Consider the following 72089-nt stretch of genomic DNA (forward strand, 5'->3'; position numbering starts at 1 on the left):
ACGAAGTAAATTTTATTTAATACAATTAATTCCATGAACATAAAAGAACTCTTTAATTCTCTCTTGACCAAAACATTTTGTAATTGTTCTTTATATAGAGGAACTAGCTTTTTAAGGATTCTAATGTTATCTCTGTGCCGTAAAAAAAAACTGAGTCTTATGAACTGAAGTAACTAATAAATATTTGATTTGTTGCAGAGTCAAATGGTGAATTTACATTTGGTGAGGTCTCATATTTTATAAGACTTTACGAAGTAAATTTTATTTAATATAATTATTTCAGTGAACATAAAAGAACTCTTTAACTCTTGACCAAAATATTTTGTAATTGCACTTCTTTTAATATATTGTGGATCTAGCTTTTTAAGGATTCTATCTTTAAACACTAAACAACAAAAGCTTGAGAAAAAAGAAACGACAAAAAGTGTTGTATTTGTGGGAAGACGCGTATACGCGGAGAAAGGTTCAAAGACATTGTCAGGATCTCTTTCATGATTATATCTAAGTTTAGTTTGGTGAAGATGCAAGCAAATTGAGAATTAAACATAAATGCATGAAGAGATAAGTCATAGACTCATAGTCACTGAAAACTAAATCCTAGCTAGTAATTAGGATGAAGTGTTTTTTCGGTGTGCTACAGTGGCAACCACAACTGATAAACGTTTATGTTTAAAACATTTAGGTTCCAAAATCAGCACATTTACGACTATATTGGAATATCAACACAAATTTTCCTTTTCCGTTTGCAGAAAAGAAAGAAAGAAATAAAGTTTCCTCTTGTTTCGCTAGTGCGTTTGACAATGGCTTGACTTAACAAAGACAAAATTTCCTGTTTGTTTGTATATTTAAATGTTGAATTACTAATTTAAATATTCAAATAATATAACAAAAATGAACTCAAACATAATTTTAGTTGTTAATAATTGATTTATAGTAAATAAGTTTTTTATACAATAATTTATATTTCTGATGTGCTAAAGATATATTTTAAACTAATTTTATGTTATTTTGTGAATAAAAAATATTAAACAATCTAATTATTTAGGTTGATGAAAATAAAAACCATTATCAACACTTCTATTAAATTCTCTCACCAAAGTGACCGTCACGTGTTAAGTTATGCAAATCTATCCCCTGACTGCTGACGCACTAAGCTATCATTCTCCTCGCTTGCACTTTACTTGTCTAACATTTTGGTGAACTTTAAAGAGAAGCTTTGTCGTTTTCCGTGTCAAGCACTCTGTGTTTTTTTTGTTTTTTTGTTTTTCTCAAATTTGAAACTTTTGTCAGAACCATGCACCGACACAAGTCAGTATCACTATTTTCGGTGGTCGAGAGGATCCAACGACGTACAATCAAAAGGAACTTCAGTAATCAACGGTTACTCTTTTTGTTTGTTTTATTTTCTTTGATTTCTGATGCGTTCTTTAACGCGATGCTCCACGTCATAGTCCTCTTTTTGGTTATATAATCTCCACACGTGTGGTTCAGGTGTCAGACTGTCAGCATGTCCACTAGATTCTTGTAACCGTGTACGTTTGTGTTATAATGGCTTTGTTGTTGATCTACCAGCTTGCTTTGAAATTTGTAACCAAACGGAAAAATCAAATTAATAATAAGTTAACCAGACCCAACAGCCAACAGGGGATTGAAAGCGGTTTATAGAAATGAAATCGAATAAACGTAATACAGTATAACCTTTATAAATTGATACTCGATAAATTATTAATCATTATAAATTAATAAATTTTGTTGATCCTAAGTCGGATCAATATAAAAAATCATTAAATTCGATAAGATAATAAAATAATAATTTTTTTGAAACTTTTATATAAATATATGATCACAACAAAAACATAAATTAATAATTATATAAGTTATATAAATATATGATCCCAACAAAAACATAAATTAATAATTATATAAGTTTAGGGGTTTTTGCTAAAAATAACCCAAAACTTGACTTTGAATACAAAAGTAGATCCCTGAAAAAACATTTAGCAGAAATAACCTAAATGGGTAGTAAAAAGACCATTTAAACCTGTATGAGTAAACAAAAAACGGATGTCCTAATTACCGTTTACACCTTGACGAAGTCTACTAAAGTGAAAAAGAAGTCTAATTGTAGACTTCATTTTATCGAAATAAAGTCTACTAAATAATTAAATCTGTAAATTTAATTTTAAAATTTTTTTAAAATTATTTTGGTATCAAATTTACATTCATAAATTCTGTAATCGTAACCCAAATGTACAGAAATTATTTTTTCATATTGGTAAATAGAAATATATGTTTTTAAATTAAGTAGAAGTAATATTATTTAAGTTTTAAAAGTTGTAGACTTCTATATTGAAGTCTACTTAACCGAATAAATTAATATAATCGAAATTTAAACCAAAATTAAACCAGGAATAACTTCCTTTAACCAAGAGAAACTAAACAAACCGAATAAATATTTATCTTAACCAAAAAAATCAAAAATAATTATTTAACCAATACATAAACCAAAATTAAACCAACAATTCTGAACCAAAAATTATTCATTTAACCAAAATTTGTACCTCCCTATATAAATGAAGCCCACGTTTGTAACCCTAATTTTGTAAAAATGAAAACTCAAACCTCTCTCTCTAAAACGGCGCTTCCCCTCTGTTTCAGATTCAACGAGAACATCGATTTTTTTAGATCTGCTTGCGAACGAGCTGTACACGAGGTCTTTTTCTATGCTGTTTCAGGTTAGAAATCTCTCTTTAGATTATACTCTGCCTTTTGTTTTTAGGAAAAGGTTTGTTTGATCTTCACTGTAGATGACCTCAACATAGTGAGCAACAAAAGAGGTCCACCGTCGACTTCCACACCGCCGTGCAGCTTTGTCTGGGTATGTTTTTGATGTCTGGTTCAAATTGTTAGCTTTTTCAAGTTTCTTATTTTTACTTATTAGCTGATGTTTTGTCCAGAAATTTTGGTTTTATTTAATTGGGATCCACTTTGAATTTTTTTTTTAATTCATAATGTACTAAGATCTGAGTGTCAGAACTAATTTGATTTAGTTTAGTAATCAGATCTGTGATTATGTGTTTCTCGGAAACCTTCTCTTCCTCTTCTTTATTAGATTTGTTACTTGGGTTGATGTTTAATTTTTACTCCTTTCATTGCAGTATCTCACAAATCTCAACAATTCATCACTGTCATCTCCGAAAGCAGACTTCTTGAGTTGATTTCGAAAGCAGACTTCTTAAGTTGACTTCTTTCATTTGCAGTATCTCACAAATCTCAAAAATTCATCACCGTCATCTCCATTTTCTCCACCATCGACATCGAGACGGGTAGGGAGTTTTGTCCTAACAGGCCCAAGTGTCCAACACAACAACTAAGCTCATTTACAAAACAGAACCCAATAAGTAAATAATTGATTATCTGTTTGCTCATGATCTCTTTTTGTGTAATGACTATCGATTTTGTCTGTAATGGTCATTAATTGTAATAATCATCAACTGTAGTAGTCTTTTAATTGTCATTAACCGTTATTTTTATGTATCTTTATCAAATATGTAACATAATCAAATTATTCTATATGGACAAAATATAATGGTTCAGAGTATGGTGCAAAGAAAAGTTTCATAAACTAATTCTAAATAAAAATTTTAAGTGACTGATTTTGCACCAGTTTTAAAACCACAAAATAGAAGAAGAATGGATTGGTGTTACATGTTTATTCAATGTCACAAATTTTTTGAAGTAACTGAATGTTGCATCAGTTTTAAAATCACAAAGTATGTCAAATCCAAAAAAAAAGAAAAAAAAACAGAAGAATGAGGTTAGTGTTATTAACAAGAGAACTTAAAAATGACTCTACAATCTTTTAGAATTTTTGAAGATTTATTTTTATGGAGTTGATCATTTTCTGTAATAAAACACAAAAAAACCATATTAGCAAACGAAATTACAAACTACATTATTGCAAAAATGTAAGTAACAAATTTTCTATATAGGAAACTTCGTCTGCAGACTACATCTGTAGACTAGTGATGAAGTCTATTCTTCCAAGCTAACTAGCTATTAAATCAACAAATTCGATTCTACAATAAATATCGACTTAAAACAAATGAAACTCATTGAGTAATTAGACCAGTTGGTATCACACATTCCAAAACCTAAAAATACAAAGAATAATTTATATATATTCTGTAATTTTGTTTTTAAAATAATGATACCGAGCAGACTTCGTGTGCAGACTTCATCCGTAGACTGCTGGAGAAGTCTACTTTAATAAGCTAACTAGCTTAAAAATCAAAACTTCTGATTCAACAATAAATATCGAATGAAATGAAATGAAATTCACTGGGTAGTTCAATCACTTCATAAAAAGCATTTCTAATCCAAAAAATAAAAAAAAATACTTTATAAATTTGCCTAAAACGCGTTTTTAAAAAAACTACAATAAGTAGACTTCTAAATCAGACTTCAAACGTAGACTGGTGAAGAAGTCTACTTTTTCATAGTGAAGTCTACTAAAGAAGTTTACTAAAAAACAGGTTATTTTTGCAATTGACCATTTCGTTGACTTTTCCTTCAGTAGACTTCAGAAGTAGACTTCCGGCCAAAAAGGTTACTTTAGCATTTGACCGATGCATTGACTAACAAAGTAGACTTCTATTGTAGACTTCATGTACGAGTAGACTTCTCTGACAGTATACTTTTGAAGTCTACTGTTTCAATAGAAATCTACGGAAAAAAATAGGTTATTTTTGCAATTGAATTTTTTGAGTAGACTTCACTGTGAAGTCTACCTAAAAAAGGATTCCTTCTAAGTTTGACCGAAAAATATAAGTAGACTTCTCAAAGAAGTCTACAGTTTTTAGACTTCTTTCTGAAGTCTACTGCAGCTTTCCGGAGTTTTATGAATTTTTTAATTTTTAAAAAACTTTAGTTAAACACTAAAATGACCTATACGTTTTTGGTCAAACTATAAAAGTAACTCAAAAGTAGACTTCTTGTGCAGACGTAAACAGTAGACTTTAGAAAGAAGTCTACATTAAAAAGTCAAAATACGGTCAACTACAAAAATAACCTCTTTTCTTTCGTAGACTTCTTAAGCCTTCAAATGAAGTCTACTATGCTTTTTTTGTTTTCAAAGGATATCGAGTAGACTTCTCGTGAGGTTTAATGAAGTCTACTTTTCAAAGTCAATTGCAAAAATAACCTTATGTTGACTAGTAGACTTCAGTATACTTCACGAGAAGTCTACTTTCGCGATATGGAAACTGAAATATGGAGAAATTGAAGTGCGACGATTACCTTTAACAAAATTGAGCTCGGCTACAGTTCTTTTAAGCACCCAGAACTCAGGATTTCACCAAAAATAAGCAACCCAGATGTTAAGTAACCAGAAATCACCAAAAATGCATGACTTTTGGCATTGTAACTTAGCCCAGATGTTTTGGAGAAGAAATTATGAAAGAATGAGGAAGGTTATGAGTGAATGAGCTCAAATCTTTACTTATTACAACTTTAAAATTGGTTGAGAAGCATTTATTCCATTTTCATGGTTGTTCATGGTGGTTGAAGAAATTGAAGAAGATGACATTCTCGTAATAAAAAGGTTTTTAGAAGGTCCAAGGAGAATTTAGCCAAATTAAAGAAAAATCGAAATAATAGATATATAATGGCATTTTCGTTAATAATTTAAGTGGGAAGGATAAAATTGTGAGAAAATAGCAAAAGTTGGAGAGAGAAAAAAAGAAATTAGTTTGGTGTTTGACTTTGGAATATAGGTTAAATCTGAAACTCTCCCATAAGTTTATGCAAATATATATAAATTTAATATTTTAAAATATGACTAATGTGTTTGTTTTTAGTTAAAGTTGAAATCTCATTGGTTCTTATCTCTCTAATTATTATATCAGTAACTCTTATTGTTGTTTTGCTATATACATTCAAAATTTATAATGATTTTTTAATATAATAATTGATTTTTTAATATATAAGTGTTTTTAAATATATTGTAGTGTTATCTTCAATTTTATTATCAATAATACTAATAGTAGCCATAGTTTTTTTTTATAAATTTTAAACTTATGAACATATATATTTTTATATAGACAATCTAATATGGTAAAAATTATTTTATAGTGACAGTTATGATTTTTAATTATAATTTATATTATAATTTTTTTAAAAAATTTTAAAATATATCAATATTCTAAATAAATTTTTAGAAAATCATATACGGAAAACAATTTTTCTCTATTATTAATTTATTAATATATTATATTACGATAAATTAATAAAATATCATAATCTCAACATTATTTATAAAGATGTGACTGTATATTAAACGCTAACCAAAGAAAACAATGTAACATGACAAATATAGCTTACTTGAAAATTACATAGTAGAAAAATATATATTGATTATTGATATTAACAATGCATCTTTTTTACTTTTATGATGACAATACATCTATCGAATAAAAGTTACACTCTTTCTTTGTTAATTCTTTGGTTTGAGTTGTTCTATAATCATTTTTTCTTTCGTAACACAACACAAAAACAATATAGGATTAATTTGAAAAACCCCAACTGCAAAAAAGCAGGAGAAAAATTAAACCCAAGACACTAACCATAGATGAACCCAGAAAATTTTACAAGTAGACCTCTGCATTTTCTCCATTTTGTGTCAATACACAAAGCCCTTAATCTCATAAGTGTAAATCATAAGTCAATGATCTCCATCTGAGAGATTTAACCATTTCCCAACATCCCGTCATGTTCTTTTTAGCAACCTGCTCTCAAAACTTTTAAAGCAAAAAACTTCATAAGGCAGTCTAAGGAGAGACTAATCGCTCATCTGCTAGTAGAGATGTTTACCTCAAAAGTTTTAACGTATTGGGCTATGAACAGATGTCATGGAGATCACAAGGCTTCACATGTATTGGGCTAGCCAATGCTTGCACATATCGAGTACAGTGTGCGAATTGGCATGTAAGGCTTGATGAGCTACATACTGAACATCAGCTACGCTACCGCTTTTGGATGCAATCTGGAAAGCGCTTTTCAGGCGTCCACACACCACGCAAGCCAGCACCTTTCTGCACTCGTTTATAATTAGACATGTATCAGCCTAATGATCCCGCATCATTATATAAAACGAATCAATTTATGACATACATTTCTGAAACAGAGTGACTGTGAGAATAAAGAAACCAAACTTAATGGAGCGTTAGTGGCTCCATGAGATATAATTATTCCGGTGACATCGAAATAGTCAAGGAGTGAGACTCATTTTCTATGAGGTGTAACATAGTGGAAGAAGGCAGATCTAAACAATCATAACTGCAGAAGATCTTACCGATGGCTGCTTGTTAACATGTCTATGAGACGGTCAGGGCGCTCTTTGTGCTTGTTGGCATATACATTGATGGCAGCACCCAGGACCTGCAACATTTCACAGAATATGATAAGTCTCAACGAACAAGGTTTCCTTGTAGGTGAAAACTTGCCAAATCAGAACGAAAGTATAAACAAGTACATTCAGATACTGATCATCCATATATACCACCAGCTCAAACAGACTGAGGAGGAATAATGTTGCTAAGAAAACAGATTCTTTTGGCTGATAATGAAATAAATGTTTCTAAATTCCCAAACAAGAGTGTTATGTTAGACCCTAATAGTCTGCAATGTTCAATACCTGATCCCAGTCATCATCTTGGATTGTTCCCTTAATATTTTTGAAAAGCTCCGTCAACTGACTGCCTTTCTTCCTATCGGCTAGTGACGCAGCAACACCAGCATATATATCAACAGCTGCTTACGAGAATGAGAAAAGTCAAATACCATGAACAACAACATTTCACAGATTTTAACATAAAACAAATAAGGACCTGAGAGCTTGAATTCATAAATAACTTGAAAAGCCAAGTCAAAATTCTTCTCAACAAGAGTCTCCACTATTTCGCATCTTCTCCTGAAAGTAAGAGTCAATAAGACATGTCAGTTGAAGGTTTTTCTTCGAAATTCACCAACGCAAATATGATTATATAGTTTGCTCTTTCAGTTTTATTAGGAGTAGACACATCCTTCAAGGATGGCAGAAAAACCGGTGTTCAGTTATCTGGATTCTGGACAAGGGAAACATATCCTTATCTATTATTTGAAGGCATCATGGTTATGTGAAGAAAAAACTAGAAACTATTTAGTTATACTAGGTAAGCAGGTCCGTGTTGAACTGTTACTAACACTCTTGTCTTTCCACTATATATCGTTTATAATCTACAGATACATATTGCTTAAACTTATGTAAGGATATAATAAAATAAGTTTTAAGCGATAATAAGGGAATAAGCTGTATCAACAATAGATGGCATTATAAACGATCCCTTTTTGAAGACAAACCTGGATGTCTCCGAATCGTTTGGATTTCCAAACAAGGAATGCTTCCATGGTGCTCCCTCAGAGTCGTTGAATGACTTCACAACATCAATCTATAGGAATAACGAACCCATGACGTGAAAGGTGGAGTTATAAATCTATAAAGCCTTGCTTCATCAGAAGGATGACAAAATCGTGTTAACAAAATTACCTGCATTTTCACCCGAGATGACAACTTAACGAGAGCTTCTTCACTCAGCTTCTCAGAGACACCTTTGCCTCTACCCTTCGTAACAAGTTTTCTCGAGTCTGAACCTCTATGACGTGCTGTCAATGCTTCTTCAAAGTGTGCCTGTACCCAAAGGTTATAGAGACCCATATGCCAAAAATAAGAAGAGACACAAGCAACATATACGTTCTCCAAGTTTTGTGCAGCACTCGCATGCTTATGATTGCAGGGCTGTACTTTGTTTAGGTCCCAAAACAAAATGTAATATATAACTCATGAGCGTAGTATATTTCTCTATCTGTTTATAAGTGATAAGTATCACAAAAGAATAAGATAGTTTAACTGTAAGCAACAAAAAACTTGTCTTAATGTAGTCCATGCAACTTTTAGAAGTGCTTTAGTTCAGATAGTTGCATAATATATTGCAAACGGAAAAGAGTGAAAGCAATTGTTGCCATAAACTCAAAAAATTATTGCCTAATCGTTTCTATCGACTCTTATTCAGTTTACTACGCTAAAATTTTTACACTGCACGCAAAAAAATGCATTTGATTCACATAGTTGATAAATGTTCTCAGTTTGACGTTGCATGTAGACACATTGCTAAACACAGAGATGATGACTCTATACCTTTGCATGCTCAAGATGCCTTACAGCTTCCTCCTGAGTGGTAGAATTCATAAAAAGCTGAATACAGCAATACCCGGAGGTGACATAATCCTTCTTGAGCACCTGCACAGTTAGAGAAAAGAAAAGAGTTAACTAGCATTACATTACACAAGCATTTCTGAAAAAGCTCAGTCTCCTAGGATGAAGCATACATTCAAGCCACTTGCCTGTCTTTCCAGCAACAGAAAAGAACACTACTAAGTCATGATCAACAAAACAATATTGCAAGAACTTTTTGTTGCATCAGAACTACCAATATCATAAATGCACAGCCATAGTCATAAATTCATACTATAAGTATGTTAAACTTTAGGATCTGGACTTTTAATGATGCCGGATGCCCTAGAAACTAAATTCAAGGTCTGGATCAGGTTCTATGGTTCAGATTGCAGGAGAAGAGGTGCAAAGCAGAGAAAAAAAATAATAGCTTAGAATTTTGGGATAAGACGCACTTTTTTGTACTCTAATATATGCAGAGATTATCTGCCTACATAAATTAAAATATTACAACCGAACTTTTAGATTCTATAATATACCAGTGGAAACAACCCAACAATAGGTTATTGACAAAGAGCCATGGCAAGAAAGATGTTCTCACCAGAAACTTGTATAGGTAATTGAAATGCCGGTTGGTCTCAAAGAAAACACAGATACGTGTAAGAGCTCCAGCTATGTACTGATTTATGGCTTGATCATGGTGCTTTGCAGATTCAAGTCTTTCTGTAACTATTTCCTCAAGGGATGAGATAGCTCCATAACCGACACAAAACTCGCACAAACTTTCAATCGTCCCATATTCAGTTGCCAAGGGATCTGTTCGTTGAGGTGACGAAGACGAGCTTACTGCGCCCACAGATGAAGTTTGCAAAGGAGGGGGAAGACCACTTAGTGGAAAGAATAACAGGCATGCATCTTTAAAATGACCATGCCGGAACATAAAACCAAGTAGGTTTTGGCGACCATGCTGCAGAATCAGAAGAAACAAATTCAATAAACCAAAACAAAAAAAAATGTAACCAGTTAATATGCTTGCAAATAATGCTAAGTGCATACAAACACAAAGATCACCCTCAGAATTGGGTCCACCTAAAGACAGGTCAACACAGAATTATATTGTGAGGCAATTCCAGGAGAGAAAACTTGCAAAGAATCCACTAGAATATGGCCTTACTTCCTGCAAGTAGTTGGTACACTCAGAATAGCGAGTACTATCCAAGTTACTTCGGGGCGGCCCATCTTCAAAGTCTGAACCAGGCACAGAATTATTCTTTTCTGATTCCAAAGATCTCCTCGACCTCTCTGAACGAGGGAAAGTGGATGGCATATGGAGAACATTCAAGTATGAGTCTGCTGATAAAGAATCGTCCAAAATTGTTGGGGCGCTTTTAGCCAAATGGTCATACCTGACAAGTAACAACAGTCCCAAGAGTAAGGTCAGGTGGTGGATTACCAAGCATTATACCTTTTCCCCTTCGAGTAACATTGATCAAGATTGTCTTCTCCATTCTCACAAATTTAATAATTCCTTGATCTTAGTTCATTAAGCTGCTTTTACGTACACTAGACTAGCAGTTTAAGTCAAACAGAGACACTTACATGGAGCGAACAGTTGACACATCCACAGGTGGACCTCCTTCTATTGTATTTATTATCTCCTGAATGACATCAGGAATGTCTTCCCCCTTTAATTGAAAGGCTTGCCTATAGAGCACAGAATAAGAACTGTATTACTGCACGCAACCTGAGGTTGAAATATGCAAAAAGAGGTTTACAATTTAATGTGTTTTGTCAAAGCTTATAAACTATTACGTACTTGAATTTGACTCGAGCTTGTGCATAGCGCTCCATCCGCAACAAAGCAAGACCCCATGCTTTCCACACGGGAAAAACATCAATCTGAAATTAATCAGGTACACAAGCAGAAGTTATTGCGATGACGTGGCATTACCATGGGGTAGAGAATCAAGCTATAAAAAATTTACCTTGCATTTCTTGCACATATACACCGCCATACTATACCGCTCATCAGATATTAATCTGTCTCGTAGACATTCGGATGACGATTGATCAGCAATGTCATCAAGGGAAGCAGCAATTCCAGACCCTAGGAGACTCTGCAGCAACTCTGCACGCCCCAACCAAGTTTCTGCAACTGAGAGAACTTCGGATGATTCATCCATTGATTGACTGCCAACACTGGAGCTGCCAGCATCAGAAGATATATCATCAAGATCTCTACTTCTTTCGCCGTTATTATTGGTAAATTCAGAGGCACCTAGAATTTTTCTCAGCAATGATTTCGCATAAGATAAACCCTACACAAACAGGAAAAGATAGTTGCTTTAGTATTCCAAATCAGCAACAATCCTTCCCAGTCTCAGGTAAACGAATTATAAGACATCGATCATGTATGTCCCTGATATAAAAGACATCCTCCAAATATGATTCAACCGAAAGCATTTATAAAAAGGTAATACCTGCACAAATGCCTCCGTCGCATGATATGCTCTGCCAATTGTTTCAACAGACGCACCCTCTGATAACTGATTGGAGCTCAATACGTTCTTCATTTGATTGATACATAAGTCCATGGCACTTCTTGCTGATACTAGTTCATCTGAACAAAGTGAGAGCAGAGCCTACACGAAGAGCAGTGTCATAAAATACCGAAGCTTATAGTTACTGCCACAGGTGTATATAAGGGTAGCAATACCTTGAAGAGAATAATATCTGGGGTGCTTTCATATTTGTGAGATGCACGTACAGCTTCATCTTTGGTTGTTTGACCACTTAGCATCCATTCTTCTGCAATAGAAACAGAAGGTAGTCTATCTTGCCCGTCTGCCGAATAAGATGATCCCTGGTCCTCTTGAATACCTGTCATCGCCTCCCAAGCAGCTCTCTCAGGGGCCCCCAGCCCAGAACTCTTTCTTTTACGAACATCCTTTGACATCGTTCTGTTTTCAGCATTACGTGGAGCCCATGAAAATGCTCTTCGAGCCTCCCTCTGAAAATTGCTTAAACTACTAGTGAAGGATGCTTTTGCTACCCCTGCCCCTGCCCTTGGCTTTTGTCTTAGCCGTGACGCAGACACAGTTATTCGAGGTTCTCTTGGCGGTGGGTTAACTGTAACAACAATAGCTTTTGCTGCATAGGCCATGATAATATTATTATCCCTTAATGCTGGGAACTCTTTGAGTATCTGAAGGAAACATAAAAGTAAGTCTCAGAAAGTCATCACGAGCGAACATGCAAGGTAGAATAGTGGAAATCACATGTTCTAAAGATATATAAATATGAAAAAGAGTTATAGAGGTGCATTTCACAAGAATAGAGATGATATGCAGCAAAGTAGCGAAAGTAATTGACGTAGGAGAGATTTAGTCTTTTTCCTTTTTACATTCTATGTTTTCCTTTTGTTTTACAACTTCGTTATTTCCTTTTTTCTGGTTTAGTTTTCCTCTTTAAATAGAGGTTCTAGGTTATTTGTGAAGGACACGTTATTTTTCTAATTAATCAAAGCAGAGAACTTCTCTTTTTCTGGTGGATTTTCAGAGTTTTCTCTTCAAGTTCAACGCTTGTGAACTTGATTTCAATTTAGGCTTAGCACTTGCTAATCCTAGAGTTTCCGACTGCGTCAGTAATGAATTATGGAAAATTCAAAAGAAGATGGTCTCGAGATATACCAGTGACGCATATTGTAATTGTTTTCTCATCAGCAGCGCTTCAAATATTAGATGGGGGTGCTCATGAAGCGAAGAGCATCTCTGTTGCCAAGGAAGCGGTAATGCAGCTAACACTTTCAGACCTAAAGCCCAGGAATTAAGCCGGGAAACTTCCAAATCTGACAGATTGCTATCTCTTCGCTTCAGAAAGAAATGGACCTACAGAGAAGATTAAACAGACATTTTGCTAAACCCAAAAGCAAAATAGGACCTCGTATTGCCATGAAAAAAAAAAAGAAGAAGAAAAAAGTTGTTACCAGGAGCTGTTTTGAACGAAGGTCAGGTAATAACTGCATTGCACCCATAACCACTGGTAGCGCATCGGCCGAGTCTTGAAGTGAAGATAGAAATCGAGACGCTTCTGCAGGACCACCACCATTCAGTGGATCAGTGGTTAGAAGCTTTACAAGCTGTCTTCCTTGTAATTCTCTTCTAAGATCTATTGATAATTCTGCACTTTCAGCCACTTCAAGAGCAGCGGAAACAGCTCCTTTCCCAGCCAATCTTAATGCCAAGCCTTCAGGGTCTTCTTTACATTCAGCTTCTACCTGTTTCCCATTGAGAAATTTGAGAGTAAATCCTCGAGCATGCCAAGAGTCAAACATTGATCTCAATCAAAAGGCAGAAAGACAACCTCTTGCCAGCTATTATGGCGATCATCTGCAGAAAGTATGTGGCTGTATTTCTGCAGAGCTTTTCTCCTATGCAACACCTAAATGCACAAAGAAGAATGAGAAAATATAGGTCTCGATTGATTGATTACAGGGTTATTGAGAAATTAAGTTACAAAGCAAACTCCCTGTATACCTCATAGCTAATTGGATCGCTTTCTAAGAGATGACAACTACACATTGTGAGAACATTTAAAGCTGCATCAAGCTCCCACATATGCATATACCTGAAACCAAGATAGGAGAATTTCAAAAGATATCCATGCACAACAAAACTGCAGGTAACTGTTTGAAATAAGACAAACAATATTTATTGAGTCTACTAACATAAGCATTACTCCCACATTATATACGTGTTTACACAGCTATAAAAAACCAGCGGATTATACTTGGCAGTAGAAGAAACACAATGAATGAATGTCTTAGCATGAACCATTTATAAAGATCTACCAATGAATCATAGTTATGGAGTCAAATAGATTTTCGAAACCATGGTAAGGCATTAAACAGGTAAAAGAAACATTTGAATAACGTGGTTTAAAACCTCTTCAGGCGCCTATAACTTTTACTGAATTCATATAAAATAAAAGCAATAGTGTATTCTGCAAGACATTAGTTTTGATACAAAAATAGCCACAAAATCAAGATACTCAGTGTATTTAATCGCTCAGTCATATAGCACATCCATATTATTCTGACCATAGGGCTCATAGAAAATCCTCTAATTACACCATTATCCCTTTATACTGGATCATTGCCTCACCACATAATGATTTAGCAAAAGCTATACATCATCTAAGTTGATTTTGCTCATAACATTGTTGTTCATACAGAGAACCTAGAGCAGTTTCTTCTTATATTTCCGAAACTGAAGTTAGATGCTATCTTATTTTATCAATTAGACCTAGGGATGGGTGGGGTGAAAGCACAGCAGTTGGCCAGTTCAGAAAAGTCCAATCAAACTGAGATTACCATCATTGAAATCTCTCCACAGAAAAAAATAGAAAAAAAATAATTCATGCTAATGGTCACATCTAAACATTAGCTGAGTCGGCTGGGGCAAACTCATTTTCCAAGCACCAAAACAAAATGTGTAAACCAATCTTTGGTTCTCAACCCAAGATACGTAAATAGATCGTACTGCACTTCATGGTTGTAATAAAAATTATAAATTATAAGGTTTACTTACTTAAGAGCCAGTGTCGCTGCCAGCTGTTTATCCTTTAGCCGCAGGCAATACTGCCAACTGTTGCTCTGACCTCCATATCCCTGAGTTCTTCCTAAAGGTAAGGGATTTTCTTCTGTACTTTTGATTAGGAGCTCAAGTAACCAGTCAGAAGCCCCATTCCGCAAGAAGCGGTCCGAAAGTGCTAAAGCATCCATGAGTTTTCCTTCATCAATTAATCTAGCATAAATTCCAACAAAATTAACATTTAATAATATCAAAATAACGAAACCCGATAATCTAAAAAGTATTGAAATTTTAATCTGGAAGACAACACAAGCTAACGAACCAAAAGAAGAAGCGGACATATGTGATAAACTAACATACCGATTTACAGCTTTCTCATATGGTACTTCATTCTCCCAATCAAAAGAAAGGAAAACTGTTGGATCAGTTCTACCAATTCCAGTTTCTAGGGGTCCACTATCTCGAGAGTCTGTCAATGCTGGTTGAATATTAATGTTAGAAAAAATCTCTTCTGCATCCGACTCTGAGTCACTGTCATGTTCAAGAAGTCTCTTAATCGCAGTTCTTTCATCAGGTTTAATCCGTGTGTCATCAGGTGTTTGTTTAGGTGTAACAACAAATTCAGAAACTCGATGAAGGTTGGTCTGCATTTGTATCCATCGGTTTAAAGTGGGAAACCTGTGAAGAAAAGAGAAATATCACAGAATATGATGGAATATACGAACTGAGTTGATATTAAATTTAAAGGATGGAATTATACTTTGTCAGTACCTTTCAGACTGATCAAGAGAAAATTCATAAAACAATCTGTCTGCATCAGGAGAACTTGTGAAGTCCTCGTTCAAGGAGCTAGATATGACAGAATCACTGCCGTTGTACAATATGCTCCCACCAAATACGCAAGCTAAAACTGCTCTTACAGGGGATATTTTTACCAAATGCCTGATTACATCTAACTGAAGAGGATACAGAGGGACACCAGGTGTTGCAGAGGAACGGACGTAACTGTTGGGTTTGGCCTCTTTTGAAGGAGAGAGCACTTTATTCTCTGAGTGAGAACATGGGGTGGTAGGAATTACAGGAATACAAGCCCATCCATGACCAGCACGAGGAGGATAAACTGGGGGAACACACGCAGATATCACTTCATGAACAAAATCAGCAGACATGACCTCAGCAACTTTTGCCGCAGCATCTGTGCTACTTCGATCAAACACCAGACGCGTCAATAGCTGCAACATGGACCAACAGTTAGAGGTTACTCATAGATCTATGCCCAAAAGAGTATCGGATTCATAGTCAATATGGATAACATTGCTGCAATGCGGTCCATGTTTAGTAATTACCACGCAGAGGCCAATAATATTAAATTGAGCATCATAGGATCTTAAGATGTCACTCATCATGAATATAAAATGATGGAGTTAACAGAATCAAGCAAAGCGAAAATCGGTGGTTTTGCTCCAGATAAAAGTAGAATCAGAGGATAGACCATTAGTCCCCTACCATGAATGACAAGGAAGACAGTTTAAATGACAGATATCCTTGAAACAAAAAACCCAGAAATACTTACGTCTTTAGGCCATTCATTAACAAGAGAGAAAAAGTTGAAATCATGGGTTGTATCAGTGCCATCTACTATGTCACCAATAGCAGCAATATAGAGGATGAACTGTGATAGATACGTAGAGGTTTTGTTGCTTAATGGGCCAAATGACCTCTTCCCCTTCTCTTCTTCATGCGAAAGAGGATTTCCATCCACATCTCTACTTGCTGAACCAGAAGGACTTTGCTTCGTATATTTTAGCCCAAGACCAAGAACTCCATCTTTCTCAATGGCCACGTCTGATCCGTCCCCTTTGAGTACGTCAGTTTCTGGTTTTTCATCAGCGATTGCTCTCGCTAGGTTATGAAGCTTACCTATTGTTCGGTAGAAAATCAGTTAGAACTCCATGAAAGGTCTATAATACATAATTTGAAAAGAGCAGATAACTAAATTGTATACTACGGCACGAACAGACAGAGAGGCAGCAAGAACAGACAGAGAGGGTAGAGAAAGACAAAACAAAATACCACTCAAAAACTGCCGCTTGCCCTTGTGAGCATCCTCAATCATTTGATGTAGCATTGCCAGAGCACGATCTTTTTGTCCCTGTCTATGAGATTCCGTGGAAGATGAAATTATGGTATCACCACTAAAACTGGCTTGAAGAATTTGAGGGTTATCCTGAAGCATGACAGTTCAGGAGAGAGACTAGTAAATGAGGCAACCGGGGATAAGAAAAGAAAAGAGAAGGATCTTAACATGTTTTTGTGCGCCTGGGAATTCAAAACTTGTCCTCTGTAATGGGAGATAATAGCATGGCAAAAAACAGTAGATTTCTGCACTGGCATACTACTTCCTAAACTAAAATCATAACAGCTGTTATAGATATGCCATTTCCCTCTCTTAAACAGCCAGGCAATATGAAAATATCATCTATACTGAAATTGTTACCATTTGTACAAGGCAATAATATCTCATATGATCTCCCCAATCAATTCAAAAATTTAACAAAAGGGACAAGAAAATCTCATATCAAACTAAACGAAAGTTGTGCCTTTTATGCAACTTATAGACTGACCTGTTCAAGGAATTCTTGTAGACGCTTTAAGATCTTTCGCAATACAGAGATTATTGCAACTTCATGGACTTGATCCCAGTAAGTAAACCCCACCTTTGGAGATCCTCCAGGATAAATTTCGGATAACATAACTTGAGACTGCGTACAAAGTAAAAATAACTTAGAAACAACATTACGTATTTCTTGAACCATTTAATTCAATGGAACAGCATTACTTTTTAGAATTTAATAGAAATATTAAGAAGCCACTATTTATTAACCATGGTACACTGTCCGACTGCCCGTATATCTATGCAAACCATGCCTCAACAATATCAAAAAATATTACCCCCAAAGCTTGCTTCCTTTGTCCAAAAATCAGTACAAATATGTGTAAGGATCTATGATAAAACAGATTCCCAAAATGCACTTCACTAAACGTATATTTGCAGGGTATGCAAATAAATAGAAGATTCCAAAATAAAATCAAAAACAGAGACCTAGTACAAATAAGAAGCAAAAGGTAATCAAAAGTTTAATGTTTGTAGACCAGGTTAAAGTATATGGAAATCAAGATCATTGCTTACCTTATCCAAAAGTTGTTTGGAAATTGTTGGAGACTTGGCAGAAGAAGCAGCCGCATCTATGCATAGTAGAATCTGGCATCGCAAAAATGAAAATTAAAACTCGCTTAGTGGTGGGCAAGGCTATCAATGGCAGGATAGTCCTATCAGAATATTCTAAAGCAATTCTATGGATAGAGACAAGAATTACAACGACATGGTCTTACCACAGCCAATGGACTCAGTTGAGAACCTAGAGAACGAAAATCTAAATCTTGCACGGAAGATGCTCCCTCAGCAGTACGAGACATCACATCTTCTACCTGAGAATAATAAGAAATAGAGATATAGGTGAATAAACTCCGTTTCTATATAAGGTTATCCACTCAATGACTAAACCTCTGAAATAGCATCAGATAGATGCATCCCCAACAACCTACACCAACACAAGAACAGTATACAATATGCAATCCTCAAGGCAAGATAAAGAGGTCTCAAATCAGAATACTGTTATCCTAGTATGCAAGAAGTAGAGAAATATAAGGTGATATATGCAAGAAATGTGATGTAATATTACGAAAGATACCAATGTTCTATTGAAGGCATTATCCACCCATTCAGCTAATTCAAGAGTAGCTTTGTCCTCTGCTGATAATGCAAACCGATGAACTGCCTGTTCCCCAATATCATACTTAGCTCTTTGCATACACCTGCAAAATGAGAGTTAACATCTTAAAATGGGACGAAGAAGCAACGTAATACTCAAGACAGTCTAATTTAGGGAACTCTGCTAAAGAAAAAAGGGATCAACTAATACGTAATGATACAAAAAACATTGTTGCGCCTTCAATAGAAGTTTAAAGATAAACTATTTCATCAGCACATCTAGTTTCTTGTTCTTTATAAATATATTAGGGTGATAAAAATAAGGAAGATACAGCTTCTTTCAAAAGCAATTTCATCACAAACCTCCAGTGCAAATTGTACTTCAGACCAACTATTCAGTCCTCTCATCACACAGGTTACACAACTCAGTAAACTGAACAACTATACAATATTTTCATACAGATAGAAGCATACATACAAACTGAATCTAGATAAAATAGTTCAGACAACTTGAAGATCATTCAATTAGCAATCCAAAGAAACAACTAAGTTAATCTGTTAACGTTTCTGTACATAAACATCCTAGAGGGGCTAGAAAAAATTCAATTTATAGATGTGAAAATGGAAGAGATAATAAGGTGGAAACAGTATTTCCTACTGCCTGAAATCTGAATTACCAAACATTACAAGAGAATTCTACTCACAGGTTAAGTAGTTTTGCAGGGGCCGCCCTTAGAACACTTAAAACCTCCTTTAAACCCCACTGGCGTTCAGAAAGTGGCAGAAGATGCTGCATGATAGATAACCGCCATTCACAATCTTCAATAAAACGCTTAGCCAAAGATACTCTCCATTCTAAAGCCTGTCTTCCATCAGCACTGTAATTACCATCCAGTTGACACTCTTGTTCAATAAGTTCTGACGGAAGATTGCGGCGTAAAACATTAAGCAGTTGTCTTGTGAAAGATGTAACAATTTCACTTTCCCCTTCTGTAGCAAGATCGCCAAGATCCAGACTAGGTGTATTACTTTCTTCAGAAAAGCATTCGGACGAGAAACGATGTGTAGAACTGAGACGAATATCATCAATATGTAAGAGTGAAATAACTATGTTGACCATCATAATCTGCGAACAAAAGAGATCTCATGTTAAAAAAAATTATCCAAACTGTAACGCATTAAAATTATCTAACGTTTGATAGAAATTACACTACGTGTAGATGTAGTCTGATTTTTGTATTATTTCTTTCATAGTAAATAGTCATCAATTCCATTTTTTTCAACATTTTGAAACTACAAAATTGATGACAGATGCCCAGCTTCCTGTAAATAATCAATGTATATAGGTATACTACCTTGCGCGGAACATTTTTAACGGCCTCCAAATGGTTAGTGAGCTCCTTTAAATAGTAAAATACCACTTGATGACTAGCATCCGTCTCATCTTTCATGGCCTCTTCCATTGCACCTAATGCTAACACAATAGCCTCCAAAGCATAACGCATATGCATCAATTCAATATCTTGTATCCTGCGATGTACAATGACAACAAAAGTGAAACAACAGACTACAAACGAGTAACCCCAGCAGAATAGACAGACGAAAGTCAGCGAGCAAATGCAACAACTACTGTGCACAGAAATGAAGGGGCGCAGATTTTTTGTCAAGGGACAGGTGTTAGAATCTAAACAGTGATACATCTATCCAAGGAAGCATAGAGACAAAACGGATTGTAGTATTTGTATACAAGATAGTTACAAAAACTTTGATTGAACTGACCTCTTCCAGGATTCTGCAGTTGAAGCAATAGGTTGCATACTAATCAGTGAAATAGCTTCTTTGAATTTTATGCCCGGAACAACATCAAACAACACCTACATAACGGTACCCCATTACAACTTGTCCAGACTAAAAGCACCAAGAACCCGTGCAGATGATAATCAACCCGTTGATAATAGTACCACTATCATATAACCTAACAGAGACAATTGAACATGAGAAACAACACATTCCACTGCCATAGGGTATGATATACCTACAAAAAACTTAGACATAACACAGCTTTTCTCAATACATAACTTGTGATCTGAAATACTGTGTAAAAGCAAACTCATAAATTCAGTGGCAACAAAAACATTTAGATTTAAATTGTACCAAAATGATAGCAATGTCAGTGTCCTTCCCAGGGACAAGGTCCATTATCTCAAAATACATAGGCCAGAAATATTCTTCAATCTCGCCAACAGCTCATAATAAAAAAAAAAAATTTTTAAAAAAAGAAAAAATAAAACTAGTAGAATATCGGGAGTAAGAATTCATTTTATGTGATCTAAGGAACCATGTTAACTATGCAGCCTATACATGTCCTTGCTTGGTAACAATATCACAAAATCTTACGAAACAGATATTTTAACCCTCATGATATATGTTGTATATTTATCCAAAATGTACTTAAAAATGCCAATCCTATCATTGATTAGTCTTGCCTCCTGATAAACCATAGTAACATACACTGCAATATCCTCTTGTTAAAGAGACATCATTCCTACGTTAAGCAAATAAATCTAGCCAGCATGATATCTACTGAAATTTCCAAACTGACAGTATTAAACCTCATTATAGCTTGAGATGTTTATTTGAACAGATTCTTTTCGTAACACTTATCCTGTGGCGGACTGCCAAACATAGTCTCTGTAGAGAGTATAATCAAAGAAAGTTATACCCGAAGTGGACTCTGCGATGAAAGCCTTTCCAACACAAGATTTTCAACAAAAGGATCCACCTCCGCATCATCACCCTCAGATGACACATTACCATGCATCAAGAAAGATGCCTTCAGAGTCCATGATTTACCAGAATTGACACAAGCGGCGAAAGATGCAAGGTCCAGCTGATAGCATAATGTATCGCAGAGATGTTCCACACAAGATTTCTGCCCAGATCATTATGTCCTGTTAGGCTTTTACTGTCATCTTCTAAAAAATAGTAATAGATTTAAATAACAGTTTATGCAAAAGTGAAAAGTTACTTCATCTGTCTGGTTTCCATAAAGAGAAGATTCTTCTAACCGGAGTGCTTGCGAGTTACTAGACCAAAGTAGCCTCATCAATTTTCTACGAGCTGCAGTTTTTCCACGCAACAGATCCCAACCCATTGAAGCTACTAATGGACGAAGTCGGGGAAACAAAGTAAGAACCTGTAATATATGAGCAGAAGAGGATTTGAGATCCAAATAGAGAAAGAGAAGTCTCAATGGGGCAACAGGCAATGAACGATACTGCAGTAAGATAAGTAAGAAAATATGTATTTTAGTCTATTCCACCTACATCATTAGCCTCTTGAAGCTTCTCTTTCTTAGCAAAAGACAAAGCAGCACACATCACACACTCAAGGACATGTGATCCAGAAATGCGAGCATAATGATACATGTCTCTGAGGCAAGAATTAATTGCCCTGCTCATAGGTGAACTTTTGTCCTCTATATTTCTCTCAGTTTTTAAGTCTACAAGATATCCCCGGAAACACTCAAGAGGGAGTGGAATTTGGTCATTATCAAGAGATAAATGTAGCTGGCTATCTGGGAGGAGCATATCATCGTGGATTCCCTGCAAATGAAAACATTATAAATCACATAAAGAACTTATAGTACAAGATCATTTAACCAAAGACACGTATATGCAATTATACATATTTCGATATGCACATATGAGCAGTTAAGCCCACCCTTACATACGAATCAACCACTGAACTAACTACCTCTAAGGAAATATTCATAAATATAAAAAAGAACAATGTCAATTGGATATACAAGCTTCCGATTCCAGCATGATCAAGATAAAAAACGGTTCTAAGTTCCTAATCACAATGAAAAATTAGTTACAGTACACATTAGCAGGATCTGTAAGCAACTTATTTATTCTTATATGTGAAACCTCCTTTTTGATCCCTTCTATAAGCTTTTACGAAAATTAGCAACCTGAATCATCTGAACAAGATCTCCGCAATTCGACGAGAGAGCTTCCTTATAAATAAACAGCATGTTCTGGCGCATCATGTGCCAGGAGTCACCATATTCATCCTTCTTCTCCATTACTCTTGAGAGGAGTGCTTTTAGAACAGCACTATAAGAAAAGAAAAGCGAAAACAGAATTATTGTAGTCATTTCTAAATCCTTAAATATGCAAAAATAAGCGCACAGGAACAGGACGACAAAAATTGAAGCAACGACTGGAATTGAATACGCATTATAAGGGTTCCCTTTTCAGTTTCACATAAACATTTTGCACTGCTTGAGATTTCACTATGGAAATTATATTAAAACCAAAAGCTCTGACCTAAACAAACAACCATAAAACGTTTCTTCTTTTCTTTTCTTTTAGTCCTGACTCCTGAGTTTAGACATCAACTCTTTCCCCAAGTCATTAATTTTTTCCAAGCAGAGAAGGCCAAATCCACTCAGACAGTGAATGCGAAACGAATCTTTATAACAAGACACTACCCATGAATTTTCCACATACTTCCCTACACAGCACTTAACAAAAAAAGGGAACAATGTGGGAGATTTCAGGCATAAGACAGCTACACTTATCACTACTTTGTAGACTATTCTATTCGATCTTAGTCCAAATCTTGTCCTACTCTATAGAACAATTCCAACCAAACAACCAAAGCCGCCTACACCTGGGAAAGAAAAACTGAACGGACATAGTATTTCTGTCCAAATGTGTTCTCCAACATTTAGAGTTAACTAAAGATGCTCAAAGGATTAGTTTTATTAACTTGATATGAGGAACTAGAAATGTATTAGTATATAAGCAAACAGAAGTAGAGAATGTGATCAACCCTAATTCCAGCTTTGCCAATATTCTTGCAAACACTCAGACTTTTATAAGCAATGTATAACAAGTAGCGCAGTTAATATTCAAAAACCTCATGTATTTGCGGACTGTATAAATCAAGAACATACTGATAATTCTCCTTCTCTACTCCATAATCAAGGTGAAGATAACGTATGCGATCAGCTGCCCCGCGCTCATCCCCTTCATCCACTTTTTTCCTCATAGCATCCAACTGTGCTAACTGAACATTTCTCTGTATCAAAGCAAACACATTGTTATCATCCTGCTCTCGAGAACCAATGCTTCTCGCCTCGTTTTTTTTCTCCGGTTCTTGTTCTTCCCTCTCAACATCATCCACAAACCTTGTAACATAACTCTCAGAAGAACCCATAAGCTGCCTCTTTATATTACAGCATAAAGCGTCAAAAACATCAGAGTAATCCAATACTATACTCCTCAATGACACAAGCTCCTCTTCCTCAATCATATAACTTCCTCCACTACTACTTTTATCAACATCAAATCTTAACCTCTCAACACCCAAATCCAAAAAACCCTGCAAAATCCTTACACAGTTTCTTAATCCACCATTTTCATCACTCTTCTCTGACTCTTCTTCGTTCTCACTCTCCAACTCAACTCTCTGCTCTTCCTTAATCCTCTCCGTCACACGGTCGATCAAAACCTGGACCATCAACAAGAAATCCGCTCGCAAACTTAGAGTTTCCGAATCGAATCCCCAAGGCGAAGTAGGGTTTTCGAATCGCAGAAGCTCGATCGTTGAGAGGAACGCGAGAAGAGACGGGGAAGGGCACGACCCTGACCAGAGGACATTCTCGAATCTTCCGGCGTTGGAGACGATGGTCTGGAGAATCGTGAGTGCGAGTTCGGGGTTACTAACCCTGAGAGCGAGCAGCGTAGCTTTCAACGGCTCGAATTGAGCTAGATGAAGGTGGTTCGCCGCGAGACGTGACAGAATCTCCCTTTCCTTATCCATGGTGGTTTTTGTTCACCGTCGTGAATCGAATCTAATATGTACCGATCATCTTCAACCTATCTCCGATTCCTGAAATTCTTCCTCTCTCCGTAGAATCTGAGATTTCTTGTTTCACAGTCTGATTTTCAAAACTTTTTGTTTGAAGAGTTTTGGTCGAAATCGTCAAACTTTGCTGAGAAGTATGATGAGCTATTTGCCGAGCCGAGTAGACCACTATGCCTGGTAGACCAAATTGGTTAACCGGTAAATTAGATCGATTTGGTCCTGATCCTGGGAAAAATGGCAAAAACAAAAAATTTGGAATTTCTCCAACGTTTTAATTTGTCAAAATGAAACCCCAAATGTTGATAGACCGAGTGTGTTTTGATTTCCAATCAGAAAAAACAAAAAGAAGATAAAAAAAAAAAAAAAGACAAAACCTTCACGCGATTTGGGGAAGAAAGAGATCGAAAGCTTAGGGGTTATGTTCGAAATCCTTTGCCTCAACCAAATGTTGAGTAAGTTCATGCCTTAAATATGATATTCGTTTTTTTACCTCTCTAGTATGTCACCATTTCCACTAGTTAATGAATGATTAGATAATTCTATGCTTGCAGGTCAATTCCTCAACAAGTGGAAACTACTAGCTTATTATCACTTGTTTTCGATTTAGTGATCCCTTATGAGTGAAAATTTTTTTTTCAAAGATAATATTTCTCATCTTTAAAATCAAAAGTTCTAGTATACTCTTAATATTTCTCATCTGTGATATAAATTGATGACAGTTTTACTAGAATAATCACGAGATTCACGAACTGTAGTGAATCAGACTAAACCTGTGATCATTTCTTGGCCAGGCCAAATTAGACTATACTTCATTCACCTATAAATTGGTCTTCTAGCTAGTCACATTATTTTTTATTTATTTGAGCGTCTGAGAGTTTTCAAGAGAACAAATTAATTTTTTATTTCTGTCATCATATACGTATTCAAGAAGAGATACTCCCAGACGGGAAGCTTTCGGTTGCTCTAAGACAACCTTGGTTCTTGCTGGTGCTGTGTCAATGGAAATGAACTCATTAAGGCTCAGTTTGGGATTCGAACTCGGGAAGCTTCCGGTGCGATACCTAGGCTTATCTCTCCTTCTGGGGCGGTTATCAAAAACAGACTACCAGCCGCTCCTTGAGAAAGTCAGATCCAGAATCCACTTGTGGAAGGTCCGGCATCTCTTATTTGCAGGCAGATTGCAACTACTAACATCTGTTATCCACAGCAATGTTGCTTACTGGTGTGCCGCCTTTGTTTTACCGAAGCAGTGCATTAAATCATTGAACCATCTATGTCGAAAGTTCTTATGGTCTAGAAATGCAGAGATCCCAAATCAGGCGAAGGTAAAATGGTCTCAAGTCTATTCTCCCAAGCTTGAGGGTGGCCTTGGTCTAAGAGATTTGAGTTTATGGAACAAGGCTTTTGGTTTGAAAGTTATATGGCTCATGTTCTCTGATTCTGGTTCACTATCGCTTGGTGCAGGAAATTTCAGCTTAGGAAGAGTTTTTGGGATTTTTCTCCAAAAAGTAGCGGATCGACAATGTGGAAACAGCTGCTCAAGCTGAAAGCATTGGCCAAAGATTTCCTCTCATGTCGCCTTGGCAATGGTGAGAGATGCTCTTTTTGGTTTGACTGTTGGACTCCTTTCGGGCAGCTAATATCATTCCTTGGTCCAACTGCCCTAAGGATCCTCGGTCTCCTCTTAGACTCTTCTGTAGCGGATGCAAAAACCACAGACGGCTGGATCTTCTCCGGTTCAAGAACTGATAAGCAGCCAATCTGATGTGTCACCTGACTAGTGTCACCACCTCGGACCGGCCTGACGTTTTCCTCTGGATGCAATGCAGAGCTCGGGTTAGCCGAAGCAGAGATTTATCCTCGCAGATACTTGGAACAGAATTAGACCGATTAACCCTCAGGTTCCTTGGTTTGATCAAGTTTGGTTTAAAGGTGCTGTCCCAAAGCACTCTTTTACTCTGTGGCTAGCGTGTCTGGACGGACTCCCAACATCTAACCGCCTTCTCTCCTGGGGCTTACAAGTTGAGCCTACTTGTATTCTCTGTGAGATCTGGCATGAGACGAGGGATCATCTATTCCTTAGATGCCCCTACAGCCAAGACCTTTGGCACCTATGTGGCACAGCACTAGAGCCCAAAGAGTAGCTCGATCAAGGGATTCTTAATCGCTTGAGACCTACTTTCGCTTAATCAAGAGGTTTTGAAGCAAAAGCTCTTGAGACCGACTTCCTGATCGATGAAGTTAATCAAAATCGATGCAAGGGTTTTAAGAGAAAATCCTCTTTGATTAATATTAATATCAAAAGTATCGTACAAAAAACTCCAAGCGTGGCTTTATATAGAGAAGCCTAAATTATAATGCAACTAGGAAAAGGAAATTTAACTTAATCCTAAAAGATTAGCAAAAAGGAAAATCAAATAATTAAGTAAAATATAATTAAAATATTGTTGTGTTGCCGCCATTCAAGTAGATGCTGCTGCATCAGGTCCTCCGGGGTGAGAAGGATTCGCCCTCGAATCGTTAACGTCATCTTGAGGAATGAACTTGGACAGGAACCGTACATTAAAAACATCTGAGGTGTTGATATCAGGTGGCAATTCCAGGCGATACGCATTGTCATTGATGCGCTCAAGAACCTTGAGAGGACCAATCTTCTTTGCACGAAGTTTGTTGTAAGCTCCAGCAGGCATTCGATCTTTAGTCAAAACTGCCCATACAAGATCACCTTCTTCGAAAACCAGACGCCGACGATGTGCATCTGCTGCAGCCTTATAGCGCGAAGAAGAAGACGTCAAATTGGTGATAGTTTGCTCATGTACACCTGCAATTTCCTCCACAAAAGCCGCAGCATCACCATGGATACGAGTTCGATCAGGTAAGGTGGAAAGATCAATAGGGGCTCGCGGAACAATTCCATAGATCACCTGGAAAGGACTAAACCCAGAACTTCGATTAATCGCATGGTTGTGTGCAAACTCAGCTTGGGGAAGACGAGCATCCCACGTCTTGATTGCATCACCTACTAAGCAACGCAAGAGATTTCCCAAAGAACGGTTGACAACTTCGGTTTGTCCATCGGATTGGGATAATATGCAGAACTCATATCAAGACTAGTATTGAGAAGCTTCCACAGAGAACGCCAGAAATGACTCAGAAATCATGAATCTATGTCAGAAACAATCGAGCAAGGCAATCCATGCAGGCGATAGATTTCCCAAAAGAACAAAGTAGCGACCTGTACAGCATCTGTAGTCTTCTTACAAGGAATAAAGTGGACCATTTTAGAAAAACGATCGACCACCACAAAAATGGAATCGAATCCACGCTGGGTACGGGGAAGGCCTAAGACAAAGTCCATACTGATATTAATCCACAGCTGCGTAGGAATCGGTAAGGGCAAATATAACCCTGCATTTGTCGCATGACCTTTTGACTTTTGGCAAGTCACACAACGTTCCACAAAGCGTGAAACATCTCGACGCAAAGATGGCCAAAAGTAAGACGCAGAGACGAGTTGCAAAGTACGATCACGTCCCACATGACCTTCATTATGAAGCTCGCGAATGAGCTGGAGACGCAGGCTTCCTTCGGGAACACACAAGCGAGTACCTCGAAATAAGAATTCATCATGAAACGTAAAATCAGACGAAGTACCTGCTTGAGCAGCATGAAATACACGACCAAAGAAGGGATCATCGATGTAGAGATCAGCAAAAGCAGCAAATCCTGGCACAGACGTATGCAAGACGGATAGAACAAGCTGACGTCGACTTAAGGCATCGGAAACTTTATTCGAAGATCCAGATGTATGCTTGATAACAAAAGTGAATTGTTGGAGATAGGCGATCCATGAAGCATGACGTGAAGAAACCTTGTCTTGACTATTAAGGTGCTTCAATGCATCGTGATCCGTATACAAGACGAACTCTTTATGAAAGAGGTAATGACGCCAATGCTTGATAGCTTGTATCACGGCATAAAATTCAATATCATAAGTGTTGTACCGAGCACGAGCACCAGCCAACTTCTCACTAAAATAAGCAATGGGTTTGGACTTCTGACTCAATACGGCACCAATACCTGTCTTGGAAGCGTCACAATGCAACTCAAACACCAAAGAGAAGTCAGGAAGGGCGAGAATCGGAGCAGAACTTAACTTCGATTTGATCAAGGCAAATGCCTCAGAAGCCTCTGGCATCCAAGTAAAAGAGCCATCACGCTTACAATTAGTAATGGGAGCCATCAAGCTACTAAATTGTGGAACAAAGCGTCGGTAGAACGAAGCTAGCCCATGAAAACTCCGAATCTCAGAAATGGTCGTCGGAACAGGCCAAGTTTGAATTGCAGACACCTTAGAAGGATCCACAGCGAGACCCTTGGAAGACACAATGTAGCCGAGAAAGTGAACCTGAGGAGACCCAAATTCACACTTCTTCAAGGTGGCAAAGAGCTGATCGCGCCGCAAGACCAAAAGAACCTCGCGCAAGTGGCTAATATGATCCGACAATGAAGAGCTGAAGATCAAAATATCATCAAAGTAGACGACGACGAATTTGCCAATGAAAGGACGAAGAGCTTGATTCATGATCCTCATAAACGTACTTGGAGCATTAGATAACCCAAAAGGCATAACCATCCATTCAAAAAGTCCCTCACGAGTCTTGAAAGCTGTTTTCCACTCGTCTCCTGGTCGAATATGGATTTGGTGATACCCACTCTTCAGATCAAGTTTAGAGAAAACTGTTGCTGTACCAATCTGGTCAAGTAAATCATCAAGACGGGGAATAGGGAAACGGTAACGAACGGTGATCTTATTGATAGCACGACTATCCACACACATCCTCCACGTACCATCTTTCTTAGGAATGAGTAACGCCGGAACTGCACAAGGACTGAGACTTTCGCGAAGAAATCCTTTAGTAACCAACTCTTCCACCTGCTTACGAAACTCCTCATGTTCGGAAGGGCTCATTCGATAGTGTGGGCGATTCGGAAGAGAAGCATCGGGAACCAAGTCAATACGATGCTGAATATCACAAAGTGGTGGCAACCCAGGAGGGAGATCGTCTGGAAAAACATCTGCAAACTCCTGCAATAAGGGTTCAAACGCAGAAGGTACACTGTGAAGAGGAAGAGGGCAAACTGGAACCGTTAGCAAGACAAGCACCTGCCCTATGGTACGCATTTCACTCTCAAATGGTGCACGTTGTAAGAATAGAACCGGACTAGGAGATACAGGAGGCGGAGATGGTGGAGATGGTTTCAACACAAAGGTACGGTTATTGAGACGCAAGGTATAAGTGTTGAGAAATCCATCATGAATAACTCGTCGATCAAACTCCCAAGGACGGCCCAACAGCAGATGACAAGCGTCCATTGGAACAACATCGCAGTAAATCTGATCCCTGTAGGCATCACTGATCGAAAACTGAACTAACGCACGCCGAGTGACTGAGATTTCGTTCCCCTGTTGAAGCCAGGCGAGCTTATAAGGAGATGGGTGAGGTTCAACTTCAAGTTGTAGCTTAGGAATGGCAGACTCTGCGATCACGTTTTCACAGCTACCTGAATCAATGATGAAAGTGCATACTTTGCCGTTAATCGTACAACACGAAGAGAAAAGTTGCTTGCGTTGCGGAAACTCATCAGGTGCACGAGGAGTTAGACACATGCGACGAACCATTAACATAGGACCGATGTCTGCTTCTAATTCTTCGGGTTCACCTTCATCGGAGTCGTCATAAACAACTTCGACGTCGCGACCTGTAGCATCTAACAACAAACCACGTTGATTGCGAGTTGGGCATGCTGCTTGTCGATGACCGGGCTCACCACAAGAGAAACAGCGAAGAGTGCCTGGTCGGTTATTGCGAACAGCATCGGTTGGAGGTAAGGTCGATTCTTTCTTAACCGGAAGAGGCTCGACTGCTGTAGTTGGAGCGTTTGGTGTGAACGGTGTACGAGACGTGCGAGAAGAGCTCCAATTTGAAAAGTTGCTTCTGGTCTGGGCTTCGACGGTCAGCGCTTGTTGATGAGCTTCAGATACGGTGAGTGGATGAAACAGGTTAAGGGTGTGCTGAATATTTTGTTTCAGACCACCAATAAACCGAGCCACAAGTTGAGCTTCTGTATCTTGGATATCAATTCGAGTCAGGAGCTGAAAAAAATCAGTAGAATAATCCTCGACAGAACGATTCCCTTGACGGAGGTGATGGAGTTTCTGAAACATAATCTGGTCATAGTTGTAAGGTAAGAAGGTTTTTCGCAGCTTTGACTTGAGTTTATCCCAATCCATGATTTTTGGTTTTCCCGAACGAGCACGAGAAAGCTTTAACTGAGTCCACCAAGCAGCGGCATGGTTACGAAAACGCATCGCAATGACTGGAACACAACGATCAAGAGGCACATGTTTGAACTCTAGAATTTCGTCAACAATGACGATCCAGTCCAACAATTCCTCTGCAACTTGATTACCATGAAATTCTGGAATTTCAAATTTGAAACTCTGCTCCCAGCGGTCATTGTGGTTTCGTTCCACGCGAGCATCACGATGATCTGCAAAAGGGTTGTCTGTGTGGATAGAGCCATCATCCTCGTCCTGGTCGTCATCGTGTCGTGGATTCTGACGGGCTAAATTGATGGCGTGAACTGCAGCTGTGAGATTCTGCACTTGAGCTTGAAGCTCGGCCAAGGATTGGCGAGTCAGCTCGTTCTCTGTGGGGGGAACAATTCTTCGGGGACGAGCCATCGTAGGAGGAGCGTAGCAAAGCTCTGATACCAACCTGGCGCAGCACTAGAGCCCAAAGAGTAGCTCGATCAAGTGATTCTTAATCGCTTGAGACCTACTTTCGCTCAATCAAGAGGTTTTGAAGCAAAAGCTCTTGAGACCGACTTCCTGATCGATGAAGTTAATCAAAATCGATGCAAGGGTTTTAAGAGAAAATCCTCTTTGATTAATATTAAGATCAAAAGTATCGTACAAAAAACTCCAAGTGTGGCTTTATATAGAGAAGCCTAAATTATAATGCAACTAGGAAAAAGAAATTTAACTTAATCCTAAAAGATTAGCAAAAAGGAAAATCAAATAATTAAGTAAAATATAATTAAAATGTTGTTGTGTTGCCGCCATTCAAGTAGATGCTGCTGCATCACTATGTTCTGAGAAGCTTCTTCTCAGGTTCACCGGTTTCTCGAGTTGGGATGTGTTCTTAAATTGGATGAAAGACCATCCTCAAGTGTAAGATCTTTCCTGGCTAAGGAAGATCGCGGGTCAGGCGATTATCTATGGTATTTGGTGGAAACAGAATAACAGGTTATTCTCAAACTCTCACACTCTAGATGAAATCTTTTTCAAATCTATCGATCGTGGAATCCGCAATACGTGCTCTGCTAGGCGTCATATTCCTCAAAATATAGAGATGCTCTAAGTCTATGGTTTTGGAACTCCTTCCGGTAATTTTTCTTGCTTGTGCCCAGGTATGTTAAACCGGGTGGTTTATCGTTGTTGTATGCACCATTTTTTTTCCTTATGTAACAGTCTTTTTATGGAATACAGTTATCAAATTTTTTTTTTAAAAAAAGTATACTCCCAGACGGCGCTCAAAAGGAAATGCATGAGTCCAAAGCATAAAATAGAGTCTATTTGAATGGTCGAATCGCCTATCTCATGTTCGCCGACAATCCTAGCAACATCACTATTCCACATAACTAACAAATTTAACTGTCATATGGATACCAAAGATCTGTCCCAACAGTCGAATAATGCACATTGTTGAAAAAAATTATATTGTTCAACAAATGTCACTGTCACAACATCACATACTCCAAAGCTGTGGCAGCTGGTTCCTGCCAAGATTTGTTTTTGCGGGAATGACGGTCCGAAGTGACGCTCTGATTGCCCGTTTGGCCTCCCTTGTCGATGGTTGTAAGCTTGTCCGTTACGGAAACCGGAAATCCTGTTAGTTCTCGGAGAAGCTATAGGTGTCTCACTCCTAAGGTTTGTGGGCTGGCCTTGGGATGATGCTCGTGGCAACAATGATGAGAGCTCTAGTTCTTCGGGGCTACGACAAAAACGGGATGGTCTGCGTTTTGGCGTGTGACTGCTGCTTTCTCATTTGGTGTTGTTTCAGTTTTAATTTTCTTGTCTCACAGACCATCTTTCTTAGCCTTTTGTTGTTGTTTACTGTTTGTTTGTCATTGTTTCGTAGTTTTTCGGTTAATCTATTTTCTTTATAGTCTCTGTAATTTCTGTCAAAAACCAAAAATTGGTAATTTATATACTTATTTGTGTAGTGATTTGCTTACGTGTCGCCCTCATAGCGAGTTTCACCGCTTTTCGCTTACGTGTCAGCTCCAAAATGAGTTTCGATCGCAAAAAGACCGTTTAGCCCTATTTTCCAATTACATGTCATTTTTTAATTGGTTCTCATCTGATGACGTGTCAAAAAAAATTTAAAACAAACCGATCTAAATTATTATGGTTAAATGTTTAATTTCGTATTCAATTAAACCGTTTTTAAAATAAGATTAAACCAAAATCTAGACAAAAAAAATAAAAGCGTTTTAATTTTTTTAAAAAAATAAAAAACGAAGTTTACCATTTCTAATGTTTCAAAAACGTTTTCTTAAATAAAATAAAAAAAAGAAATTTACCATTTCTAATATTTTTGAAATAATCAAAAAATCTAACTAAAATATTAACTAAAATTTAGTATAAATATAGGAAGAGTTTCAGATTTAACCCATATTTCAAAGTCAAACACAAAACTAACCTCTTTTTTTTCTCTCTCCAACTTTTGTTATTTTCTCACAATTTTATCCTTCCCACTTAAACTTTTATCGAAAATGCCATTATACATCTAATAAATCGATTTTTCTTTAATTGGCTAAAGTCTTCTTGGACCTTCTAAAGACTTTTTAATTACGAGAATGCCATCGTCTTCATTACCTTCAACCACCATGAACAACCATGAAAATGGAATAAATGCTTATCAACCTGTTTTAAAGCTGTAATAAAACAAATATCTAAGCTCATTCACTCATAACCTTGCTCATTCTATCATAATTCCTTCTCCAAAACATCTGGGCATAGTTGCAATGCTTCGCGCCATCCTTTTGCGATGAATTCTGGTTTACTCGACAGCTGGGTTGTTTAATTTCAGTGAAATCCTAAGTTCTGGGTAGATAAGAGAAACTTAGGGGAGCTCAATTTTGTCAAAGGTAATCCTTGCACTTCAATTTCTCCACATTTCTGTTTTTATATCGCGAAAGTAGACTTCTCGTGAACTATACTGAAGTCTATGAGTCAACATAAGGTTATTTTTGCAATTGACTTATTAAAAAGTAGACTTCTTTAAACCTCACGAGAAGTCTACTCGATATCCTTTGAAAACAAAAAAAATCATAGTAGACTTCCTCTGACGGCTTAAGAAGTCTACGAAAGAAAAGAGGTTATTTTTGTAGTTGACCGTATTTTGACTTTTTAATGTAGAAGTCTACTGTTTACGTCTGCACACGAAGTCTACATTTAAGTTACTTTTGTAGTTTGACCAAAAACGTATAGGTCATTTTTGTGTTTGACTTATGTTTGTCAAAAGTAAAAAAATTAAAAAATTTTCAAAAAGCTTCAGTAGACTTCACAAAGAAGTCTACAAACTGTAGACTTCTCAGTGAAGTCTACCTATTGTGTTCGGTCAAACTTAGAAGGAATATTTTTTTGAGTAGACTTCACTGTGAAGTCTACTCAAAAAATTCAATTGCAAAAATAACCTATTTTGTTCCGTAGACTTCTATTTAAAAAGTAGACTTCAAACGTAGACTGCCAAAGAAGTCTACTCTTACATGAAGTCTACAATAGAAGTATACTGTGTTAGTCAATGCGGTGGTCAAATGCAAAAGTAACCTTTTTTGCCTGAAGTCTACACCTGAAGTCTACTGAAGGAAAAGTCAACGGAATGGTCAATTGCAAAAATAACCTTTTTTTTAGTAGACTTCAGTAGTAGACTTCTCAATAAAAAAGTAGACTTCTCCTCCAGTCTACATTCGAAGTCTAAATAAGAAGTCTACTTTCCTATGTTTTTTTTAAAACGCGTTTTAAGCAAATGTATAAAATATTTTTCAAACTTTTTGATTCAGAATTGCCTCTTATTAGGTGATTGAGCTACCCATTGAATTTTATCTCATTTCATTGGATATTCATGGTGGAATCAGAAGTTTCAATTTTTAAGATACTTAGCTTATAAACGTAGACTTCGTAGTGAAGTCTACGTTCTAAGTCTGCACTAGAAGTCTACGTTTAGACGTTTTTGTAAAAACGCCATTTAAGCAAATCTATAAAAAAAATTTCAAATTTTTTTGTTTACAATTGTTTATTAATTAGTGATTGAACTACCTAGGGTTTTTTATTCCGTTTAATTGAATATTTCTTGTTGAATCAGAATTTTCGATTTTTAAGGTACTCAGCTTATCAAAGTAGACTTTATCGTGAAGTCTACTTTGATACAAAAAGTCTCTATGCAGTGTTTGCTAAAACGGTTTATATGGTTATTTTTCAGAGGATGGCTCAAATTCCAGTTGTGTACGGTGAGTGGAAGTTTAAGGAGAAGTCATGGCATTTTGTTGTTGACATTGGCAAAGGTGGAAGAATGTGGTTTTGAACGATGGTTGCACCTTTGGGCAGCTTACTGAAATGGCGCGAGATGATTATAACTTGGGCAAGAGGACTGAGATCATCGAGTTAACCTATGCACTACCAGTCTCAATGTTGCAAAATATGGCTCCAGATACACCTCCAATGCATGTCACCATGATAGACAAGTTTCAAGCTTGATTGCGTTAAGCAGAGTACATTTGTTACGCCTTTGTGTGTCCTGTCGAGTGGAGATGGATACTGAGGAGAACCAGGAACGATCAGATGAAGAGTTTGGTGAAGATGTTGAGGAAAATTCAGAACATTCAACCGATGATGAGGCAGACAGTTCTGATGTGAACGACGATGGAGAAGATGTCGACGATGCAGCTTACTCTGACGGAGAAGATTACAGTGTCTACGGAAAAGTGAAAGATGAAGATGATGATGAAGATGAAGTCTGTATTGAAAAGTTCAGAACCCGATATGGTGAAACAGGGAGCACGCCCATGTCATGGTCTGATAATATATATGTTGGGGCAAGTTTCCCTACAAAAGAGAAGTTGTTATCAGAGGTTAGACTGACTGCCATAATGTTAAAATTTGCTTTTAAAACACAGAAGTCTACCAAGAACCTGTTTGTGGCTAAATGTCGAGTGGAAGGATGTGCATGGATGGTTAGAGCGAGCGTGAAGAATGAGGCATCCACTTTTTGGGTGACAAAATATGTGAAAGACCACACATGTTCAATAGCCCATCGAATGGCTCACCGTGGGAAGTCTACTCCTAAGTATATTGGCCAGCTTTTTATAAGCTATTTCGGCATAATTGATGGACTTACACCAGAACATGTCAGGGTTTCAATGAAGCATATGTTTAGCATCAGGATGGATTACACTACCTCTTACAGATCTTTGATATATGCCCAACAATTGGTCAGAGGAACAGCTGAAGATGGATATGCGAGTCTACCAGCTTACCTACATTCAGTGAACAAAGCCAATCCGGGAACTGTATCAGCTCTTCATGTAGATTCGAATAACAAATTAAAATATCTATTTCTCGCATTTGGAGCATCGATTGCTGGTTTTCAGTACATGAGAAGAGTTATTGTGGTTGATGGCTGTCATCTAACAGGGAAATACGAGGGTACTTTGTTGGTTGCCACCGCACAAGATGGAAACTTTCAGATTTTTCCTTTGGCCTTTGGAATTGTTGATGGTGAAGATGATGCTTCATGGGAATGGTTTTTTTCTAAACTGCGTGAATGTGTCTCAGATGGTTATCCTTTGGTGATAGTTTCTGACAGACATATTTCTATTAAGAAAGCTTGTGAAACTATTTTCCCATGGGCAAAACGAGGGATCTGCTACTACCATCTACAACATAACATAGTAACAAAGTTTAGGGGGAAGCAGCTGTTGTACTTGGTTAAACGTGTGGCTTATGCTTACAACCTCTATGACTACAACCGGTACATGGCGGAGCTGAGACAGATCAAGCCTGACCTTGCTGACTATTTGGAAGAAGCTGATGTCTCTCTTTGGTCCCGAGTTCATTTTGTTGGAGACAGATACAATATTAAGACTAGCAATGTTGCAGAGTCTATAAATGCTGCACTTAAGAAGGCCCATGGCTATCCCATTTCATTCCTCTTGGATTTCATCCGAGAGAAGCTCGGTCGGTGGTTTTTAAAACGCAGAGAGGATGCTTTGAGTCTCACAACACATAATACTCGGGGAGTGGAGTATTTGCTGGCGATTCGTGGACATTATGCAGATGCAATGGAGGTGGACCGAATTGACACTTGGAGATACTATGTGAAAGGAGGAACCAGGAATTGTATTGTTGATTTGGAACATGGAATGTGTGAATGTGGTGTGTTTTACATCGAGAAGATCCCATGTTCACATGCTATTGCAGCTGCATTAGCCGGTGGGATATCTGTGGATTCTCTTGTATGTCCGACTTACTCAAAAAAACTACTTGTTTGCAGCATACTCTGCCAACATATATCCCCAAATTTCAGAGGTCCAAGGAGGCCCAACTTCAATATGTCTGCCACCAGACATTCGCCGTGCACCCGGCAGACGGAAGAAGTCTCGGTGGCAATCATGGCTAGAAATTGCTAGGAGGAAAAGCAAAAAGCCAAGGAAGCTGCACAAAGTATACAGCTGCTCCCAATGCAAGCAACCTGGTCATACCCTACCGAATTGTGTAAGTTGAGCTAAACTCGAATAACTATGTTGCAATTTTTATTTAATATACTTAGCCGTCGAAGATTCACCAGGAAAATAACAAGAAGGCTCCAGAATAGGAAGACAAAGCATCTATTGTTCTCAAAGAAGTCATCTATTGGTGAAGTCTACTTTCGAAGTCTACTATGTGTGTGATATTTTGGTACAACGGTTATGTTTGAAACGACTTCATATATGTAACTGTTCTAACGACTTTAACGGTGCGTATAACCGTTGTACCTGTTTGTGTTCTGTATTTCTGCTTATAAATTCTCGGGTTTAGACAAATTATAGGCTCATTCCAGACCCATTTGAAGATGTCGAACCCCTTAAACTTTAACTCTCTCCCTTCCGACATTCTGTGGGATATCCTCTTAAAAATCACTTCTCGTTCCTACGGTGGGCTCTGTAGAGCAAGAGTCTCCTCCAAACATCGAAATGAGATTTCTAATGAAGAGGGTTTTTTAAGAGTCGTTGATCTAATAACTTTGACGATTCCATGGGTCTGGGATCAACATGGGAGGGTTGACGTTTTCTTTCGGCGCTGTTTGGAGTGTGGAAATCCTACAGCGCAATACCTACGAGCCGTTTCTCTAATCTTCTATGAAGATAGCATCCAAGAAGGATTTAACTTAATAAAGGTGTCATCAAATGGAGGATGCCTCATGGCAACTTACTCCATGGTTATGTTCGCTTTAACCATGGATGGTAGCCATGATGTATTTAACCACATTCGTGGTATAGTTCCGGCAGAGGCAACGAAGATGCGGAAGACTATGCAGCACATAAACAGGTGTCCGACCACATATAAGAAGCCTGACGCGTTTCACGAACCGGTCTTCCATGTTTTTGATAAGGCACAATCAAGGAGTTGTGCTTGTATGAATCTGCCAAACCAGCACTGGATGGATGATGAACGCCTCGTGGACTCATATGGTGAAAAACTCTGCAGTCCTTGCTTCTGGAAGTTGGAATGTGCCTTATTCTGGAAAACAATTCCTGGATTTGCAAATGAATGGCCGCAGTGAAATTAGTTGACTCCATGTTTTATGTTTTTTGGGTTTACTTATATGTTTACATGACTATGGTAGACTTCGTTTGTAGACTTCGTTTGTAGACTTATAATTCTTATTTTAATAAAACTTTTTCCTTGTACACTTTTTCCGTCTACACTTTCTGGTATACTCGAAAATTACAGAACTTAATCAGTTGTAAGGGTGAAATCGAAAATTAGAAATACTAACATGTTAATAGACTTAGTAGACTTCAGTACGGATACAATTACAACTTAGTAGACTTCAGTCAAAGACTTCAGTCGTAGACTTCAGTCAAAGACTTCAGTCGTAGACTTCAGTTTGAGTACAATATCCTAAACAAAAATACAACATATTTGGCAAGTTAATTATGAGATAGGTGGCCAAAAAACTTCCACACCTATCATCTACCAATTGCTAAAATGACCTCCAATCACAGTGAAGGTCATTTATGCAAGTAGCCCAAAAGTTGCCATAAAATTCAAAGTTAGTTTTAAGAACGGAAACACTAAGCTTGCCTATCATAAACATCCAGCCCGGTTGCATCTAGCTTATCATGGCCCTTACATCCTGTTTCGTCATAGATCTCTGCAGCCATTTTCTCCCTGATTTTTCGCATGTTTTTATCGCAGAGTTCCGGAGGAAATGGCAAATCCAATGCATGACACTCGATGTACTTCAGGCAGTACACTCCGCAATCACCACTCTGAATGTTTTGAGGTATCTCCGTACCTGGTACTCGCGAATGGGTGAACGGCGTGTAGGGGAATCTCCACTTGTCATCGTCAGGTGCACAGGTCTGAAGAAGGTAGGGTATCATAACCGCAAGAGGCTCCACAGCTTCAGCAATTTGTTCGTCAGATGCATGTTTGGTTCGCGCATGGCTATCCCAAACCGTGATATGCTTGGTCACAAATGAGACCCATATTGCTACCCAATGGTCCTCCCTAATGTGCAACATGGAGTATAACGAGTCCACATCATATGCCCACGTCTTCTTAGTTTGGCAGTAGATAGGTAATTCGCCAGTGTAGTACGAATATGCTCCAGGCGGCAGAAGTTTGCCAGACCCATCTGTATTCGGCTCGGATTTTTTGAAGTCTTCGTAGTCACGCCTCCAAACAGTAGCAAACATGGAGTTCAGGAAGCAAATCCGGTCGGATACAAACCACTCCGGATGCTTGGATAATCGCAGCCTGAGTAGGTTGATGTAAGCTTCCATGTGCTGCACATTGGTGAAAATAAGAAATGAGTGAAGTCTGCAAACGAAGTCTATTATAGAAGTCTACGGAAGAAGTCTACGGAAGAAGTCTACGGAAGAAGTCTAACCACGAAGTCTACTATGAGAAAGTAAAACACTAACCGTATCAGCTAGCCATTTCGTCGGTGTCCGGAGAATGTAATACCAATCGATCGAAGAGTTTCTTGGGCGTTTTGGCCAGGCACTGTACAAGTGAAAGAGTTAGAAAGGAAAAAATACTATGAGGAAGTCTACTTACATACGTATAGAAGTCTACTTACGGGTTTGATTTGATAAAGTTCATTAGAGTGGTATGCTTCGCCCTGACACCGGTTTGATCAAAAGGATCATATCCACGGGCACGGCCGGAGTGAGATGCCGACGATGGAATGATGGCCTTTGCGGTGCTGTTTCCTAAGAAGGGACTCTTCTGTGTTGCAGCCAGCTGGCGGTGTCGGGCACTCGTTGCTCGGGTAACTAGCTGAGCCGCTTCTCTGGCTTTGGCATTTTTGGCAAGTGCAACCGCGTCGAAGTCTACATCACACGTCTTCGGGTCAATTTCACAAATACTAGGCTCTGGGGTCTCTTCTTCATTCACGGCAGCCTTCTTTCCTTTTGCATCCTCGGGGGCGTTAACACTCTCACACGCACCAACGTTGACATTAGCTTTCATCGGAGCATCATCTTTCTCTGAATTACTCTGCCGTTTATTGTCAGAAACATGCATAAATATACAAATGAGTACACCAATGCTATAATTTAGTAACATGTTTTATCATAGTCTGAAAATTGTAAGCAACAAGTTTTGAAACATAAGTAAATAATCTCACATGGTACATAACAGTAGTAAACATGTTCGAATTCAAATGACATTAGTATTAAGTGTTCCTAACTTTGTGTGATCTTGTTCACATGTAATGTTTTCGTATAGGCGGAGGGTTTTTGGAACTAACCCCTTCATGCTTCTTGGATCCAGTGCCCTGCTGCTGGGTTGGCTCTTCCTCAGTGTGCTTCGCCGACCCCGTAGTCAACTCTTCTACCGCACGCTCTACAGATTCAACCTTCTCGGTGAGAAGTTTGATCTGCTTTTCACAGCTACCAAGACCATTCAGCATCTTGGTTGAAAAGCTTTTGAAGCATTGGTCGAAGTGCGCTTTCATAGTAGCGACAACTCCGACCCCTTCATCACCAACGAATGATGCGGCAGATGCAGAGGCTGTGCGGGATCTCTTGCTACTTGATTCATCTGAGGGAAGGCTCCTCTTTCCGGCTTCTGACTTGATGATGTGTGCACCCAAAACACCTTCCAAAGGCCAATGGTTTTTTGAGAACTTGAAATTGGGGTCATGGAGTGCATTGACAATCTTGACAATATCTGGATCCTGTTCGTCATCATCCCACACGGGAAACATATCCGCCAAGTCCTTAGCCACGCAGCACTGTATGCGAGCCTAGAAAAACACAATTAATAAATGGATTTTGGGCCATATGAAGCCTCAGAAAACTACGTATGAAGTCTACTCCTGAAGTCTAACAATGAAGTCTACTCCTGAAGTCTAACACAGAAGTCTACACCTGAATGTCAAACACTATTAATTATACATATAGAAGTCTACACATGAAGTCTACTTCTGAAGTCTACATTGGAAACTCATTACTACATAGAAGTCTACTACACTAATACAGTACCTGTTTTAGCATGTTGGCTTTGACGTTCTTTCATCCTCTGGATCCTTTGTAAGCCAGCAAAAGAGGTTCTTCAGTAACATTTGGCAATGGTTCGCCAAATTCAGCAGCAAAATCCGGTAGAGCATAGTACACCCACACTTGAAGAGCTTGCACAAATCCTTCTATATGAATGTTTTTGCTGAGATCTTTCTCCTTAACAGAATTAATCAAATGCTGAAAAGCAATTCTTCACCATGGAAACTCCTTAAAACCTTCGAGATCCATCACTAGTCTGGCATGGTTGACATTTGTGGATGAGCCGGGTCTCGTTGCCACTATGAAACCAGCGTAGATCCCAAGATAACCCAACCGCATCCTATCATCACGAGACCATGATGAGCAGTTGGAACAGGCTTCAATAATTTCGGTAGTGCTTGGGCCCAACTCGGCATCGACCCCCATTAGCTCCCAAAATGCACGCGTGTCATCTTCAAGCGCAAGATCAGTTAAAGCCAAGTCATCCACGTACCCGCAGTTGAGTCCGGTGATCTCCTCAAACTCATGCAATGAAAACCGAATTGGAGTGGTACCAATGAGGCTCCATATCTCGTACCTCTGCTTGCAAACTATCTGAAAGGTCAGCATGTGGTGCACCAGCCTAGAAGCCCAACCAAAATCCAACTCGTGGAACTTTAAAAAGACACCCAACGGTGACTCGTAAATCTCTTCCCATTCATCCTCCTCTAGAGCTGACTTTAGTGCAGGGACCAGCCTATAATCATCAGCGTAATAGCCGATGCTTTTATCCGGGACTGGCTCAAACTCTTTGGTGTAAAGTCTTCTGGGGAATTCAGAGGCCATTATCTAACAAAGATTCCTGCATCAACGGTAACAAAGCTCTAATGAGAAAAACTAGTAACGGTTTGAAACTATACCCGAATGAAGTCTACATTTTCAAAATGAAGTCTACTTTATCAAAATGAAGTCTACTTTCCCAAAATGAAGTCTACTTTCCCAAAATGAAGTCTACTTTCCCAATATGTGAAGTCTACTTTCAGTAAAAGAAGTCTACTTTCACAAAGAGAAGTCTACTTTCACTAAATGAAGTCTACTTTCACAAAATGAAGTCTACTTTCACAAAATGAAGTCTACTTTCACATTCTAAGTACAATCCGAGTCGCGAAGTCTACTGAAGCCAACCGAAGCAATCTTAACATTAAAAAAACAGTATATGAAGCAATCAAAACATCATAAATACTACATATGAAGTCTACAGAACCCAACCGAAGCAATCAATACATGATAAATACTGTATATGAAGTCAATCTACAAAGTTTAGAGTGTTACCGCCTTTATTAGATGCAGCTGGTGCCGAGAAAATACAACCAGATCTGGTAAAAAAACCTAATTCAAACCCGACGGAACAAAAATTACAGGAAGATAGAAGAAATTTAAGAATTGCTAAGTATATAACTTTGGAACAACATCTACTAACCGTTTTGAGGCAGGTAATTACTTTAACCTCCAACGGCGAAAGCAAATCTGCAAAAAAAGAAAAACCCTAATTTCAGATCTGGAAAATGGGGGTTTAGAAAACGGAACGGTGATGAATACAGAGGAGTAGGGAAGCATGGGGGTGTGGTTGGAGAAAGAAAACTTGCCTGAACGAGTTTATCGGCGGCAGTTCTGAATGTCGACGGCGCCGGAGCAGAGAAACGGAAATCGCCTTCGAGTTTTTTTTTTTTACACGAACTTTTCGACGGTTTTTTTTTAACGGGATCTGTAATTCGTATATATAGTCTGGTAATTCCGTACGGTTCGGGTAAGTTTTTTCCGGTTAAAGTTGCTAATTTTCCGGGGTCTAGGTTAATTTACCCGGTTAAGGGCAGTTTCTCTTGGTTAAAGGAAGTTATTCCCGGTTTAATCTCGGTTAAATGTCCGTTAGGTTAATTTTTACGATTTAGTAGACTTCAATATCGAAGTCTACAACTTTTAAAACCTAAATAATAAATTTACTTCTACTTAATTTAAAAACATACATTTCCATTTACCAATGTGAAAAAATAATTTTTTTGCATTTGGGTTACGATTACGGAATTTATGATGGTAAATTTCATACCAAAATAATTTTTTATAAATTTTTAAATTAAATTTACAGATTTAATTACTTAGTAGACTTCATTTTATCAAATGAAGTGTACTAGTAGACTTCAGTTTTACTTTAGTAGACTTCGTCAAGGAGAAAACGGTAATTAGGACATCCGTTTTTTGCTTACTCATACAGGATTAAATGGTCTTTTCACTACCCCTGTAGGTTATATCTGCTAAATGTTTTTTCAGGGGTATACTTTTGTATTCAAAATCAAGTTTTGGGTTATTTTTAGCAAAAACCCCATCAATATAAGCCAATTTTCACTACTTCTCTCACAACTTTCACAATTGTTAAACTTCTTCCTTCTTTTTCATTCAAACCGTTTTTAAATTTATATTAAACCAATTTTTTTAAAAAAAATAGACAAAAACGTTCTTTTTAAAACAAAAAAAACTAGAAATTTACCATTTCTTATGTTTTCGAAATTTAGAAAAAATCTAACTAAAATGTTTAAAGAAACAAAAATTGGAATAAAATTTAGAATGTCGTTTCAAAAAAAAAAAATTATGCTAAAATCTTGCTAATTATAGTGTTTACGATTTCTTAGGTTTATAGGGTTTTTGATTTTTATAATTTTTATAAAACTAAAATTTCGTAAAAATCTAAGAAAAAAGTAAAAAATAAAGAAAGCAATAAATAAAATCTGTATGTCTAATGAAATGTCTTTAATTATGATTTCTAGAGTAGAATTTTTGATTTCTTGTCTATATATTTCAGAAAGATTTTTTAACCCCTTTTTAAAATCAAAAGCTTATTTGTAAATTTCGGATTCGCCTAACATAGAACAGAGATAAAAAAGAATTATTGTTACTAAAATCATTTATTTATAAAATTACACTTGATAGACATATATAGGTGGTAGACATATATAATCCACGCGAGGCGTGGACGAATTAACTAGTATAATCTTTACATTTTACCAAATAGTCTATTTTTTCTATATTGTGTTAGATATATATATATGGACTCATACTATATAGAATACGATTCTATTTTAGATATTGCTATTGTAAATAGAATCAAACACACTTACTTTGATTCACTTATCCAATTTTCATGAAACTTGTTTTTGTTTGAACTTTGAACTATAAAGTTCGACATATGGTAAACATCACATACGTCATGGTTTATACTTAAAAACGTATACAACGGACATAAATATCTAAAATTTTGTATATGTGATGGTTTATGGTTATATAAGAAACTGCATTAACAATTTTTTCATTTTTTACAATGCTAAGCGCCATTTTTTTCTTTTTGTACAGTGCTAAGTGCCCAAAAAAACAAACAAAAAATTGATGGAAAGAATAAGAAAAGTAAACTTAATACAAGAGCAAGCGTGTGGCTCGCATCCGGGAAGGATCAGCGAACCGAGAAGAAAAAGACCTAGCAAGATTCTCGGGCTCATCGTGATCGTGCCATCCTGGCCCTTGATCGAAATTCAAAGAGTAATCGTAAAGTTCATAAGCCACGACCTTTATGGCAGAAGAAGAAGAAGGAGAAGGCAACAACTTGAGTTTCCTCAACAGAACTTTCCACTTTGGCAAGAGTCTCTCCCCCATAGATGTTCGTCTTCTTCGTTGTTGCTTCTGCTCTCTGCAACTCTTGCTGTATCTTCCAAGTACTATTGTCTCTCTATAAGATGAAGCTGATGATGAAACGTTCCATCTCTTCTTGCTTGGAGATTGAAACATAATTTCTCTCTCTATCCTTCTTTTTCTCGTTGGTCGAATATTTGTCTTTATGGATTTGTGAATCTCTTAGCTGTGTTTTATATTGTAGTAGATGGTTGGATATGAACACGTAAAATTGAGAAAAATTCAAAGTCAGCTTTGAAAGCCTGAATAAACTGCGTGAGCCAACTGTATGAATAATTAATGTGTAAAATGACGCATTTTAAATGCAACGGTATTTGACTAAACTACAATATAATAGTCAAAGTAGGCCTTTTGTTTTTCCTTGTTGACATAACATGTATACATGAAGAAAAGAAGCAAGTGGTTTATTTAGGGAGGCTTTGATTTCTAATTTAGAACAAAAGAACTTGAGTTTTAATTAGGATTATTAGATGATATTATTTTATATCTTAGAGCCTTATCTATATACTTATTAATGTAGTGATTTGCTTAGGTGTCGCGTTAAGAGCAAGTTTTAGAATCTTTCGCTTACGTGTCAGCTCTATAAAATGAGTTTCGGCTGGAAAAAGACCGTTTAGCCATATTTTCTAATTACATGTCATTTTTTGATTCATTCTTATCTGATGACGTGTAAAAAAAAAACTTAAAACAAACCGGTCTAAATTATTGTGGTTAAATGTTAATTTTGCTGTCAAATCAAACCGTTTTAAAAGTTATATTAAACCAAATATATAAAAAATTAGACAAAAATGTTTTTTTTTAAAACAAAAAATTAACCGGTCTAAATTATTATGGTTTAATGCTTAATTCCGAAGTCAATCAAACCATTTTTAAATTTATATTAAACCAAAATTTAGAAAAAATTAGACAAAAATGTTTTTTTTTAAAACACAAAAAATATACTTATTAATGTAATGATTTGCTTAAGTGTCGCGTTAAGAGCGAGTTTTAGAATCTTTCGCTTACATGTCAGCTTTATAATGAGTTTTGGCTGGAAAAAGACCGTTTAACCCTATTTTCTAATTACGTGTCATTTTTTGATTTGTTCTTATCTGATGACGTGTAAAAAAAAAACTTAAAACAAACCGGTCTAAATTATTGTGGTTAAATGTTAATTTTGATGTCAAATCAAATCGTTTTAAAAATTATATTAAACCAAAATTTATAAAAAATTAAACAAAAACGTTTTTTTTAAAACAAACAAATTAACCGGTCTAAATTATTATGGTTTAATGTTTAATTTCGTAGTCAATCAAACCGTTTTTAAATTTATATTAAACCAAAATTTAGAAAAAATTAGACAAAAACGTTTTTTTTTAAACACAAAAAACTAGAAGTTTACCATTTCTTATGTTTCTGAAATTTAGAAAAAATCTAACTATAATGTTGAAATATAAAAAAAATTGGAACAAAATTTAGAATGTTGTTTCAAAAAAAAAATTGTTTTTCTAGAATATTGCTAATTATTATAGTGTTTATGATTTCTTATGTTTATAGGATTATTGATTTTTATAATTTTATAAAACCAAAATTTAGTAAAAATTTAAGAAAAAGTAAAAAAAAAATAAATGAAATATATATCTCTAATGAAATGTCGGTTTTTTTCAACAATTATGATATCTAGATATGATTAGGATTTTCGATTTCTTATTTACATACTTCAGAAAGATTTTTTTAACGCTTTTGTTAAAATCAAAAGCTTAATTGTAAATTTCAAATTCGTTTAACTTAGAACAGAGATAAAAAATTTTTTAATGTTCTTAAAATCATTTATTTATAAAATTACACTTGATAAAAATTACATGTGATACAATAAAATGTTGGTCTCAAATAAATAATATGAGTATTGAAGATCTTGCTAGTGGTGGGCAAAATTACCTTGTAATTTAAGGATACCTTGATCCGGATTCTTCATATCCAAAAATTTATTATTTGGTACCGGATCCATCAATACTTTAAGAACTAATTTTGTTGTCTCAAATATATGATATGAGTAGACCAAATATGAAGTTTAAGATCTATTTTAGTCTCATTATGTATTAATTATGTACTATAGCCATTATTTTAATTAGTCAAATTTTAAATGGTCACTTCAGAATAAAGTTAATGATTAAAATCATGAGAAAATTAAGTGTAGATACATTCAATAATTTCTAATTTGATGAAGAGCCAAATTAGAAAATGTTTTCTATAAATAAAGAAGGTTATGATCCCTAAAGCAACTCGAACACAGAAATTCTATGCATCCCCATCACCTAACATAATTTGCTTTGGGAGATCTAATAGATCTAACACATATTTATCAGGTACGCTTCCGCTTCCGCATACGTTCTTATTAATCAGAGACTGATGTGTTTTGTGGTTTGTATAAAAACAAAACCAACCGTTGGTATCAAAGCATTATGTTCAATTTCTGTTTGATAATTAAAGTATATTTGTTAATTAATTCTAAATTAATTTGGTAAAAAAAATAGATTGTCCAATAAGGTTTATGTCTAGATAAGTATTCTGGAACCTGTAGTTTAAATTTTGATGTTAGATCTGATGATATGCATGTTAAAATCTAGTATTAAGTAATTATTCTAGAGAAAACATGTTTAAGAGATACTCATTCTAAAGGAGTAATTAATAAAAGACACAAAAAGAAAATTAAGTGCTCTGCTGACGTGGCGTGGCGACTTGAAAAGCGACTAGGTTTTCTGTGTTTTCAACTTTACTTCGGCCGCAAGGATGGCGGCTCCGGCGGAATCAACGGCTCCTCCACATCCCCTTTAAGCTTCCGAAGCTTCTGCTTCCAGCGATGATGTGATGGCGGCGGAAGTGGTCTCTCAGTAACCATCAAAACCTCTTTTTTCAGCTATTGTTCAGAAGAAATCGGATCTCTTGAAACATGATCTAACGATCTCGATGGTCGAGGGATCTCCTACAGTGGGTATTCCGGACGATATCATTGAAGGATCTGCTCCTCTTTGGGAGAAAATTCTTATCCGTAAACTCCTCTCAACCGCTCCTCATGTCGCGAAAGTTCACGTAATCGTGAACAAAATCTGGCCGCTTGGATCCAACTCATCTAAAGTAGATGTTTTCGTTGTCGACCAGACAACAATAAAGTTTAAAATCCGTGACCCTTCTACTCACAACTGGATTCTAAGAAGGGGAATGTGGAATATGGCAAATGTTCCAATGATAGTTTCTAAATGGTCTCCGGTGGAGGAGGAAGCTCAACCAGAGATCAAGTCCATGCCGTTGTGCGTCTGCCTGAAAAAACGTACCACATAAGCTGTTCCATGAAAAAGGTTTGGGGTTTCTTGCAAGTGCTGTAGGGGTCCCGAAACGTCTTCACCCAGACACTGAAATCTGTAACAGTTTCGATGAGGCAAAAGTTTTTGTTGACATAGACTTATCAAAGGATCTCCCATTACAATTTCGGTTCACTTCGGAGAAGGGTATTGACTCGGTGGTGGAATTTGAGTACCCATGGCTTCCTCCACGGTGCTCTTTCTGTTCGAAATGGGGTCACTTACGGGATGCCTGTATGAAAAAAGAATGAACCGAAGACCATTCTCAAAAGGACAACAGATACTGCTAAATCTTTGTCGCCTGCAAATCAGGGAAACAAGGAAACAACTGCTGTATCTCCACCAGTGGAGAAGGAGACGAATGTTAGCACTAACATTGTTCCAGTTTTTCAAAATGTCTCAGAGAAAGTTTCAGACCGAGATATTCTAGTCGAGGAAAGCAATGAGAAAGAGGAAGGGGAATGGTGCTCTCCAAAAAAGACTAGCAGACAATCGGATCGACAGGGAGTAGAAGATGTATTTGTTTCTCCATCACGTTTTCTGGTCTTAGCGGGGACTAAGGACTAGGAAACTGATGCAGCCTCGTCAGATGAGTTGTAGACGAAGGATAAACCAGTCTCTTTTTCTCACTCTTTCGAGGAGTCTGGTGTCAGTCAGACTGAAAAGTTGAAGCAAAAGGATAAAGCGGACTTGGAACTCGTTCTCCTGTACCTCGTGCATCCAAAACAGCCAATAACCCTTTGGTAGACCAAGCTGCTACTAGTATTAGAGACTCACGATCTAACATTGCGGGCAAAAGGATCCCAAAGTCCAACAAACAATAAATGTCGGGTTTTGTGTGGAATGTTCGTGGCTTAAACAAATCTTCTAAGCATTCCATTCTTCGCAGGTGGATACAGAATCAGGATTTTCAGTTTGGTGCTTTGTTGGAAACTAAAGTATAAGAGGACAAGGCGTTGCATGTGGCTGCGTCAGTTTGTCGGGATCGGTCGATTATTACAAACTCCGAGTTTAGTAGTCTTGGCCGTATCTGAGTGATGTGGAGCTCCAAGATGCGGCTTGAGGATATAGATGAGGAGTTCTTCTGCTCATTTATCTATGCTTCAAATTTTGCGGATGAGCATCGTAAACTATGGAGTGATATTAGAGATCACCATAATTCACCAATCATTAATAACAAGCCGTGGGTCTGCTTGGGAGATTTTAATAAGGTTCTTGAGGCGGATGATTCTCACTACGAGTACTCTCCTATTATTCCCATGGGAATGAGAGATTTCCAGAGTCTAGTAAACGATTGCCAGTTGGAGGATATGGCTTATCACGGTCCACTTTTTACATGGTGTAACAGAAGAGATGTGGGTCTAACTTCGAAGAAACTTGATCGAGTTCTAAAGAACATCAGATGGGATCAAGCTTTTCCGCTTTCGTACAGTATTTTTGAGGCGGGTGGATGCTCAGACCACTTGCAGTGTCGGTTTCAGCTGGAGGCAGAACTGGAAAAAAGAAAAAAGCCGTTCAAGTTTGTGAATGCTGTTACTGAGTTAGCCGAGTTTCTACCAATGATGGAAACTTTCTGGGGTAATACTCAACCTATTTTTTCTTCTACCTCTTCCATGTTCCAGTTCGCAAAGAAACTTAAGGCTCTCAAACCTTGAATTCGTTCTTTGCCAAATAATAGATTGGGTAATCTTTCGAAGAAAGCTAAGGAGGCATATGAGATCTTATGCAAGAAGCAGTCAGTTAACGCTCTTAATCCCTCTTCGCAGAATGTGGAAGAGGAAAAAGCTGCTTACAAGTGGTGGGACTCTATTTCTAAGTTGGAGGAAAACTTTCTAAAGCAGAAAGCAAAGGTTCACTGGTTGCAAATTGGTGATGGGAACAATAGGACGTTTCATAAAGCTGTTGTTTCTAGGGAGGCCATAAAATCAATACGAGAAATTAAAAGAAGAGATGGAATGGTGGTGTCATTGGCTGATGAAATAAAAGCAGAGGCTGCGGGTTTTTTCTCTGAGTTTCTGCAACATATCCATGATGATTTCGAGGGCATTTCAACAGATGATCTCTGAGACCTGATCCAATTCAGATGTTCGGCTGAGGATGGAAACAACCTTATTAAGACTGTTTCGGATGAGGAAATCAAATCGGTGTTGTACTCCATGCCAAGTAACAAGTCACCGGTGCCTGATGGTTTTAATGCCGAGTTTTACAGAGCTGTGTGGTCTGTAGTGGGTACAGAGTTCATCATTGCGGTGAAATCTTTATTTGAAAATGGATTTTTACCGAAGGGTGTCAATTCAACTATCCTTGCTTTGATCCCAAAGAAAACGTCTGCTGTAGAAATGAAAGATTATCGGTCGATTTCCTGCTGCAATGTTCTCTATAAGGTTTTTCCAAAATTTATTGCCAACAGGCTCAAAATCATCCTACCCCAACTTATTGCAATGAACCAGTCAGCTTTTATTCAGGATCGCTTGCTCATTGAGAATCTTCTTTTAGCGACGGAACTGGTGAAGGACTATCACAAAGATGCTGCCCCTGCTCGCTGTGCAATCAAAATCGACATCTCAAAGGCATTTGACTCCGTTCAATGGTCCTTACTCCTTAATGCCCTTGGCTATGAACTTCCCTGATGTGTTCATACACTGGATATCTCTTTGCATTAATACAGCCTCTTTCTCGGTACAAGTTAATGGAGAACTCTCAGGTTTTTTTCGAAGCAGTCGAGGTTTGAGGCAGGGTTGTTCTTTATCCCCATACTTATTTGTTATAAGTATGAATGTGCTCTCTAAATTGCTGGACAAAGAAGTGAGTGCTCAGCGTATAGGCTATAATCCGAAATGTAAAAACCTTGGCCTTACCCATCTTAGTTTCGCTGACGACATCATGGTCCTCTCTGATGGAAAAGTGAGATCGGTTGAAGGAATTTTTATGGTTTTGGACAACTTTGCAAGGATCTCTGGTCTGAAGATAAGTATGGAGAAATCTACGATTTATCTCGCAGGGGTTACAGAAACGGTGAGAAACGAACTTGATGAGAGATTTCACTTTCAGACAGGACAACTACCTGTGCGATACCTGGGTTTGCCGCTGCTTTCAAAGCAAATTAGCAAGCAAGACTATCTGCCTTTACTTGAGCAATGCCGCAAACGAATCAGCTCATGGACTGTTCGATCATTGTCTATTGCAGGACGGTTGCAACTCATTCGCTCTGTCTTGCATAGTATCACGAATTTTTGGATGGCAGCCTTTCGACTCCCAGGTGAATGTCTTAAAGAAATTGATAAGCTTTGTTCTGCATTTCTTTGGTTAGCCCCAGATTTAAACCCTCGCAAAGCAAAGGTGGCATGAGAGGATGTCTGTAAGCCAAAATCAGAAGGAGAATTGGGTCTTCGACCTTTGAAAGAGGCAAACAATGTGTTGCTTAAAGTTAATATGGTGTATAGTTTCATCTCACCCATCTCTATGGATCAAATGGATTCAAACGTATCTTATTCGGAAAGAGACGTTCTGGTCGATTAGCAACAACACTAGTGCAGGATCATGGATATGGTGGAAAATTCTAAAATACAGATCTCTGGCTAACTCTTTCTGCAAGGTAGACATTGGAAACGGGGAAAGCACAAGCTTCTGGTTCGATATATGGTCGGGTATGGGACGTATTTTTGATCTGATAGGTACGAAAGGACCTATAGACCTCGGTATTCCTTTTAACGCTTCTATTGCGTCATTGTTACGGAGACGTCGTCGACGCCACCGAAATGATCTGCTCACAGAGATCGAAAATATGTTGGATGTTAAACTTGTGCAGCTTTGCTCAGGAACAGAGGATATTTTCTTATGGAAGCATAAAGAGGGGATCTTTAAACCCTCTTTAGCTCGAAGCAGACCTGGCTCCTCATTCGAACTGCTACAGCTACAGTTTCCATGGTACTCAGGCGTCTGGTTTACGCACTGTACTCCGAAGTTCTTGGTATTCACATGGTTAGCTATCCTAAATCGTTTGTCAACAGGTGACCGGATGCAAGGCTGGAATGTCAGGGCAAACACTTCGTGCGCTCTCTGTAACTCTGGCCTAGAATCTCGGGACCATCTGTTCTTCTTCTGCAGCTATTCGGGGGAAATAACCAAGCTTACCAAAAACCTGCTCCAGAGCAGGTTCACTACGAGCTGGAACGATGTGCTCAGCCTCCTTTCAGACTCGCGCCTCGACTGTACGACATCATTCCTGTTTCGTTACTCTCTCCAAGCTACCATTCATAGCATCTGGAGAGAACGAAACTCTCGCTAGCATGGAGACGACCCACTTCTGGCAAACAGGATTCTGCATCTCATCGACAAACTAGTCTGATGCCGAATTCAATCTATTCGCAATATGGGAGACAGAAGGTTCAAGGACGCGCTTCAAAAGTGGTTCAGTACTCGATCTTGATAAGTCTGTATTTGGGAAAGATGTAATTTTTTCTGCCATTTAGCTTTCTTCTTTAAACAAAAGTCGCACCTCAAGGGGTTGTAAGAAAGTCCTTTTTGATCTTGAATAAAATTTTACATTCATTTCAAAAAAAAAAAACATGTTCAAGTTTTTGGTAGTTTGGATCTAGATTTATTGTTCACAAGATTTTGTTTTTGACTTTTTTTGTATAATTTTCAGAATTTTTGGAGCAATTTTTTGGATCGATATTAAATCTTTGGAATTTAGTGATAATTTTCATGCTTATAAAGTTTTTTAGAAACTAACAACAAATTTTCAAAAAATTGGAGCAAAATTTGGGATCTGATTCGGCCATGGTGGCCTGTTTGTTTCCTGCTTTGGTTTCTAAGGTTTTTTTTTTGTTTGAAACTCACTCACATTGAAAAAAGGCTCGTGACTTCGTGTAATTGAAACGCTTTCAATAATGAGAGCTGAGATTTAGTCTTTTTTGAATGGCTCAAATAAGATTGGGTCTGTGGCCCATTTGAGAATCAGTAATATCCAGATTTGGGCTTCTGATTGGGGTTGAACCCTGTTTTTTTTTTTTCGATGAATCCTGTTTTTTATCATCTATCATTCTGCTATAAGTACATTTTTACATACAATATCCTCAGACTTCTAGATATATGTTTGAGCAAGAAAAAATTAGTTCTTAATCAGTAGATAAACTAGAGTATGCAAGTTTAATATTTGACTAGATTAATTGATGTACTAGTTTTTTATGAATGATATTAAATTTTGTGTGCATGTATATTCATGTGAATATTAAATCGATCTAAAAATAGGTTTATATTTGGCCAGATTACATTGATAGACATGTGATGATAGACATGTGATGATAGACATGTGACAATTAATAACCATGTGAATGATAAATCAATCCAAATATAAGTTTATTGTTTATCATGCATTACTATCAGTGTTTGATTATTACAACAAGAGTATTGCTAGCAGATAATACTGTCCAAAGACTCAATATTAATGTTTACTTGGTATATTGAGATGGATTATATAATCATTTATAGTTTATCTTTTATTTACTTCGGTTAAGTAGTAGTTACTAATAAAAGATTGTTCTCTCTTTTCAGAAGATTTTTTGTAATAGTATATGCAAAATTAGGTTCAGTTTCAACTCTTGCTCATTCTGGCTTAAAAATGGAAGATGGGTTTGCCTTCTGAAAGCGATCATATGGTTAATATCTCTAAGCTTCTGAACAAAAGAAGGAATACTAGGGTTGTTGAAAATGTTGTTGCGAAAGGTCTAATCTAAGAGGAACATACTAGGGTTGAAAACATCTGTTTCTTTTGTAAAGAAAATTGACTCATGAGGAAAGAATGCCAAAGGTGGCACATATCATGTGAAAATAAGAGCATGTCTTTTGCTATGGTTTGTTCTGAGGTGAACTTAGTTGAAGAACCCAGAAACACGTGGTGGTTAGATTCCGATGTAAGTGCTAATATCAGTGTTTTTGTACAGGTTGCCTAAGCTATTGAAATCCAACTAAAACTAAAAGATGCATTCATGTGGCTAATGGAATTTCAGTAGATGTGGAAGCAATTACACATTTAAGACTATTATTCAGTACTGGTCATTTTGCTGATTTTGAAAGACACATTTGTGGCATCTTTGTTCAGGGAAAATTTGGTTTTTGATCCTTATTTAGACAAGTCTGGATATTTTTATCTATCAGAAAATGGAAAAGTTGTTGTGCCTTTGGATTCAATTATGATTGGGACAGGTACTCTTCTGAAGAATCACAGTCTTTACATGCTGAACACTATAGCTTCCTGTGATGAAAGCATAAGTGTTGAATCAGGGGTACTAAACGTAAGTTGGAAAATACAAGTTTAGGTACTATATGGCACAAGCGCCTAGGTCACATCTCTACGAAAAGAGTTGAGAGACTTATGTCATATAGTGTTTTGTATTCTGTTGACTTCACAAATTGTAATGTTTGTGTGGATTACATTAAATTAAAACAGACGAAACTGAATGAATTAGGTGCCTACAAAACTACAAGGGTCCTTGAGTTGATACATACAAATATTTGTGGACCATTTCCTACATCATTTTGGTATGCATACTTATTTCTTGTTCCTGAAAAATCAGTCTATAGACATGTTTAAGAAGTGTAAGGCTGAAGATAAGAACCAACTTGAGCGAAAGATAAAATCTATCAAATAGTGGTGAATATTACACTCGGTATAATGGTTCAGGTGAACAGCATCCATGACCATTTACCAGATTCCTAAAGGAGTGGAGTTGTTCCCAAATACATTGTGCCTGGGTCTCCCAATATTAATGGTATATTTGGAAGACACAATCACACTCTTAAGGATATGGTAAGGAGTATGATTGTCATTCAACTTTACCGGAATCACTCTAAAGAGAGGCACTAAAAACTGCAGCTTACATTGTCAATAAATATGAACTAAAGCAACTCCTAAGACACTTTATGAGCTTTGGACTGGAAAGAAAGTCTAGTCTGATGCATTTCCACATTTGGGGATGTCCAGCTGAGGCTAGACCTTATAGGTCATTTGAGAAGAAACTGAACTCCAGAACTATGAGCAGTTACTTTGTTAGTTATTCTGTGTGATCTAGGGGCTATAAGTTTTATGAGCCCACATCAAAGACTATTTTTGAGACGGGAACAATTACATTTTTTGAGGATATAAATTTTAGGGGAGAAATCAAGTTAAGAACATCATCTCCGAGGGAGAATCGGTTTGGGTTCCTAATCCAATTTGTATAGTTGTGTTAAACAAAGAAAATTTTGAACCTTAATTTGATATTTTCTCTAAATAAATAAGTTATATTTTATTGAACATGAAGATCAAATTCGTAATCCTCAAGATCTGGTGCAACAAGAACAAGTCCCTTTGCTGTGATCCACTAGAGAAAGGAGAAGTGGTATTCTGGATGATTACATAATATTTCTTATGGAACAAAAGGAAAATTAAACCTAGTTGGAAGATGATCTTCCATGAGGCCATGGGTAGTTCCAATTCATATAAGTGGGTCAAAACTAGTGAAGAAGAGTATCAGTTAATGCTAGACAATAAGATTCGAGACCTGGTCCAATTACAGAAAGAAAAGAAACCCATTAGTTGCAAATGGAAATTTAACACTAAACTGGACTCAAGTGGTAATGTGGAGAGGTATATACTAAAAAAGAAGGAGTTGACTACGAAAAGCATTGTCTCCTGTTTCATCAAAGAAATCTTGTATGACAATCATGACTCTTGTTGTGCAGTACGATTTGGAGCTTGATTAGATGGATGTCAATACATCATTTTCTAAATGAAAACATTGATGAGACGATTTATATGGAGCAACCAGAAACTTTGTATTAGGTAATTAAACAAATGGTCTGCTAGTTAAAGAAATCCATCTCTGGGCTCGAGGGAAATGGTGACGATGTAGCCAAATTTTGAGGCGGTGAGAGGCGGCGGAGGGCTGGTATCTTCATTATTAGAGACAAATGAATTATAGTTCAAATGTGGAAAAGTATATCCAGCGCCAGTCACCAGAAGCAGGAAATCGTTTCGGTCTGGTACAAAATAGGGCTACACTCATGTTACTTGTTAATAGATCATTGAATTTGTTAATACATCCAAGCTTATCCATCTATATGGTCGCGTATATAAATGTTCATTGTAACTGCTCCTCTCTGAATAGTAAATATGGTGTTGATTTTTGAATTTGTATTTCATATTTGAGTAATTCCAATAAGAAACAAACACAACCAGATTACCGGTGGATAGAATTATAAAATAGCTAACATAAGAACTAAAAAATTAAAACAGATAAAACATGTTTAAAACATAACTGAAAAGGTAAAATAAGTTGAACAAAAGAGAACTTTGCTAAATAATAAGCAAGAAAATCAATGAAGCCACTCCACTGCAAAACCAGAGATGATTTTCCAGAACTTAGGCGGTTCTAATATCCAGAAGCAGGGATCGCAGAGCTGCTCGACATAAAAAACCTCCAAAATTCGAGCTTGCTACAAATACAATTACATTTGTAAGATTTTTCAAACAACTCATTTACCTTGTCATCTAACTCGGCCGGAACGGTAAAATCTCATGGACGCCTGTTGTTGCGATCCATAGCTATTCTCATCTCCACTGCATCGGTCCGAGAAAGATCAAAGCTGGAGATGAATACTTCATCGCTGTCATCTATTGTTAGACGACACATAGTGTGACAGTATTTAGCCATAAGGCATCCAGCATCTGATGCATCCTTAATTTAAGTCATCCCTGCTTATAGATTTTCTTCATAGAAAAAGGTATATACACCTCTGAGGACTAACACGGTTGTATTGCCTGAATTCAAGTAGCGTCCAAAGAAAGTAGCTACCCTCCCACGTTGATACCAAGCCCATGGCGTTTTCAGGGATATTAAATCCACTGCTTTGTAGAAACCCTCTTCATTAGAGTTTTGAAAGACATTCTTGCTGGACAAAGATCTGCATACGAAGAAGAAGTCGTTTTGAGAAAAATCTTGTTCAAAAGTTGAAGGGAGGGAGTTGATGTTACATGGAGTGGCCATTTTCGTAGATGCTTGAAGGAGAAATTTTTGGGGGTGAAGGGTGTATTTGTAGGGTTTCAGAGCAGTTTTTTGGTGAGGGAATATGAACTGTTTGAAGAATACTTGCTAGATTAAGGCATCAGATGGGATCATAGATTGATGGCTTTTGGTGTGTTTAGGGGGAGATGAAAGCAGTAGAAAAGCATTGAGAAATGCTACAAATTGAATTTTACTTTTTCCAACAAAAGTAAAAATTCATTGCTTTAAAATTTTGGATTTCTGGCGTGTGAACAAACTCCGACCATCACAGCTATCAAAATTAGATTTGTGGTTTTTTTTTATAAATATTTTTATCTTATCCATGAAAGTAGTAAATTTCTGGCCATAAAATTATCCATGTTCTTTATCTGTTGGTCATATCCAGTATTTTTTTATTTTGGTCAGGTCCACGAGGATATGTCTATGAAAGACATAGAGGTGATATGATCCATGTTCAAGTTTCATACCACAACAAATAAAGGGTCTGGATTTAATTTTAGGATTACTTTCCAATTTAATCTATTAAATATGTGGCCAGTAAAATTTGGATGGTTTTGGAAATTTTTTAAAAAAAGTCTTAATGGATAGGGCTTATTAGTGGGAAGATTGAAATCAAAATGATGGGATGGTGATGTTTGACCTTTAACATAATCTAATATTTTGTCAACTAGAGGCTCAGGTGTGGGAGACATATATAATGACGCCGCTCAGCTATTGAGCAAGGAAAGTAATGTTAGAACTGATATTCGATGAATAACTTCTGTTACAATTATTCCTCTTTTCGTCCATGTATCCACAAAACTATATCCATGGACATGCATTGATGGTTAAACTATGAAAGTAGTTTCAAACCGACTGTGAATTTTCTAAAGATAAGTTTTTTCTGTTCCAGGCCTATAGAGTTTTAAAAGACTATCCACGCGGTTTGGATTAGGTGGAGATCCATATAGTTTACAAAATAAAGGCCCATAAATCAAAAAGGTTTGATGGTTTGCATATGAAAAGAATTTCATTATGTTTGAAGTTGTATATTAAAATTGAAATAATTATTATAAAGTGAAGATGTTTGGTCTGATTAAGAAGTACGAAGATAGCATAGTTTTTAGAAATCTTTGTTGATTATGACACATGAAAATTTATGATAGTTATAATGTGGTATTGTTCATTGATTAAACTTCTCTTTAGCCTTGTTCCACCCTGTTTGTCTTCGTTGTATGTTTTGGAAGGTGGAAACCCTGATTAACAATAGATCACATTTCTAAATGGAGAATATATGAGGTTGAGATGATGGTAAAGCATAATTTTAGAATTTCCCTAAACATGAGGTGTATTCTGCAGAACCATATTACCTAAAAGTTGGTGGTAGCTAAAAGTGTATCAATTTTTGGTTTAACTAAGTTATCATTCCATTACGCTTTCAGATCCTGATCATCAGCATAATACATTTATAAATAGAGAGTATATGAGACTGCCAGAATGATTTTTTTAAAAACTTTTAGTAGATTATGAATAGGCTTTTCCGTAAATGTAGTTGGATGGTATATGTGTAAAATTGTATTGTTAGTTAGACTGAATCACGTCTATCGGATTCAGTTTTTATGTTAATCTTGAAAACTGCCCCAGGTTTTTTGAGGGTGTCCTAGTGAAAACTGAATTATGAATTACAAATAGGAATTGGACATTCCATACACTGATATGTGGATAACTATGTGTGGATATTGGTGATTGTAGAGCCACTAACCTTGAAAATATGCCTTGGATATGACATGCAGTGGTATTAGATTAATGGATAACAAAATTTTCATTGAAAGATTATAGCTTAACCACACAGTATCGTATTATCGTTCTTAAAATGAGATCATATTAAAATTAGTCTGTCATTATTGTGTATTAGTTGAAATGAAACCAGATAGCCTGTCACCGTAGTACATTCATTGCTTTTCACCATTTCTTTACTTGTGGCTGTTGGAACCAATTTTGACAAAATGATTGGAACCAATTTTGACAAAATGATTTTTATTAATTTTGGGACAAGCATTTTAGTGAATGATTCATCTGAATGACCAGATTATGGATGCTTAGAAGAATTTATGTTGTGTACAATAATATGTCATACTCATGTCAAAATTTGTTCTAGTCTTTTAGGTTCGATAAGACTGTTATATTAAGGGGTTTTTGCTAAAAATAACCTAAAACTTGATTTTGAATATAAAAATAGACCTATAAAAAAACATTTGGCAGAAATAACCTAAAGGGGTAGTGAAAAGACCATTTAATCCTGTATGAGTAAACAAAAAACGGATGTCCTAATTACCGTATACACTCTGACGAAGTCTACTAAAGAGAGAAAGAAGTCTAATAGTAGACTTCGTTTATCGAAATGAAGTCTACTAAGTAATTAAATCTGGAAATTTAATTTTAAAATTTATAAAAAATTATTTTGGTATCAAAATTACATTCATAAATTCCGTAATTGTAACCCAAATGTACATAAATTATTTTTCATATTGATAAATGGAAATTTATGTTTTTAAATTAAAAAAATTTATTATTTAGGATTTAGACTTAGTAGACTTCAATATGGAAGTCTGCTAAACCGAAAAAAATAATTTAACCAAAAATTGAACCGAAAAAAAAGAATTTAACCGAATGTTTTATGCCATTATATAAAGAAAGTAACCCTAATTTTGTAAAAAGATGAAACATTCCTCTTTCTATAACGGCGCTGTGTTCCACTCTCTCTGGCCTTTCTCCGCTGCCTTTCCTGTTCGTCTCTGCTGCTGCGTCTACTTCTCTGCAAGCTCATCCTCAAAAAATGGTCTCTCTCTCTATTTCTCCCTTTCACCTGAAATCTCGAATCTCTTTTTTTTTTTTCTTTTTTATGCGTAGCATCTCATTCTGCTTTAGATCTGATTATTATTCTTACTTTTCTTTCCATCGTCTCAGTCTGTAATCTATAGATCTCGATCTAGGTTATTTTTTTTATTTTTTTCAATGATAGATATTATTGTTGAATCGTTGGCTAAGCTCTTTTCCAACTAAAATGTTTATTAAAATGACTTTGGTTCTAGAAACTTTTGCAATGAGGAAAGTTAGTTATTGTATTCTCAACTTTAAGGTATTTTAGCTCTGCAGGAACTTTAACTCTCATCGATCTGATCAAATTGATTGGTTGTCTTAGTGGAAACTGGATTTTTCTTATATCTGAATTTGCATGAATTCTAACTTTGTAAAGGAACAAGGAAAATGTTGTTTACATATAGGATTAGTTCTTATAGAGTTTATTTATTTACTTCTGTTTAAGTTCTGTTTTCGGTCATATGTAATCTTTCGTTTGTTTGTAGTGAAAATGATTCTTTTACATTCGAGTTTTATATTTCGACTGATTGAATGTTAACAAAGAGGATTCGTTCTTAGATATACTTTTACATCTTAAAAATGTGATTACGCAGAATGATATTAGATGTATTGTTTTGTGAATGTAATTTGAGTCTCAATAATTCCGAACAATGTAATTATCCTCTATCATAGACTTGAAAGAATTTGGTTGCAGATGGCAAGATTAATTCAAACTTTTTGGTTTTGTTGGTAAACAGGCAAAACCTGAGACAGTGGAGAACGTGTGTGAAGCCGTCAAAAGCCAACTCTCACTTAAAGATGGCGAGACAGTTTCGGCTGGGACCAAATTTGTTGATCTTGGTGCTGATTCTCTTGACACGGTAACTTACAACCTGAGGAGACTTTAAAGTGAGTGAAAGAGAGAGAGAAAGTTAAGATTGATGTTTTTTTTTTGTGTTTCTTCTTTTGCTTTTCTTCCAAGTTTATTTATTAGTGTAAATTCTAGATCTTCCAGAAGAAGAAAAAGAGCAAAGCAAGATAAGAGATGATTGCTTAGATTCTTAAATCCCTTTGAAGACGTTGAAAAGAGAGAACTTTGAATCTGGGAAATTGTGTTATTTATTGGGAGAAGAGAGAGAGAGATGTGGAGGAAGACGAAGGATGGGAAGAGAGAGAGAAAGAGAGAATGGTATTTTGTTTGTGTGCATTGTCTTATTGGAAATATTTTGCAGGGTTCATTGTAAACACACACATTAAAAAATGTTTTCCACTTTTGTCATTTTTAATAATTTATCTAAAAAATTCGTAATCAATAAACAGTTAAATCTTGTTGCCGGCAACTCATTTACGCAGTAATAATTTGCAAATTGTTACCAAAAAAAATGACTTGGAAAAAAGTATTACGGAATCTATCAATCCAAGTTTAGGACTTTTCTAAAGGAGTCTCTATAGGACATAAGGACTTGCCAAAAGTCCAACCAAACAGTGGCTTACATCACAATTTAACCTGGTTTGGCTGAATTAGACTGGATTACAATTAATTCTGACTTCATACATAGACTGCTAGAGAAGTCTATTTTTACAAGCAAACTAACTTATAAGTCAAAAAATTTGATTCCACAATAAATATCGACTTAAATCAAATGAAAATCATTGAATGCCCTCTCAACGATTTTGATGATGAAGACAATGATGATAATGATGATAATGATCTGGGTAATGAAGACAATGGAGACAGAGAGGATCAACGAGAGATGGAGAGGGATCATGCTATTGAGGATCTTCCAATGGAACATATGTCTGCTGGTTTCAATAACGACTTCAAATACATTCCACAACCGCGTCTAAATGATAATGATCTAACTGTGGAAACAGTTCGTTATCTTCAAGCAAAGATGGCTAAAGGAAAGTTCAAGGAGGATGACTTTATGGAAGTCTTTGCGGCTTACACGCGAGAAGAGGAATCTCCGGGAGGATACCACAAGCGTAAACGGGTTCATATCAGTGCGAATCAAGACGACAATCTTCAGCCAAGTCTGTACAGGACGTACCTGAGTCCTGTGCATCAGCGTTTTAGCTTTGAGGAATCGTAGGGTTCATGCTCTGCATCTTCTCCGACCGACAGAGGCGCGGGGGGCCCGGTAGCCCTACTGTTTCCCCCATGAGAGTCGTCTCCTGGAACTGTCGGGGTCTCGGACCTGAGGGATCGCCGACTGAGAAGAGGCTTGTGGATCTTTGTAAAAAATTTAAGCCTGATGTCTTATTTCTAGTTGAAACTCTACATAGGTGTGATGTATTAAGGGATTTATGTGTGTTTTTAGGATTTGATAACATAATTACCGTTCCTCCATTAGGGAGGAGTGGAGGCTTGGCATTATTATGGAATAATGATGTACATATAACTAAATATGTAGCTGATGCAAGACTTATTGATGTTGGTGTGAATGTTAATGGTATTTTCTACTATCTTTCTTGTGTCTATGGCCACCCAAACAAAAAATATAGACATGAGTTATGGGAAAGATTACAAACCATTAATAATTCAAGAGCTGGTCCTTGGATGCTTATAGGCGATTTTAATGAAATCACTTCCAATGAGGAAAAGGAAGGTGGTCCACAGCGAGATGAGAAAAGTTTTCAAGACTTTAGAAAACTGTATAGCAACTGTGATTTAAGCGATCTTCGTAGCAAAGGCAATCGTTTTTCCTGGATTGGGAAGAGACATACTCACACGGTGAAATGTTGTTTAGATAGGGTTCTTGTGAATTCGGAGATGTTGGCTGAGTTCCCAGCTTCAGAAGCTCAGTATATGGGCTTGTATGGTTCTGATCATCGCCCAATAGTTGCTACCATAACATCTACAGAATATACACAGAAACGAACTTTTAGGTTTGACAAGGGTTTACTACAAGTTTGTGGTTTCAAGGAATATGTGCAAAAAGGTTGGAACTGTCGCAATAGAATTCCAAATCCAAGGATCTCAGACAGAATAAGAGAATGCAGAAAATCAATGGCTTTCTGTCGCAGAAATTCAAAACTTAACTCAGCCAAAAGAATTGAGGAACTAGAAATCGAACTAGAATTTGCCACTTCTAGCTCTAACACTTCTTATGAAACGATTGTCCAAATCCAAAAAGATCTTGCTCAAGCATATCATGATGAAGAAACTTTTTGGAAAATAAAAAGCAGAAATACTTGGCTGATCCAAGGAGATCGTAACACTAAATTTTTCCAGGCCTGCACCAAAACAAGGTTTGCAAAAAATAAAATCCTCAGTATCAATGATGATCAAGGCAAATCTTATAGAGGGGACTTTGAAGTTGGAAAACATGCAGAAGAATTCTTCACCAAGGTGTATAAAAGCAGGCCAAATACTTGCAGAACTAACATATTCTCAAACTTCCAAAAGAAAGTCACAACAGAAATGAACGCTGATTTGACAAAGGGGATAACGGAACAAGAAATTGTCTCTGCAATTCAATCTATTGGAGCAGACAAATCTCCTGGTCCTGATGGTCTAACAGCTCGTTTTTACCAGTCTTGTTGGGATATAGTAGGGAAAGATGTTATTCAAGAGGTCAATGACTTTTTTGAATCGGGGAAAATGAAATCAAACATCAATCATACTAACATTTGTATGATCCCGAAGATTAAGAAACCTCAAACTTTGTCAGACTATCGTCCAATAGGTCTTTGTAATGTTATGTATAAAATCATATCTAAAATTCTGGTAGGGCGCCTTAACGTTTACTTAAGTGACATTGTTTCCGAAGCACAAGCAGCCTTCATACCTGGGAGGATGATTAATGACAACATAATGATCGCTCATGAACTTATGCACTCACTAAAATCAAGGAAACGAGTCTCTCAAGCAGACATGGCAATCAAAACTGATATCTCCAAAGCATATGATCGCATTGAATGGAATTTTCTAGAAAAAACACTTGAAGCTTATGGATTTGATGAGCGTTGGATCATTTGGATAATGGAGGCGGTCAAAACAGTGGAATATTCAGTTCTGATAAACGGCAAACCACAAGGAAGGATCATACCAGAAAGGGGATTAAGACAAGGAGACCCATTATCTCCTTATTTATACATTCTCTGTGCAGATGTTCTAAGTCATCTGATTGAGAGATCCCAACAAAGTGGCAAAATCAGAGGCATAAAGATAGGAAATGGAGTACCGAGCATTACTCATCTTCTTTTTGCGGATGACTCCCTGTTCTTTTGTCAAGCAAACAACAAAAACTGTAAAACTCTGCAAGACATATTCTCAACGTATGAACAATGGTCTGGGCAACAAATAAACCCCTCAAAGTCGACGATTACTTTTGGTTCTAGAATTCCTGGTGACTTGCAAGGGAGGTTAAAACAAATTTTGGAATAGATAAACATGGAGGGGGTGGTAAATATCTGGGCTTACCTGAGCAGTTTGGTCGCAAGAAAAAGGAAATGTTTGCATATATTATTGACAGAGTTTGACAGCGAACTTCTAGTTGGAAAGCTAAATTCTTATCGCCAGCAGGAAAAGAAATCATGATCAAATCTGTTGGACTTGCAATGCCTGTTTTCTCAATGTCATGTTTCAAACTTCCTATGAATATTACAGATGAAATAAGCAGAATTCTGATGAGATTTTGGTGGGAGAAAAGTGAACAAAACAGAGGAATCCCTTGGATTGCTTGGAAGAGACTACAATTTTCCAAAAAGCAGGGTGGAATTGGTTTTAAAGATCTATCTTTATTCAATGATGCTCTTCTTGCAAAACAAGCTTGGAGATTGCTTCGCTACCCTAAGTCACTTTTTGCTAAGATTATGAAAGCTCGATATTATAAGGACTCTTCCATATTGGATGCAAAAACAAGAGCAAATCAGTCATATGGCTGGAGTTCTATACTTCATGGGGTGGAACTTATAAAAAAAGGTAGTCTTCATATAATAGGAGATGGATCAAATATCCGTGCTCAAGTAGACAACTGGATTCCAACTCCATCCCCCCGACCTGCAGAATTCAGAGTCAATAATCCTGAATTAAAAGTCAGTGATCTTATCTCTCATGATAACAATTCTCGTCATTGGGATTTAGAACAAATAAACGACCTAGTAGAAGAAGAAGATCAAGAACGAATCAGGAATATCTATCTACCCCAAGTATCTAAACAAGATAAAGTGGTATGGGCCCTAAATGCTTCTGGAGAATACTCGGTTAAGAGTGGATATTGGTTGGCCTTCAATGCATCTCGATCTGCTAATCCAGATATTGTCATCCCTCATGGTGATCCCGTACTAAAAGGCCACATTTGGAGAATGTCAATAATGCCGAAGTTAAAACATTTTCTTTGGCGTTAAGTGTCAAAAGCCATTGGCGTTGCAACTCGTTTAAACACTAGAGGGATTCAATTCGATAATACATGTCAGAGATGCTGCTCGGCTCCGGAAACTGTAATCCATACATTCTGTACCTGCCCAATTTCATTAATGATATGGAGAATATCACGATCATTGTGGCTTCCTTTTGTCTCTGCCAATGATGATATTGATGATGTCATCAAAAGCATCATTACATTTCAGTCTCAGGATGGAATATCTGAGTTTCAAAAGCTACTACCTATCTGGGTTTTATGGAGGATTTGGAAGTCGAGATGCAACGTGATTTTCAAGAATTTTCGAGTCTATCCGGAAAGGGTGGCCCATGAAGCAGAGTTAGATGTGTCTCAATGGTTAAAAGCTGTTGAAATAGTATTGATCAGGATCATCATACCACTTCCTTTAGCCGTAAACATGAAAAATGGAGACCTCCAAATGTTAATTTTCTGAAGTGTAACTTTGATGCAAGTCTGAATACAGAACAGAATCGAACTTCAGCTGGTTGGATTGTTAGAGACCACAGAGGATTTCCACATTTCTGGGGATCAGCTTACTTGGGACCAGTTACAACTCCATTTGAAGCTGAAGCAAAGGCAATGTTGTTATCAATGCAACACATTTGGTCACAGGGTATAACTCACGTCAGTTTTAAAGGGGACTGTAAAATCCTTATTGATACTCTGAATCAAAAACTGCAGAATTACAATATTGAAAACATCTGCTGGGATATTCTAAGCTGGAAGGAAAGATTTATATCCTGCAAGTTTCTTCACACTAAGAGAACAAATAATATTCCGGCTGATCTACTTGCGAAGAATGATCCCCCTGATTTAATGTTTTATTCTGCAAAATTGTACCCTCCTTTATGGTTGTATAATGCTATAAGCTCTGATTGTAACAATATTTTCAATTAACAAAGAAGTTTTTTTGTCGTAAAAAAAAAAGTTCAACCACTAGCTAATACACATGTCCAAACCTAAAAACCGAAAAAAAACATTCTAAATATTATAGAAAAGCATTTTTAAAATAAATACAAAAAGTAGACTTCCCTATTAGACTTCCATAGCAACTGCTGGAGAAATCTACTTTGATAAGCTAATTAGCTTAAAAATCAAAAAATCTAATTTCACAATAAATATCAATTTAAATGAAATAAAAATCATTGAGTAGTTCAATCACTTGCTAACAAGCATTTCAAAACTAAAAATTGAAAAAAAACTTTCTAAATGTGCAAAAAAAACGTTTTTAAAATAAATACAATAAGTAGACTTCTAATACAGACTTCAAACGTAGACTGGAGGAGAAGTCTACTTTTTCAAGCTAACTAGCTTAAAAATCAAAAAATCTGATTCCGCAATAAATATCGACTTCAATGAAATAAAAATCATTGAGTAGTTCAATCAGTTGCTAACAAGCATTTCAAAACCAAAAAATTGAAAAAAATACTTTATAAATTTGCAGAAAAAGCATTTTTAAAATAAATACAATAAGTAGACTTCTAATACAGATTTCAAACGTAGACTGGAGGAGAAGTCTATTTTTTTCAGTGGAAGTCTGCGAAAGAAGTCTATTTAAAAAATAGGTTATTTTTGCAATTGACCAAAATGTTGACTTTTTCGTAAGTAGACTTCACTTGTAGACTTCAGACATAAAATATTAGTTTTGCGTTTGACCAGGTCATTGACTAACAAAGTAGACTTCTATCGTAGACCTCCAGTAAGAGTAGACAGTCTACTCTTGAAGTCTACTTTTTCAATAGAAGTCTACAAAAAAATTTAGGTTATTTTTGCAATTGATTGTCTTGAGTAGACTTCAACTAAAAAAATGATTCTTTCTAAGTTTGACCGGAAAACTGAAGTAGATTTCAGCAAGAAGTCTACAATTGTAGTCTACTTCAGTTTTCTGCAGTTTTTTATATTTTTATTTTTTTTTAAAACTTTAGTCAAACACTAAAATGACCTATACATTTTTGGTCAAACTACAAAGTAACTTAAAAGTAGACTTTTTGTGCAGACGTAAACAGTAGACTTCAGAAAGAAGTCTATATTAAAAAGTCAAAATACGGTCAACTACAAAAATAACTTCTTTTCCTCCGTAGACTTCTTACGACTTCAAACGAAGTCTACTAGGCTTTTTTGTTTTGTTTTCAAAGGATATCGAGTAGACTTCAGGAGAAGTCTACTGAAGTCTATTGGTTACAAATTTTTAAAAAGTCAATTGCAAAACTAACCTTATGTTGACTAGTAGACTTCATTTTTGAAGTTTACTTTCGCGATACAGATATAAATATTACCAAAATTGAAGTATATCATTACCTATATCGGTTTTGAGTTCGTTTTTAGGTCTCTTATGTACCCAGAACTCTGAATTTCACCCAAAAAAAAAACAACCCAGGACTCAATTAAGCTGAATCACCGAAAATGCATAATCTTTGACATTGTAACTCAGTCCAGAAGTTTTGGAGAAGAAATTAAGAAAGAATAAGGAAGGTTATGAGTGACTGAAATTGGTTGAGAAATATTTATGTGACTGAAGATGTCGAAAATGAAAAAATTACCATGACACCGATAGGAGATTCTTGTAAGTAAACTTCTAGATGGGAAATATCATTTTTTCTTTGCTCTTTTCTTTGTTTTATACTTCAAGATCGTATAGAATAAATTTTTTTTTTTTATCATGTTTGATATCTTTTTTTAAGAGTCAAATGACAATTATTCAGAAATATAAACTTCAAACAGAAAATGATTACATTAAAATATTTTTTTAACATGTTAGAACTATTAAATAAACTGATTTATTCTCTTTATTCTTCAGTGTTTTCTCTTCTTTTTCTTCTTAGATTTTAAATTCTAACAAAATTTTAATGTCATCACCTTTTCCAATATCACCGATCTCAATTTAAGATGAATTTAATCTCGTCATCTCTAGAACTTCATCTTCTTCTTTGCATCTCTTCACCATATCCAATGTACTTATATAAAAATTATTATGTTATAGATTTAATCATGAATTTAATTTCAAACTTTGAAATTAACAATTTTTGTTCATAGACTAAACATGATTCTTCAATTTCGCGATGTGCCCATAATCTCCAAAAACTCAGACGAAATTCATCCATTCATCCACACAAAAGTAGTATGGACAAGTAGACATGGATATCATATTGTGGACACTTTCGGTTAAAAATATCTTATGTTTAAAATTTATTGACTAATATAGGTAAGAACACTTTAATTTTTGTATACAAGGAGCATTTGTATATATTTGGACATCAATTCATATGGATTCTGGTCGATTAAGTAACATTAGCCAACAACTTATGGACAAAGGTGTGTATTTCTGCATAGACGATCTCAGATAGATGGTGGTTTATGGACAAGCGTGTATTTGTATTTGTACTAACCATAATTTTTGTAGAAACCTTCATTTTTGAACTACCATTGTTCACACAAACGTGTCCACACAAAAGTTTTCCAAATCAACTTGTCCACACATACATTAAAAGGTCTAAGATTTAACCATATTTGCATGAACAACTGGTATTCCAATTTCATGAAGGTAAAACACAAGTACACATAAAATTATTTGTTCAGATCCATGATAACTTGTCCATACAAACATGTCTATTAAAACATATTTACGTTTACAAATGCTTCTCTCACGCATTACATCGAACACTTTGAAGGCATTTTTTGCTTTCAAATACCTTCAGTGAAATCAGAAAAAGCCATATTGGATCTCGAAAATTATGAAGTTGATAAATTAAAAGAAAAAAAAGAAGAATAGAATTTGTAAAAAAACAAAATTTAAAAAATTTAAAGAAAGTTTTGTTTGTTGTTGATGTATTTGTAGAGAGAGAGAGAGAGAGAGGATAAGATGTGTAAAGAAAAAATAAAAAAGATGAAAGATGGAAAGAAGAAAGAGAAAGAATAAGAATTAATCGATGAAATTTTTCATCAAGCAAAATGAAGGGTATATTGGTATTTTCATAAGACCAAAGTCACCTTAGAGTAAAGTCTTAAAAGTCTTTAAAAATCATAATTTGAGACTTTTTAAAAACTTTTTAATTAAGTAAAAGTCTTAAAAGTCTCAACCAAGCAACCCCTCTATTTATAATAATTAGCCAAACATTTTATAAAATTCAGAAAAATATCAAAGTAAATTTTGAAAAAATTAATTACTGGTATACCAATACATGTTTTTTTTACATTTAATATGTTATACTTTCTCTATCGACAACATGGATATATCAATACATAGTTGAAGATATATGTATATCTTTTTTGAAGGATTTACCTTTCTATTTATGGCTATGGTCAATTCATTTGCATGGAATGACGCCTTAAACTGGTTAAGTTGGCGACAGTCGTCATGTTCTCTTGAGGGCAGTGCTTTCTAGTTTATTTGAGTGTTGTTTGTCACTCGTCGTAATTCATATAAAAAATCTCTCTGTTTTATGTGTCATTGTGAATGATGAACATGGATTTGAGGACTTCTTCAATTTTTTTTATTAAAGCATATATCCGTAGATGTGGGATAAAATGTCGAAAGCCAAGAGTAGCGACTTGAGATGTAGGGCATACAGCTGTTTAGTAGATTTATGCATTCTCTATTCTTCAGTTTGTATGCGCTTGATCCACGTACCTCTGTTATTTTATATGGACCTTCCCTTGAGCCTATGTTGTATGTCTGTTGGCAGCTTTTAACCAACGTTCTAATAAATGTTTTCCATTAGTTGAACCTCGTCCAGTTGCTCAATATCTGGTTCTTCACTATCATGTAATGACAGCAAAACCTGCAGGTTGTATGTTTGTTGACCCATTCCTTTCAACGCAGTTTGATAGCATGAACGTGAATTCTCTTGCTCTCCCTTGATCTCTCCTACTCCCCAAGACGTGGCAAATTTGATGGTTTGATGCAGGGTGGATGGCACTGCTCCCATATCATGAATCCAAAGGCATCCCATAATTGCATTTTAAGTAGAGCCAAAATCAAGAACTTCGTCTGTATGTTGAACCCTTCAGCATACATAGGTAACATGACTTCTCCTACAGTCTGCTTTCGCCGCTGAATCCTGTCAGTGGAGTAGATTTCCGGGTCATTGCTTCCTCGTCTAGGCCCAGACCCTTGTAAGCTTCCATAAAGAGGATGATCATTGAGATTCTGTTGTCTATTAGAATTCTCTTCACTAAGCTGTTTGCGACCGTGAGCGATATAACTAGTGCGTCATGGTGTGGAGTTAGTACCTCTCTCCCTTCCTCTAGTGCGAAGTTAATCATGTATTTTTGATAGTTGTTCGTTTTAATGCAACGACATTACCTTGTCGATTTCTGACAGATGTAGTATTCTTTTTAGTAGTTGGATGAGAAATTCCACTGATTTCAGAACCGCCAAAGATGAAATTAATAACCCAATTTCGGTAGTGAGGCAGGAGTGGATTTTTTGGTGCCCTGTCATTGCTCTTGTCGTCGATGCGATTTTGGCTCTATAAGACAAAATTCTCTAAGTGAATCTTTCTTTAACAACTCATTCACCTCGATTCACAATGAGATGCAGCCTTCTGTTCTGTGACCTTGGTCTGCTGGTGCCTTATTTTTGAGGCCATCTTACTATTCCACCCATCTGATTTAATACACCAACCAATTCTTTCAGAGAAATTCAAATGTTGCTCATATCCTTCCATTACGTTAATTGGTCGATGTGTACTTCTGTCATCGTTTCTCCTGCATACATTGCCGCTTTGAGGTCATTAATATGGTTTATCATCTCTGATCGTTCTTATTTCTCATTACACGCAAGTCAGAACATGGGGAGGGCTGATGATGGTAGGCAGGATCTTCCTCCCATCTAATATGTGCCCATGCTCTAGATAGCACGAACGTCTTCCATTGTTTTGTAGTGATACTTAATCAGTTCCTTCTATAGATTGTCATTTTGAAGCAAACCTCTTTTGAATGCTGAGATTGAAGTAGACGTGACACACGCCGGTATAAACACTTTTTTTTTTGTTGAAACGTCCGACATAACCATGCAAAGACTCGTTTCTCTTCTGTCTGACCTCATAAAGATCGTCAGCTGTCCTTTCCAAATTTCCAATGATTGCAAATTTCTCAACAAAACAGTCTGTCAGTGACACAAAAGAGTCAATTGAAGTGTTCGGTAGGTTCATAAACCATTGGAGGGCTGGTCTTGTAAGACTCAAACTGAATCCTTCGCACATGGTCGCTTCGCAAAGTTCTTTTGCAACTACTGTGGTAAAAATTTGTTGCTTGTATTGTGCTATGTAGTTATCCGGGTCTGTCGTTCCGTCATACATCTTCATTGAAGGAAGCGTGAACTTCCTTGGCACCTTTGTCAATGCTATCGCGTCTGTAATCAGGTATCTGAATAGGAGTTAGGAGCACTTTTCGTGATTGGAGGAGCCCCACT

General features: G+C 36.7%; 3 protein-coding genes, 1 long non-coding RNA gene and 1 pseudogene across 5 annotated transcripts; 3 read left to right on the plus strand and 2 right to left on the minus strand.

Moving 5' to 3' along the window:
• Positions 1-6401: 6401 nt before the first annotated feature.
• LOC18022375 lies at positions 6402-24645 on the minus strand. 2 transcript variants are annotated; one of them, XM_006405183.2, is made up of 36 exons: positions 23598-24645; positions 22608-22752; positions 21958-22236; positions 21660-21827; positions 21354-21563; positions 20411-20505; positions 19987-20161; positions 19336-19757; positions 18612-18735; positions 18253-18348; positions 18050-18121; positions 17484-17621; positions 16933-17086; positions 16433-16779; positions 15631-16091; positions 15220-15537; positions 14857-15072; positions 13804-13894; positions 13631-13708; positions 13254-13544; positions 12958-13155; positions 11985-12473; positions 11749-11910; positions 11254-11586; positions 11085-11167; positions 10868-10972; positions 10443-10674; positions 9870-10235; positions 9233-9334; positions 8585-8725; positions 8398-8486; positions 7887-7969; positions 7694-7809; positions 7352-7437; positions 6871-7091; positions 6402-6797 (listed from the first exon to the last, which is right to left on the minus strand). In XM_006405183.2, the coding sequence occupies exons 1-35, from the start codon at positions 24464-24466 to the stop codon at positions 6926-6928; spliced, it is 7500 nt and encodes a 2499-aa protein (XP_006405246.2). In that variant the 5' UTR covers positions 24467-24645; the 3' UTR covers positions 6402-6797; positions 6871-6925. The 2 variants fall into 2 exon arrangements, with proteins under 2 accessions (XP_006405246.2, XP_006405245.1); XM_006405182.2 differs by having other exon boundaries at positions 23561-23939.
• A 10747-nt stretch (positions 24646-35392) lies between these two features.
• On the plus strand, positions 35393-37270 carry LOC112088127. The gene is made up of 2 exons (XM_024158284.1): positions 35393-36287; positions 36417-37270. The coding sequence occupies exons 1-2, from the start codon at positions 35393-35395 to the stop codon at positions 37268-37270; spliced, it is 1749 nt and encodes a 582-aa protein (XP_024014052.1).
• Positions 37271-44656: 7386 nt separating this feature from the next.
• On the minus strand, positions 44657-45208 carry LOC18022377. The gene has a single exon (XM_006405185.2). It carries the CDS (start codon positions 45161-45163, stop codon positions 44792-44794), a length of 372 nt encoding a protein of 123 aa, XP_006405248.1. The 5' UTR covers positions 45164-45208; the 3' UTR covers positions 44657-44791.
• Positions 45209-49457: 4249 nt separating this feature from the next.
• LOC112088128 lies at positions 49458-52665 on the plus strand (annotated as a pseudogene).
• A 7503-nt stretch (positions 52666-60168) lies between these two features.
• LOC112088255 lies at positions 60169-61442 on the plus strand. The gene is made up of 3 exons (XR_002900423.1): positions 60169-60270; positions 61049-61199; positions 61297-61442. It is a non-coding gene; the product is annotated as an uncharacterized LOC112088255 (long non-coding RNA).
• Positions 61443-72089: the final 10647 nt, after the last annotated feature.

Source organism: Eutrema salsugineum, unplaced genomic scaffold (genome assembly GCF_000478725.1).
Source record: "Eutrema salsugineum unplaced genomic scaffold, Eutsalg1_0 scaffold_15, whole genome shotgun sequence".
Lineage (NCBI taxonomy): Eukaryota > Viridiplantae > Streptophyta > Magnoliopsida > Brassicales > Brassicaceae > Eutrema > Eutrema salsugineum.

Bases quoted from the DNA above. Each gene is read 5' to 3' on its own strand.
- LOC18022375 (XM_006405183.2), bottom strand. From the start codon at position 24,466: ATGGATAAGGAAAGGGAGATTCTGTCACGTCTCGCGGCGAACCACCTT. The intron at 21,828-21,957 runs GTAGGTGGAATA...CATATATTACAG, and splicing joins AGCTTCAAGAGGCTAATGAT to GTTCTTACTTTGTTTCCCCG. The intron at 21,564-21,659 runs GTAACTTTTCAC...TGATCTGGGCAG, and splicing joins ATGGAAACCAGACAGATGAA to AAATCTTGTGTGGAACATCT.
- LOC112088127 (XM_024158284.1), top strand. From the start codon at position 35,393: ATGGATACTGAGGAGAACCAGGAACGATCAGATGAAGAGTTTGGTGAA. The intron at 36,288-36,416 runs GTACTTTGTTGG...AATGTGTCTCAG, and splicing joins TCTAACAGGGAAATACGAGG to ATGGTTATCCTTTGGTGATA.
- LOC18022377 (XM_006405185.2), bottom strand. From the start codon at position 45,163: ATGTTTCAATCTCCAAGCAAGAAGAGATGGAACGTTTCATCATCAGCT.